Source organism: Micromys minutus, assembly GCF_963924665.1.
Source record: "Micromys minutus genome assembly, chromosome: 25".
In the NCBI taxonomy this organism is placed as follows: Eukaryota; Metazoa; Chordata; class Mammalia; order Rodentia; family Muridae; genus Micromys; species Micromys minutus.
The window spans coordinates 22,427,710-22,499,306 of record NC_137960.1 but is presented as its reverse complement, the minus strand read 5'-3'; the positions used below and the strand labels follow the sequence as shown (position 1 = coordinate 22,499,306).

Sequence of the window (71,597 nt, the reverse complement as noted above, 5' to 3'; positions counted from 1 at the left end):
GCTGGAGAGATGGCTCCGCAGAAAAGAGCACTGTCTGCTCTTCCTGAGGATTTGAATTCTAGTCCCACCATCCACATGGTGGCTCACAATAGTCTATCACTCTGGTTCTGGGAATTCTGATATCTTCTTCTGACCTGTGCAAGCACTGAATGCATGGGGTGAATGGACATTTGTGCAGGCAAAACACCCATACACCTGAAATAAAAATAAATACATCTTCAAGGAAAAACAAAGAAACCCATGCTCACTGGAGAAGTAGTAGGATATTTGCCTGGTTTGTGAAATCCTGGATTCACTCTCCGGTACCCAAAAAAAAAAAAAAAAAAAATCTTCCTTGGAATTCAAAGGGAGTTCCTGTCAATCAACAAGAAACTGGTGAATTTCTAAAATACAACAGCACAGAGTAAACGTTTCCATTCCAAAATAAAAGACTTACTTTGCTAGCATCTCTACTATCCTGGGTTCTCCATTGCAGCTTATGTTTCCTCTTACAATTCCAGAAGGAATCTGGTCTCCTGACTTTTTCTTTCTTTTCTTTTTCTTTCCTTTTTTTTTTTTTTTTTTTTTTTTTTTTTTACATCTGGGCAGAAGATCTATGACCCCATAGCTCTTGTGTTCTACAAACCTACAAAACCAGCCTGACATGGGTGGCAAGCCAGCTTGAGGGGTAGCTAGGCCTTCTTAGACTGTGTTGATCTCTGAGTGTCTAGGCAGCTAAAACAGGGAAGGCATTTTCTTGATAGCTCTGTGCAAGCAAGGCATCTAGATCTCTCTTCTTAATCCAAGTCTCTCAAATAAGTTAAAACTTTACACCCTTAATCCTGTAATAGGTCAAAGCCCGAGGTACCTTCTTTACTATCCTGGTACAAAGTGCTTGATCTCTTTAATAATCATGCCCTTCCTGTACACAACTTTAAACATGCTCCTTTTCTGGCCAAAATGTATGGTTTTCTAATCTCTCTCCTCTACTTTTTGATCCTGAGTCTCACTGTAAACCTGGCAAAAAGCAGCCAGCACTAACCATGCCATGACCTAATTGTTACACTGTTATGGCATTTTCTCTGTCAAATTGATTTGTCCATTTCTTTTCATTTTGGCTTTGCTCCAATTTGTAAGACACAGACAAATTATTTGCCCAGATGTCACAGGAATAGCCTCTGGCCTAATTCCAAGTGAAGTTCAACCTGAGTTCATTTCAACCTGAAACCCCACGAGTACAGTCTTCAGTCTTCTATCTTCATCAGTACTGTGTCCTATGACTCCCACCAGACCGCACTGAGCTGTGCTTGTAGAGTTCTCAGCTCTCTCTAGACTGCGTTACCAGAGTCCTTCCCAGCCCTCCAAAAATCCTTCTGGGAGCCAGTTTCTAAATCCTAGACACATGCAGTCATGTTAGTCACAGCAATAGCTCCACCTTCTCTCATACCAATTTTTAAAAATCCAATCATCTGTCTTATCACTCTGACATGATCAGCTAAAAGGATGAAGGATTTATCTTGGCTCACAGTTTGAAAAGGTCCAGTCTGTGTTACTTAGTCCCATGGACATGATCAATCCATCATGGTTAGGGAGCTCATGAAGAGTGGCAGGAAGCAGAGAGAAAGGTAGAGGCCAGGGATCAGGTATAACCTTCAAAGGCCCTCCCTCTGTACCCTACTTTCTACAGTTAATTCCTGCCTTCTAAATTTTCCACAACTTCCCAGAAGAATGCCACTAGTGATAGCCAAGTATTCAATATAAAAGCCTGTGTATACAATGCACACCAAAGCCTCACACTTGCATGTGTGTGTATGTTGGGGGCATACATGTGCTCACCAAGCTGTCGTGAAGAAGCTAAGAATTAAGGTAAGTCCAGCCTTAAGCACCTGGACAGCTTAAGAAACAAATTTCAGGGCTGGAGAGATGGCTCAGTGGTGAAGAGCACTGGCTGGTCTTCCAGAGGACCAGGGTTCAATTCCCAACATCCGCATGGCAACTCACAGGTGTCTGTAACTCAAGTTCCAGGGGGTCCAATTCTCTCACACAGACATTCGGGCAGAACAGCAACGTACATATAAAAAGAAAGATAGAGAGAAAGGAAGGGAGAAAGAAAGAGAGGAAGGAAGGAAGGAAGGAAGGAAGGAAGGAAGGAAGGAAGTCCCCATGCCCACCCACATGCTTTAATGATTAAGCCATTGAACATGTAACTCTGGTGATTACTCCACTACACTCTCAGTCCTCTGGAGATGCACTGTCCATTTACCACATGGCCCAGACTGGGACAGAGACTGAATTCTCTGTTGTCCTGGATAGGAGTTAGCCACTCTTTCCCACCTCGAGGTTGCTATTCACTCATGGTCTTGGGAACATTAACCCATGCTTATTGGGATTGGTGTGGAGGGAGATGTGGGACTGGAACGAGAGCCAAAGGGCTTTTCCTGTTAATAATGTGTGAGCTTAAGTCTTGGCTTCTGCCATGAGGATACTGTCAAGGGATGGGAAGGAAAGAGGCTTTATCTAGTGGGGAAGGGGCAGAGACCCTGGAGCACAGACTACAGGGTGGACTCAGCACAGGGCACAGAGCCTCAAGAGTATATAAATGGTTCCTGTACTTTTGGACGAGAGCGGAGACCCAAGCTTGATATATGTGGCATGGGGCTCTGCCTCTGGGCGTGGGAGAGGAGTCAGTTTCTAGAAATGACTGAAATGGCCTAATCCAGACTAGGGGACAAGTCCAAGAAGGCTGCTTGTAAAGAGGTGATGTTTTGAAGGTGAGAGGAGGCAAGGTTGCTTGGCAACATGAAGAGCCTTTGAGCTCGAAGTGGAGCATCATGTCATCTAGAGATGGTTTAGACTACATGGGAGGAGGATACGTAAACACATCACTCCACTCAGACTGGTCCCTTTGAGAAGCCCTAGCATCCATCCCTGGTACACACCTAGAGATGGCCACGTCTGGTTGCCTGTTCCCCTGGGTTGAGGGGAGGTAAGGAGATTGTAGTACTGCAGACTGTGTTGGGTACCAGGTCTGTGTGTAGTTCATTGTTGACAGCTGCGAGAGGAACATGGCTTGCTGAGGACAGTGGTGCACGTCTGTAGTCCCAGAACTTGAGAGGCAGAGGCAGGAGGGTCTCTATGAGTTTGAAGCTGGCCTGGTCTATGTGATAAGTTGAAGGTAGGAAGGACTATGTGGTGAGATTCTGTCTTAACATTAAAAAAAAAAAAAAAAAAAAAGGAAGGTTTCTTTTGTCAACTCTGCTTTCTGGAGACTGATGCTGGACCGGGGTGGTAGGGAGCTGTTAGCAGGAAGAGAGCTGCCTGCTGGTATCTCCTAATCCATCAGCGCTGACAATTCCAGGCCCCCCACGAGGGCTCCAGCTTCAGCTGCTGGGCAACAGCAGGCACTGAACAGGAGCTCCTCCCCGGGCCTCACACTTCCCTCCTAGGTCAACAGACAGAAGGGGCTCTGTCAGCGAGGTTAGGACAGGAAAGATTAATGGAGCAGGTGCAGGTCAGGGTAGGACAACCACCTGGTCCGACAAGGTCCCTTCTAGATTGAGTGCCTGACCGAAGCCAAGAACCAAACCTGATAGCATCCAGCTGGTCCTGAGCTTGGCGGAGATGGTCTCCGCTGGTCACCTCTCCTGCCCTCACCTGGCCACACCCGGTCGAGTCTCGCTGCACCTGGCCTCCCACAGGGGACCTCAGAGAAGTCCCTGCCACACTCGACTTTAAAATAAACACGGTTCCTGGTTTGGTTTTGTTTTGAATGTCCCAAGTAACTCACTACTGACAAGTAAGATTTTTAGTTTGGTTTGAGACAGAATCTATGAAGTTCAAGCTGGCCTGGAAGCTTCCATCCTCCTACCTCAGCCTTCTAAGTGTTGGATAATCCGCTCTGCAAAAATAGTTACAGCCACCCAGGAAGTCACCATTCCTAGGCAGGGGATTTTTCACTGTCAGCAGCAGTGTGGTAAAAGACACAGACAGCCACTGTCAACAGCCTTCTCCTTTCGGACCTCTGCTCAAGAAAAGTTAGACCCCTGACTCTGCTGCAGAAAAGGATTTCATGGAGTAGGAGGGGTGGCTCAGTGGCTACGAGCTCAGACTGCTCTTGTAGAGAACGCGAGTTCAGTTCCCAGTGCCCATGTCAAACAGCTCACAGCAGCCCTGTAACTCCATCTGCAGGGAGAACACGGTGCCTCTGGCCTCCTGAGGCACCTGCACACACAGGCACAGACCCACACACTGACACACACACATGTACAGAATCAAAAATAACAAAATTACTGGGTGTGGTGGTTCATGTCTTTAATCCTGGCAGACACAGGTAGATCTTTATGAGTTCAGGCCATCCTGGTCTACATAGAGAATTCCAGGCCAGACAGAGATACGTAATAAGACTCTGTGTAAGTAAGTAAGTAAATATATATATATATATATATATATATAAAATTTTCAAATCTTAAAGAATGCCAGGAAGCAATGGTATGAAGCAAAGTTGGAGTTTATTAAAACAGAATTTTTTTACATGCACAGGTGTTGTGCTTACATACATTACATGTCTATCTGTGTAACATGGACATGCCCTGTGCTCTCAGAGGCCAGAAGAGGGCTTTGGGTTCTCTGGAACTGGAGTTATAGATGGTGTAAGCTGCCCCCTGGGTGCTGGGTAGCAAACCCAGGTCCTCTGGAAGTGTAGGCAATGCTCTCTTCACAGAAAAATCTCTTCAGCTTCTACAAAGAGATTTTTAAAAATATATTTATGCACAGAGGTTAACAGAAAGACAGACGGGTGCTCAAGGAAAGAATAAGAAACACTTATTTTTTCTTATTGGTGTAGGTGTGGGTGGGCTTCCCAGCAGTCTCCTTTGTCTTCACAATAGCTGTGTATGTATGTGTGTATTTGTGTGTATGTATATATTCATTTGTATATTTGTGTGTATGTTTGTATGTGTGTATAGCTATATGTGTGTATGTGTATATCTGTGTATTTGTGTGTATGTTTGTATGTGTGTATGTTTGTGTGTGTGTATATGTGTGTATGTGTATATTTGTGTGTATGTATGTGTGTATGTATTTGTGTGTATGTGTGTATTTGTGTGTGTGTATATAAATGTGTGTATGTATGTACATTGATTTGTGTACATGTGTATGTGCATATGTGTGTATATGTGTATACGTATCCATATGTGTGTATATGTGCATATGTGTATATATTTGTTTGTGTATGTGTATATTTGTGTGTATGTTTCTATGTGTGTGTATTTGTGTGTATGTATGTGTGTATTTGTGTATATGTGTGTATGTGTATATTTGTATGTATGTGTGTATATGTGCATGTGTATTTGTATGTGTGTATAATTTTGTAGGTTCAGAAGTTACGTTCAAAGGGTTGATAAGGAATTTAAATGATGTCAGTGGTGGTTTCTGGGGTGCACTGGGCAGGACTACAAGATAAAGTAACACCCAGATCAAGGGATCATCTTTGTGTTGTAAGCAAAAACTAGTAGCCTTGTATGTGAGGGACCCAACACATACCTGGAAGAGGTGTGAAGCCACCCTCAAGACCCCAGTCGATTGGGCCTCATACCCAGTTTACTGGTTTTCAGCATTATTATCTGAAACCATCTCTAAACAAAAGACATGTCTCCTCAGCAGGTCAGGCGCTCATCCCACAAGGCATGAGGATTCAGTTCGGATCCACATTAAAGGCACCTGTGTGTGACAGCCCTCCTGGAACCCCAGCACATGGATGCCAAGATGAGAAATCCCCTGGAATGAGGCAGCTAGCCGGACTAGTCAACATGGTGAGCTCTGAGTTCAGCAGGAGGCCCTGCCTTGGGATCTAACGTGAAAAGAGATTAAGGAAGACATCATCAGCCTCAAGCCTCCTCAAGAACACACACTCACACGTGTGTGCCCACCCTCATGGACACACACCTACATCTGCAAGAAAAAAAAGTGCATTTACAGTTGCAACCTTTACAGCAAATGCTATCAATAGACTGATACTTTTGTTTTGTTTGTTTTTGAAACAGGGTCTCACTACACAGCCTGAGCCAGGTTGGAACTTGCCTAGGAGACCAGGTTGGCCTTGAACTCACAGAGCTCCATCAGTTTCTACTTCCTAAGAGGGTTTGAGCAGACTTGAGAGTACAAAGCTATGTTTCCTCTCTTTAATTTTTCTTTCTTTCCTGCCTCAGTGGCCTGGAACTCTTCACCCTCCTGCCTCAGACTTCCGAGTACTAGAATCATGTGTGCGTACACCATCTCCAGTTTGGCAACGGAATTTGTTTTCTGGGTTTGTTGTTGTTTTTCTTTTGAAGATTTGCTAGTTTTTCCTTTTGTGTGTATGCCTGGGTGTCTGTGTTCACTGCAGATGTGCTGTGTCTGGGGAGATCCGACAAGCGATCCCCGGGAACTGGAGTTACAGATGGCGGTGCACTGTGTTTGTGTGCGCTGCAAATCAAGCCTCTGTAAGAAAAGCCAGTGCTCTTAACCACCGAATCCAGCCCCATAAATACTGTACACACAAAAGCTAGCCTTCTGAGTTTCCAGTTCTGGTCCAGGTTTTGGCTTCTGAAACAGGGTCTCACCCAGCACAGACTGGCCTCAAACTCTGTGTAGTCCAAGATGATCTTGAACTCCTGGTCCCCCTGCCTGTGCTGGTCAGTGCTGGATTACAGGCATCACGTGCTGTTCCTGACGACCGTCCTAGCACACGAAATCATCCCTCAGAACCCGAGGTGGGAGAGGTTGATTCCAGGACCCCCAGAGAATACTAAAATTCACATGTGCCCAAGTCCTTTGGGTAAAACATAGCTCCCTCCCTGGAGCTGGGAGCCATCTGTAGGCTGCATGTAAGACCTAACGCAACTCTGGTGCCCGGTAAAGAGTTGCTTATATAGTATATGATTTAAGAATAATTACAAGAAAAGACATGTACATAGTCTGCACAAATACAATATCATTTTCTTTATTTCTTTTTACAATCTGCACAGATATATTTTCTTTCTTTTTCTTTTTTTTCTTTTTTTTTCTTTTTTTCTTTTTTGACAGGTCCCGGCTGTCCTGGAATTTACTATGTACACCAGGCTAGCCTGGAACTCACGGAAACATCCTGCCTCTGCCTCCCAAGAGCTGGGACTAAAGGCATGTGTCATGTCTAGCTTGCAATGCCATTTTTGAATACCCTCAGTTTTCAAGTGGAGATCTCAGACACATAGGGTGGTGACCATAGACCATTTTCTTATTTCTTTAAGCAAATGCCTTGGTGTGAAACTGCTGGGTCAGATGTTTGCGTTCTGAATGGCTCCTGAGTGTTTGGCCGCAGACTAGACCCGTGTTTCCTGGGACCTGTAAGCCAAATGTCCTCTGTACTAGAGACAGCATGGGGGAGTTGGGGCTGTTGCAAGGGGGCCGTACATGCTCAGAAGTTGGAGTCCAGGCCTATAGAAAATGAGTTCCACCCCCATGCTGTGTGTCATACAGGTTCAACCCTAGTACAAATGATGGGCAGGTGAGTGTTTGAAAAGTGAGTCCCCGGGCCTAGACAAGAGTCTGGAAGTAGAAGCAGAGATGTCAGAGTTTCCCAGGGGAGAGGAAATCCTAGCAGATTTCTTAAGATGGTGACATTTCTAACGCCTTACCAGTGGAGGAGGATGTGACTCAGCATGAGGACCCCAGGTGGGGCCGAGGGAAATGGAGGCCCAGAGTCTGCCCTTGACCATGGTTTCTTCCCCTCTCGTGTTAGCTGAGTTCTCAACAGGTGAAGGTCTCCCCCCATAGCCAGACCTGAACTAAGAACAATTACTAGCTTTGTGGCCCTGAGTGGCTCCCCGACCCTTGCACTGTCACTTGTGACTGTGAGGACTGGAGGCGTGGCATGGGGTCAGCTTTCGGAAGTGGTGAACTGTCCAAGAGATGAGCCATGAAAACTAAATGAAAGAATGAAAGTTTCTCTCTAGCTACTGTCCCAAAGCTGAAGCATCACATATCTCCAAGTTCTCACGCTAAAACGGCTTTCATACCTATTGGACAATGAAGAACAGATTTAAGAGTTTTCCTCAGCATCAAGACAGGGAGCCCCATGGGGTACAACTGAAGGGGGTGTCCTGCAGGCTTGGAAGAGCCAGATCTGAGGCTGTGGAGTGAAAGGCAAGGACTCCCAGGGCTCCCCCTGCCTCTGCCCCTCCACGGGCCTCCTCTGCATGGGGCAGCCAGCTGGTCCCTGACCTTGTGCCTCTGACAATGATTTAACTGCAAGGCAGGGGGTGGGGAGGGACCTGAAGAGCTGTCAGTACTGGTCGGGATTCAGCCTGGGTGCTCTTGCTCAGCTGCTGGGGGTGTGAATTGGGACTCAGGAGGAGGCCAGGGTCCAGCTGCTGTCTCTCCCTGTCACACCCCAGAGCAATAGGAATAGTCAACCTACAAAGTCCTCCATTAATTTTCCTTCACTGTCTGCATCAGCATCCTTTGGTGTAAACTCAGGCCACTGAAACATTGTCATTCTTCCCTCGTTCCATGATGAAGAGGCGCTCGTCACAGTCCTGCCCTGGAATCCAGGAACCCTGTGTCTGTGCAGAGATCCCAGTGCAAGGAGCATGGGAAAGCAGACACTCACGAAGAAAGCAGCCACGTTAGGGACAGTGGCCATGTGAAGAGGTCACGTACAGCTAAGTCACAATTACTATTACAGTGCAGACGGGAAGATAAAAATCTCTCTCTCTCCCTCGCTGCTTGTTGTTTGCGTTAATTTTGGTGTTTTGAGACATTGTCTTATACAGTCTGGACGCACTACAGCCACAGATGACCTTGGTCTCCTGACCCTCCTCTTCTGTCTTCCCAAGATGGAAGGAAGAAAATGTGTGCACCACCTACCGGAAATTCAGATCCGTAGGTGATAACTTTCCCATGTCAGCAACTAATTGGAACAACAGCAACAAACACAACACTCTCAAAAAATAAGGCAGAGAAGTGATCAAGAAAGACCCGAAAAGCCAACGACCCCGGACAAAACATGTATGCATACATGCATGCATTCGCCCCCACACACATACAAACATACATGCACATACACACAAAAACACATACACACAAACACATTTGAGTACCTACCCACACACGTGCATGAACTCACATGAATAAGCGCATACAAATACACATATATACATATGAGTACCTACCTGCACACATGTACACACATAAGAACAAGCACATAAACCCAAGTGCATACATACAAACAGAATTCAAGTGAAAAAGAAACATAAATAAAAATTTTTATAAAGTTGCCCTAATGCACTGCTTGAATCTCAGCACTCAGGAAGCAGAGGCAGGCTGATCTAAGAAACCAAAAGACAATCTAGGCCAAACAAAAGAAGTCTGTATATAGCTTTGCAGTCTAGAACCAGAAACTACTCAGGCCCCACAGAATAACTGTGAGGAGTACTTAGCATAATCCCTTTGGCTTGGTTGTGGAAGCTGAAGTTGAAATACAGGATCAGGGAGGCACATATGAGGACAGTGGCCCACCTGGGCATGGACTCCGCCTTTCCAGCACCTGTGCCTTCACCCCAGCTTTCCAGGCTGAGGGGATCAGTGGGCAGACACTGGAAATCCTGAAGAGGGAACCTGAGTCTGGGCTTGCTCGAGGCATCGTGGGTCCTCTGTGTGGGGCGCCGCCTGCACATTCTCCATTACAAGATGGCGCTGACATCCGGCTGGAGTTAGCAGTAAACAAGTCATGTGCGCACGCGCTGGGTAACTTTCCACTCCTTGAGCTCTGCCTCTCCCATGGCGTCATAGGGCTTGATGAGTTTCAACCAATCAGGGGGCTCCACGTCCAAGGCGAGGACTGATTCCTATATAAGGGGACAGGCTAGATAGTTCGTGGTCTTCGCTTCTACTTGATGTAAGCTTATGCTCTGCCTCTCGAGATGCATTAAAGCTTTACCGTAGAAGAATCCTATTTCGTGTGCCGCGTCGTTCTTGCTGGCGAGATGGTTTCTCGGGACACCTCTGTGCACAGAGATGCCTTCATACCTGCACACAGAGTGTGGAGACTTACTCTCTGTACCACCAGTGTCCCCTCCTCCAAGCATCTGAAGATCAAGCTTCTATAGTCAGCCACACAAGCCAGGCAGGACAGGAAGTATCCTGTATCCCCCTAAAACCCAACAGTTGAGCCCCTGTCATGGTGTATGGTGCTACAGTGGGGGTTCGGGAGAGCGAGGACGGACGTGTTGGTAAATGCTGACTTCCATCTTATTCTTTTCCTTTCTCCCTCCCCCCCTGCAATGAAAGTTAAACTCCAAGCCCCATGCGTGGCAGGAATGACCATGTCACTAAACAAGACTGTTATCTTCATAAGTACTAATTTGAAATACTTTGTTACATTTATGTATTTAGAAAGAGTGGGGGGGCGCATGTGTGTGAGTGTGTGTGTGTTCTGTGAACATGTGTGGGCTCATGTGAGTGTGTGTACATGTGTGCAGGGGTGTTCTATAACACACATGTGGAAATCAGAGGACAGCTTTCAGGAGTTGGCTTTATCCTTTGAGCATTTGGGCTCCGGGGATCGAACTCAGGTCAATGGGTTTGTCTGCAGGCACCTTTATCTGCTGAGCTGTCTCTGTGACCCGTGATACTTAAAAAACAAAAACAAAAAGAAAAACAATCAAACAAACAAAAACAACTGGGACATTTTCATTAGCTGTAAAATGCTGGATTTTGTTGTTTTCCATTAATATGGTATTGGTCCAATGTCCCTCTAGTCCAGCGGTTCTCAACCTTCCTAATGCTGCGGCCCTTTAATACAGTTCCTCACAGTGTGGTGACCCCCGACCACAAAATTTTCTCACTGCTATTTCACAACTGTAATTTTGCTACTTTTATGGATTGTAATGCAAATACTTGTGCTTTCTGATGGTCTTAGGAGTTATTCACTCTCCAAGGAGTTCGAGACCCACAGGTGGAGAACCACTGTCTTAGTCCTTCAAAGGACAGGCATGGGGGCTGGGACACTGGCCGCATCAGCAAAATATTATACACGTGCAGGGACCTGTGTTCCATTTTAGCACTTACATAAAAGTCAGGCACAGTTGGGGAGGTAGAGACGGGAGGACCCCTGGGACTCACTGGGCAACCGGCCTACCCTCATTGTTAAATGAGAAATTAGACCCTACCTCAAAAAATAGGTGGAGTTAAAACTGTAAGTCAGCTTCCTGAACAAACCCATAAGGAACGAGACTGACTCAGGCATGGTGGCCTACTCCTTTAATCTCAGCATAGACAGGTGGGTATCCCTGAGTTTGGGGCCAGTCTGGCTTACGGAGTGAGTTCCAGGACAGCTAGGGCTACACAAAGAAACCTTGTCTCAATAACTAGAGAGAGAGGCAGATGGGGTGGGGGTTGAGGGGGGGAGAAGAGGGAGGGAGGAAGAAAGAATGAATAGGTATTAAAATAGTAATAAAAAGCCTTCCAACTTAAAAAAGTTCAGGACCAAATGAATTCACAGCAGAATTCTACCAGACTTTCAAAGAAGAGAACGAATGAAAGAAGCTCTTCCAAATGTTTCCGCTGAAACCACTATCACTAATCCCCAACCCAGGTAAACGAGCAACAGCAGAAAACTACAGAGCAATCTAATGATCACAGATTCAAAGATACTCAATAAAACACTTGCAAACAGCTTCGAGGTGCGAGCAGCGGGCTCCACTACGGTGAGCAAATCCATGGAGAGATGGGAATAGAAAAAAACTGCACAGCGCATGTGCGGGAGAGAGAGGCGGGGCTGGAGATGGGTCGGAACTTGTCTACAGTGAGGACCAGGCAGATGTGAGTGGCCCACGCTGCCCCCTAAGGCCATAGTGATGTCCAGATATGTGCAGCTGCTGAGGGACAAGTTGGGGTCTGAGGTCCTACCACAGCTGTTGTCTGTGTTGATGTCCATATTATCACTGAAGGTCATTCAGACGTCCCTGGTCTGGCAGCAGCCTGAAACCATGTTGATGTCCCTGGGTCCTGCTGCCACTAGGGAGCCAAATCAGTGAGTAGCCTGTGCTGCCAGCTGAGGTCCTGGTGATGTCTATGTCCCATGCTGCCTCAGAGGACCTCTGAGCCCTACGACAACTGGTAGCTCTGTTAGTGGTCCTTGCTGCTCCTGGGAAAGCATATGGAAGCCCATGATCTATGCTCCCACTGACTGTAAAAAGCAAGGAGGCTACTTAGCATTGTAACCAATGACTGCAGATGCGTACTTGAGAAAGAGGGACATGGAAAGCTTCTGTGACAACTCCTACCCCCACCCCATCCCTAGAGAAAAAGAAAAAGTAGCAGCCTAAGCAGGAAGCCAGTGAAGAGAACTCTTAAACATCACAATAGGATGCTGAAGCCATCATTGATTTTTCTGCCGGTTCTATTTAAGGAGCAGGCCACTGGGAGTTTGACCATGCTCCAGTGAGTATACAGATAACACAGATTGGATCTTTAATTTTTTGGAGGGGGAGGTCACATGGGTGGGGTTGGGAATGGAAGGACTAAGAAATAAGTAAAAAATGTTGAAGAAACAAAAAACCACTTTCAGACAGAGTATAGACATCAAAAGATTATCTACCATGACCAAAGTGGCTTTATCCTTGAAATGTAAGGATGTTTCATCATAAGAGTCAAGAAAGACAACACACCACATACATGGGCTGAAAGACAAAAGTCACATGATCATCTCAATAGATGCAGAAAAAAAAAACTTTTGACAAAAATTCAAATGCCTTCATAATAAAAGTCTTAGAGAAAGTAGGACTAGAGGAAGTGTACCTTATGTGGTAGTTTGTATATGCTTGGCCCAGGGAGTGGCAATATTAGGAGGTGTGGCCTTGGTGGAGTAGGTGTGCCCTTGTGGAGAAAGAGTGTCACAGTGGGGGTGGGCTTTGAGACCCTGGTCCTAGCTGGAGACATTCTTCTTCTGGTTGCCTTTGGGATAACATGCAGAACTCTCAGCTCCTTTAGTGCCATGCCTACCTGGATGCTGCCATGCTTCCTGCCATGATGATAATGGACTGAACCTCTGAAACAGTAAGCCAACCTCAATCAAATGTTGTCCTTCATAAGAGTTGCTTTGGTCATGGTGTCCCTTCACAGCAATGGAAACTCTAACTAAGACACCTTGACATAATAAAAACTATCCATGAGAAACCAGTACCAACATCATCATAAACAGAGAAAGGTGAGAAACCAGTACCAACATCATCATAAACAGAGAAAGGTGAGAAACCAGTACCAACATCATCATAAACAGAGAAAGGTGAGAAACCAGTACCAACATCATCATAAACAGAGAAAGGTGAGAAACCAGTACCAACATCATCATAAACAGAGAAAGGCTTGCAGCTATCCCACTGCAGTCAGGAATGAGGCAGAGCCCACCACCCCTACTCCTTTGCCACGTTGCACTCTCTGGAAGAATAAGGCAAGAAAAGGAAATCAAACTAAGCAAACAGGGAAAGAAACCAAACGATCCCAATTTGCAGATGATACGATACTACACATTAGAGATCCCTAAAGACTTACCCACAAAACTTCTAGAATTGAGAAAGAAATACAGCCATGTGACAGGACATAGGATGAACTTGCACACACATAAATAGTTTTTCTATATGCCACCAACAAGCATACAGAGAAGGAGATCATGGACATATTCCTATTCACTCTAGCCTCAAGGAGAATAAAATAGCTAAGTATAACCAAGGAGGCGAAGGGCTTCTACAATTAAAACCCTAAAGCCCTGAAGAAAGATAAAGGCATCAGAAGATGGAGAGCCATCCCACATGGATGGTTAACATAGTAAAAAAAAAAAAAAATGGCAGTTATTTTAAGAGTTATTTACAGATTCAGTGTACTCTCAACCAAAATCTCCATCTCATCCCTTGCTGAAGTCAGGGTTGGGGGGTAGCTGTCCTAAAATTCATATAGAACCACAGAAGATCCTGGAGAACTAAAGCCATCCTGGGCAGAAAGGGAATTGCAGCTCCAGACCACAAGATATACTACAAAGCTGTGTTAATGAAAGAAATATGTCACCTATGTCATGGGTTGGCCCAAGACCAGACACATACACCAACGGTACAGAACTGAAGACCTAAACGTGAGTTCATGCAATGTCAGCCATTGACTCTTTGACAAAGGTGCCCAAAGTGTACGCTGTAGGGGAAAAAGAAAGAAAGAAAAAGCAGCTTCATTCTTCATCAAGTGGTGCTGGGGAAACTGGATGTATCTGATTGATACATTACAAGCTTCTAGAGTTATGATTTTGCCGAGTTGCTAGGATTATAAACAGAGTCTGCAGCAGGGAGCTGTGGCAGGGCGGTCACCGCTGGGGCCAGAGAGTAGCCAGTGAGGCTAGCCATGGAGGCGGAGAGACCACCGGGGACAGAGAGCAGCAGGGCGTCTGGAACCCTTCGACAGTTTTTAATATTTACTGCTGCACCTGAAGACTAACTTTCATAGTGCTCAAAAGCCATGCGTACTTCCAAAGGAAGTTCTACCCAGCGCCTATAAACAACAACAATACTAGTGTGGCCCTGTAACCCCAAGGGTCCAGTAGTGACACACACCTTGCTGGTACCCAGCAGCTCTCTAACCAGATGCAAGCCCCTTTTAACAAGAGGGAAAGCATGCCTGGTACTGCTAGGGCTGCGGAAGGCCTGGATCTTGAGCTACAACAGCAACTTTTCTAAACCAATGCGATCCCCAACTACATACTAAATATTGTTCCTATACCTGCAGATGTGTGTAGCTCTCACCCCTTGTCAAGGAAATCTCTCTTTGCAACAGATAGAGACCACAGCAGAAGAGAACAACCAATCAGAATGCAGAGTTGGGCAACTTGGTCTCAATGGCTACATCTATAGTACAATTCCCGTACCCGAGGCTCAGGCACCAGTGTGGAAGAGGGGATGGAAAGACTGTAAGAGCCAGAGGAACAGGGAGTTTTCTGTGAGGTTGTGTCACTTATAAATGTCAAAAGCTACACCTACAAAGTCCCGTTAACACGGCTACCTTCCCACACCCATCACTAATCAAAAAAAAATGCCCCACTGGCTTGTCCACAGGCCAATCTGGTAGGGACATTTCCTTGGTGAGGTTCCCTCTTGTCAGATGACTACAGCTTAAGTCAAGTTGCCAAAAACAAAACAAAAACAAAAAACTTACCGGAATGGCAGGTAAAGATGCTTGTGAGACTGGCAACTTGAGTCTGATCGCTGAAACCAACAGGAAGATGGAAGGAAAGGCCTGACTGTACCAAATTGTCTATGGCATGCGCACGTGTGTGTGTGTGTGTATGCGTGCGCACACACACACACACACACACACACACACACACAACTACTACTACTACTACTACTACTACTACTAATAATAATAATAATAATAATAAATAACAACAGCAATTCTTCTAAAAGAAATGAATGACAAGCAGGAGGTGTCTGCACAAGATTCAAGGCTGGGTTGGGGATGTGGCTCATTTTCCTGGTCCAAGACTGGCTTTCATCTTCAGCATCACCGTCACCAACAAAGGACTTGGGTTTGGAGAGGTCCCTTTAACTGTAGGAGAAATACTGAGCAGGTTCCCTGTCAGGAACCTGCGGCCCACGGGGAGGAGAGGAGAGCAGCGCACAGTAGAGCAAGGAAGAGGCAACCACATAGTCCTGGAAGTCAAGAAAGCTGAGTTAGTTGGCCTTGGCGCATGCGCTGAATCTCAGTACTGGGCAAGCAGACAGGGAGATCTGACAGTTGGAGTTAGTCTGAATATGTGCCAGCAAAACACACACACACACACACACACACACACACACACACACACACACACACACGGAAAAGAAAGAAAGTCAGAAAGAAAGGAAAGAAGGAAGAAATGAGAGACGGGGGAGCGGGGGCAGAGAGAAACAGAGAGCAAGCTAAGTTTACCATCTAAACAAGGAAGAGGCTTCAACAGTCGAGACTAGTTGTGGGCAGGGAGTCAGAAAATTTGGATCAGGGTTCTGAGTCAAGTTAACCAGCTTCAACAACCTTTTGGCCTACTGGGATGGAGTAACAGGAAAGGAGGTAAGTGGATGTCTAGGAAGCAGCAGCTGCTGTTATCACGATTTGCGGATTTTTTTTTTCTTAACTCCGTGCTTCCTGACTGCTTCAACCGCGCACCATTTCTTTGCGCACCATTTCTTCCAACTCTTTCTCCTCCCTAAGCAGTTAACTGGAGACCCTCTGAGAATTACTGGGAACTAGGCTCTTCTCTGGGACCATTCGGAGAGCAAAAATAACGCGCGCGCGTGTGCGTGTGTGTGTGTGTGTGTGTGTTTGAGAGGAGGAATCTGGTCCAAAACCTAGAGAAGTTCAAACTGTCCTGGTTCTGGTGGCTGTGGCTTGATCTGAGCCTGGCTCCCACAAGCCCCGCCCATCTCCCCTCCCCTTGCCTGAGTGTCCCCAGTGGTGGGTGTCAGAGTTGTTTCATCCTTGGAGACTAAGCACTTATGGACTACAGTGTTCCCTAAAAGCCTCTACACGGTAGATGAAGAGACAATGTGCCAATTTGGAGAGGGCACTGGATCAACAGTTAAAAATCCTGACAGCCAGCCACCCTCCCTCACCCAAGCTCTCAGTCTCTCAGTCTCCGTGTCCTGCAAGAGTCCCATCTAGTTTTCTCAAGACAGGACAGTTTTCAGGCAGGGGAGAGGGAGGTGCTGGCGAGCCCCTTTGTGGCTCGCTGTGTGGCCTGGAGGCCCAGAGCTTTTGAAGGCCGATTTGCTCTGGCTGGGCCTGAGGAAGCCGGAGCTAATTTCCTCCTAAGGGGGTCTGCAGCCCTTCCTCCCTAGGGAGAGAAAGCCGGAGAGGGGGCTGGGCTTGTCTGACCTCTGCGACCTGTCAGTCAACCTTCGCCTCCTCCTCTAGCCCCGCCCCTGACTCATCTTGGGAACCCAATGGCTGCTTGTTCCAAATAACAGTCAACTCCCAGCTCGTCCCTGCTTTCCGGAGAGGAAAAGATGCACTTAGCTTCGAATAAACAAAGTTAAAAAGCAACCCTGTGATGAGAGACACGCGCTGCCCTGGGGAGGTGGAAGGAAGCTGTGAGCAGCTTGCTTGACTGCATGAAGCCATTTGAATCTCTAGAGTTGTGGGTGCTCTTTTCACAAGAAATGAGGTCCAGGAGATGCCCAGGTTTGCTAACCACTCAGGAGTCCCAGATTCCACGCAGGCCCTGACCACCCCAACACCTGCTGAGGCTTCTGAGTGTTGGGTAATTGGAATTATCTTTTTTTTTTTAGAATTGGTTTCTACTTTTTTCTAATTGCAGCTAGGATATAAACTTTTTAAAACTTTATTGCATTTAATTTCGTGTGTGTGTGTGTGTGTGTGTGTGTGTGTGTGGTGTTTGCTCACATGTGGAGGTCAAAGGACAGCTTGTTCTCTCCTACCCTGTAGGTTCTGGTCCTGGGATAGACTCTGGCTATTAGAATCAGCAGCAAGTGCTTCCAGCCGCTGAGCCTTCTACCTGACCTCCTTACTTTTCTCTTGTATGTCAAGTTTAAATAATACTTTCAACAAGTGAAAAGGCAAAGGGCAGAAGTGAGGAGCTGTGGGCTGGCCTCTCCGGGACAGAGGTGGGGACAGAGAATGGTGAGGAGGAGTTGCCCTCAGTGGCCTTGAGTCCTGGGTGTGCTGCTCAGCTTCTCTATAGAAAGGGACTTGGGGCCTGGAGCTCTGGCCAATGAGGTCCCCAAGTCCCCAGAGGGGCTCTTTTCTTCTCTAGACCCCTACATATTCTTTGTATTATATACACTCACAATAGGCTTCTCCCCCTCTCTCTTTCTCTCTCTCTCAATCTGTCTGTGTCTCTGTATCTCTGTCTCTCTGTCTCCCTCTCTCACACACACATGCACACACACACACACACACACAGGCACCAGGTTCCCTTCTCCTCTTCCCCTCCCCTCCCCTCCCTCTTTTCTGTACGGGCCCCTTCAGGAGCCCCTTTGTGAGGTAATTGGATTTCTCTCCTTGTTAGCTTGCAATGAAAATGTCATCTATTCCTGGCTGCCGCCAGGGAGGGACCAAGCCCCCATTCAGCAAACCAAGGCTCAGGGCTGCGCTGCTATTCAGGCCTCCCAGCCTCCCAGTGGGGCAGCTGCAGACTGTCTCCCCTGACAAAGTACCTCTTCCCCTCCAGCCTACCAGTATGCCAGCCTTAGCATGGCCCCGATGGGGCTGGAGTTGGGTGACTGGGTTCTGAGACTTCTGGAAACCCCTTTGGTCAAGAGAAGGATTTGATTTTAAGTGTACCCCCACCCCACTACCGAATTTGGACACATATGGTGGAGCAGGAAGGGAATTCAGAGATGCCTGAGAAGCAGGAGAGACTGAAGGATAAATGCTGTTTGGGGAAGATGGGACTTGAGATATAGTTAATCATTGTCAACTTGATTGGATGTTTGAATCACTATGGAGACACACATGTCCACATGACTATAGTTTCCAGAGAGGTTTAAGTGAGAAAGACAGATCCACAGTGGATGCGGCTGGCACTATCCCCTGAACTGGGGTCCCACGCTGAATAAGAAAGGAGAAAGTGAGGCTTTGGGGGATGACCCAGTCTGCAAAGTGCTTGCTCTAGTGTGCGGAGCTGAACTGAGCACTACTGGGCATTGCTCTCCGCTTCTTGACTGTGGATGTCCTGTGACTGACCACTCCCTGCTCCAGCCACCTAGACCTTCCTTCCAGGATAGACTGTAACTTGAAACTATGTATCAACTATGTATCAGGACAAACCCTTTCTCCTTTAAACTGCTTTTGTCAGAGCATTTTAGTGTAGCAACTAAGTCAGCTGGTACGTCTGACAGTCAAGGGTCTGACAGTCAAGGTGGTGGTAAGGGGTGGGGCTGGTGTTTCTACATGACTTTGAAACTGGGGCTTGCTTGGTCAGAGAGGACAAGCTATGGCCAAGTAGCAAGTGGAACCTGTTCTCTGAGTCCCCTTTATACTTACTGCTTTGTGTGACACCAGGTCTGACCTTTTCCTTCTCTAAGAAGGTAGTTGTTCATGGAGTGGAGGCTGAGGAATGGACTCCATCTTTGGCCTTCCCTCCTACACTATGTACCCAGGTTCTGAGAGGCTCCATGCCAGCCATCTTGGAGCTTCTTCTGGACTTGGTCTGGCACATGGGCATAGGTTTGCCTGCTGGCTCCTGGAACTTCTGAAACCCAATTCAGAGTCCGAACCCCAGGAGAGCAAAACAGATGTCTGAGCATCTTTCCCTTTATTGATGAGGGTTTGAGGCAATTCTACCATTCTCTAAAGACACCAAATAAATGATGGTTTTCTTACCCTTTCCCCTTCTTTGTGTTAACAGTACTGACTCATGAGTGAAATATTCTAAAGATTCCAACCCATGACAGATATCCCCACTAAAGTTCATGTTGATTCCACCTGATGGGAGCCTCCTTAAGTCGCCTCTGAGGTCTTTAACAACATCTTGGTAGCCTTGAAAAAGTTAGAAAGGCATGGAAAATTGGGCCGATATGAGAAGGGAAAGGAGCCCTTATTCTAAAATCTAGCTGAAGCCTTTCACCAGCAGGTAAACAAGAAACCCAGCCCAGTTACCAGCTGTTCAAAACCCTTCTCTGTAAAAGTAAATTTTATTTGCCTAATGTAATTGTCATCTCCAAGGCGTATTGTCTTAGTCTGCTAACCTAGGCCTAGCCCTAGAAGTTTCTAGCCTCCATACAAACTAATCTAGGCCTAGAATGTTTTCAGCCTCTGAAACTTACTCTTACATAAGCTCACCCTTCCTAGTTCTTTCTGGACTCTGGCTGGCTGGTTCAATTCAGCCGTTCTGGCTCAAACTCCTCTCTAAGGTGACTGGTTCAATCTGGCTTCTCTTTCACCTTCTCCTGAATTGCTCTGCTTGGCCTCATACTAACTTAGACAATTGTGTTCTCATCTTCCGGCTCCTTCTCATTCTCTGGCTTGTTCTCTCTCTGCAACCTATCTCTGTACAACCATCACAGGAAAACTTTCCCCCTGCCCCATTCTGCCCCATAAGTAGCTTTCCTTTCCTTTCTGTTCTTGTGAGAATTGGGCAGATCCCATTCTGTCAAATCTTTCTCTGGTTCATCATTTTGTCTGCCCCTCAATTAGACATCCCTTTCAAGAATGGCTGCTTCCTTCTACAAACTAACTTTACATTCATTGGGATTAAATGTGTGTACTAAGGGTGTGTCTGCATTCCAGTCAGAGGGATTAAAGGTGTGCGCTAAGGCTGAGCCAACACGTCCTCTCTAGCTACAAAGGATCCTCCCTAAGCCCCTTGTGTACCATTGGTGGGTCCTGGTGTTCCCTATTAGCTTACGGTTCCATCCAGGGTCTTGTCAATGCCACCTTGAATGCCTCTCTTAGCAAAAGAAAGAAGGCTGAGTGTGGTGGCACATGCCTTTAATACCAGCACTCCAGAGGCAGATCTCTGTGAGTTTGAGACCAGGTTTGTCTACAGAGTTCTGGGCTATTGAGTGAGTTCCAGGACAGCCAGGGCTACACAGAGAAATCCTGTCTCAAAAAACAAACTAGAGAGACAGAGGGGTCAAAGGATATCTTAGTAACCTTCTGAGATGTAATTTGAGAACCACTAGAACAAAGTCAGAGCTGATACTGGGACATCTCACCTCATCCCCCACTCACTGTGGTTTTCCACTCAAGTGTCTCCGTTTCTTTAGAATACCTCTCTTTCTCTTACCTCTCCAGCTTAAGCCTGTATTAAAATATTGTTAATAAAATTCCAATTCTGCCTCATTCTACTGTAGGATAGTCCTGAAACCAAATCAGTTTGGTTCCACTCGGGCCCCTAAAAACACAAGGGAAGACCTTGGGGTGCTGAATGTGGAGCTGTGTACTTTCACCCCTGGAAGCTTCCTACATTCTTCCCACCTTGGTATGATAAGATGGCTGGCTTAGTTAGGGTTCCCATTCGCTGTGATCAAAGCAACTTGGGAAGGAAAGGGTTATGGCTCACTCTTCCATAGCATTGCTCATCACTGACGGAAGCCAGGACAGGACTCAAACAGGGCAGGAACCTGAAGGCAGGAGCTGAGGCAGAACACAATGAATGGAGGGTTGTTTACTGGCTTGCTCGCCATGGCTTGCTCAGCCTGCTTTCTCATAGAACCTAGAACCGCCAGCCCAAGTCTGGAACCACCCACAATGGGCTAGACCCTATCCCATCAATCACTAATAAAGAAAATGCCTTACAGCCAGATCTTATGAAGGCATTTTCTCAAGTGAAGTTCCCTCCTTTCAGATAATACTAGTTTGTGTCAAGTTAACATAAAGTTAGCTAGCCAAACAGCCCAGACCTGTTTATGGGTTTCTTTTTCTGATCTTAGTTTTTAGTCAGACATGTCTGTATCAGTTTCTTAATGTATTTTTTTAAAAACTTTGAGAAAATAAATGTTTCATATTTTTACTGAGGTAGGCTTCCTGGTGTGTTTTTCTTTTAATTTTTTAAAATTAATTTTTATTTATATGAGTGCACTGTAGCTGTTTTCAGACACACCAGAAGAAGGCACTAGATCCCATTACAAATGGTTGTGAGCCACCATGTGGTTGCTGAAATTTGAACTCAGGACCTCTGGAAGAGCAGTCAGTGCCCTTAACCACTGAGCCATCTCTCCAGCCCCTCTGGGGTTCCTTGTTTATAGAAATATCTTTATTTCTGTTCCTTAATCTTTTAAGAGAGAGAGTATATAAGAGCAGAGGTAGTGGTCAGAGGGCAACTTGTGTAAAATCTGTTCTTTTCTTTTATCCTGTGGGTCTCAGGGTTTGAACTTAGGTCCTCAGTCTTGATCGCAGGCCCCTTTACCTACTGAGCCATCTTGCTGATTCCTTGTCTTAGTTAGTTTTCTATTGTGATAAAACACCATGATCAAAAGCAACTTGGAAAGGAAATGATTTATTTTACCTTATAGCTTAGAGTCCAGATCACTCAGACCAGAAACCTGGAAGCAGGAACTGAAGCAGGAGTCATGGAGGAATGCTGCTCACTGGCTTGCTCCCCAGGGCATGCTCAGCCTGCTTTCTTATAGAACCCAGGGTCACCAGCTCAGAGATGTCACTGCCCACGGTGAGCTGAAACCTCCTACATCAACCATCAATCAAGAGAATGCCCCACTGGTTTGCCCATAGGCCAATCTGGTGGGGGGTATCTTCTCAATTGAGGCTCTGTCTTCCCAGATGACTCTACTTTTCTGAGACATCATAAAGATGGATTTGATCACAGTCCATGGTGGTCCACTCTTCTACATGTTCCCACATGATCTATTTCCTCCTCGTTTGCCTTGAAATTAGCTTTTGGGACAACCAGAGCTGTTGGGGTGATGTTTACTTATATAGACAAAAATGATTCTCAGAAACAAAGCATCTGTCAAATGAGGACAGAGGAGAAAACTAAAGCCAGAATTGACTGTTATCGACTAGATAGTCTTCATTTGCCTTAGGATACAGACAGCAGATAGAACTTTAGGCATGCATATCCCTAGCAAGGCATCCCCAAAGAAGATGGACTGGAGAAGTCAGTCAGAGAAGGCGGTCATTGACAGAGTTTAACAATAGAACAGTTGTGGGTGACAAGACCCTCAGCTGGCAAAGTACTTGCCACGCAGCGGAGGACCTGAGTTCAATCCCCAGAACCTGCAAGAAGATGGAAGGAGAGACCAGCTCCACCAGATTGTCCTCTGACTGACACATATGAAGGTCCCCACCCCACACCATGGACTCACAATAATAAAGTAGAAGCACAGTAAAAATATTTACCAAAAGAACCAAGTAATATAAAATTTATTTATTGGGAAATTCTCATCTCTAGGTAGTCGGAACGGGTCAAACATCTTCACTTCAACATCTTGTCTGCCTGGTCCCCTGCCTCTACCTGCTGGATGCTGGGATTGTGAACGCACGGGCCACCATCCTTAGTTTATGCAGTATCAGGGATCAAGACCAGAGCTCCCTGTGCCTGGGGTGAGCATTTTACCAACTGAGCCATATGCTAAGCTCTGTTTCCAATTTTTAAATGAAACAAAGAGTTGGGAGGCTGGAGAAATGGCTCAGCAGTTAGGAGCTCTTTTTTAGGACCTGGACTTAGTTCCCAGCACCCATGACGAGAAACTTATAGCTGCCTGTGACTCCAGCTCAGAGGATCTCACACCCTTTTCTGGTCTCTGCTGACAACTGTGTACATGCACACAGACACTCATAAAGGAGAAGAAATCTTGAAAGAAAGAGAAGAAGCAAGCAAGCAAAACCACATAGTTAAGGCTAAGATCCCACTGGGCCCCCATCTTCTTTCTCTCTCCCTCAGGGACTTATGAATTTGAAATATTGCTTTCTACACCTTAGCGTAATACTTTCCCTTCCCAGAGCAACACCAGTAAGCACCATATATCATATTAGCAATTACACATTGAGGGGCTGGAGAGATGGCTCAGAGGTTAAGAGCACTGGCTGCTCTTCCAGAGGTCCTGAGTTCAGTTCCCAGCAGCCATATGGCTCAAAACATAAAAGTATTTGGGAGGGGGGTTGAGGTGGAGGGGGGAGTAGGATAAAAAAAATACAATTTAAAAACTGTAAAGAACCTACTTCTTTGACAAGTTTTATTATGGCTAAGGTTTCTTTAATCGGGAGTATCTGACAGAGCAGGGAGCACCTGCCACAGGATGCTCTGTCCTCACCGCATCCTTTCCCTTTAGATGCCAGGAGCGTTTCTCCAGCTGGTCCTCTATGTCTTACAGTAAATTTTCAATCACTTCGGTCTATTCTTTTTTATATCCATTTATATTTAATTGTGCCTATGCGTGCATGTGTGTTCAGGAGGAGCCAGAAGAGTGTAGCGGATCCGGGGTCCACCGGAGCTGGAGCTACAGACAGTTGTGAGCTGCCTGACATGGGTTCTGGGAACAGGACCCACATCCTCTGCAAGAGCAGCCAATGTCGTATCCACTGAGCCATCTCCCTAGCCCCTGTCTAATTTTCATTGAAATACTATACTATTTGTTGACTGTTGTCCTCTACCCTGAATTGTGCACACTTGTGCACACACTTGTGCACATGTGTGCCCATATTGTCTTCATGAACAAATGTTTGCATACGCATGGATGCACAAGTTTGATCAAGTGTGAGTATGTGTGTGTATGTGTGTGAATGTGTGTGTGTGCGCGCAACTTATTCTGGAAATACCCTATCTCTGTTGCCCATATTCTGAGGTCACAGGCTGACAGCCACATCCACACAACTTTGAGTGTGATTGGGGATCTGATCCTCACACCTGCAGGGCAAGTCTTTGTCCACAGAGTCACCTCCCCAGCCCATGACCCTCATTTAATAGAAGCAGCATTCTCTTGTTCCTTAGGAGACTGTTTCAGGCAAGGGGTGTTGTCACTGTAACACATATAGGAGAAAAGAGCTTAATCGAGGAAAGACGTGTTTTTGCTCACAGTTTCAGAGGGCTCAGATCACCACTGCTTGGCCCCATGCACTTGGACAGATCACCATATTGGTGGGACTATACACCAAAGGACAGTGCTCATTTCACCGCAGCCTGGAAACAGATGGGGGTGGGAACACCAGGCTAGGACACGGGGCAGCCTCCAAGAACATTTCTCCAGTTAGGCCTCATCTAATGTTTCCAGCACTGTCCAAAACAGTACACTGGCCAGGAACCACAAAGCTTTAACATGTGATCCTTTGTGAGCAACGTCTCATATTCAAATCATGAGGACAGGCAGCTCAGCCAGCAGAAGAGTGCAGATAGCATATAAAGGCATCTTAATGTGTGCAACTATCACACCTAGACACCTCAGATGCTTCCTTGGGAGAGGAGAAAGTCGCTCACAGGGAGACAAAGATTTAGCAAGGCTATGAGGCCTGTGTGTCAAGCCTGGTCCTCTGCTGCTCAGAGATGGGATGCAACTAACCCACTGTATCCCAGAAGCCCCTGGGGCCATCCCTGTGTGCTCCAACCATTGCCCATCATCCTTTAGTTGGAGGCTATTTTGTGACTGTACAACACACACACACACACACACACACAGAGCAGATTAAAATCTTGTTGTAAGTTGGGGATACAGGGCCTGACAAGCAATTCAGTAGCAATGTAAGGCCACTGGCCACTTTGTTATGATGTTCAAGTGCACATGCTTGCATGCACACGTGTGTGTGTGTGTGTGTGTGTGTGTGTGTGTGTGTGTGTGTGTGTTGCATCCAGCCATAGGCAACAGTGCAGGGAGGGCAGGTACTGAGCACCCTCCTTCCATATCTAGTCCCCTGTCATCCTGGCTAGAGAAAGAGGACCACCCTCCTGTCAGTAGGTGAATACACACTCCCATGGGTGCGTTCTGACACAAAGCCCGCCCCTCTCAGCCTCCTCTTCCCAGGCTCTGAGGAATACCCAAAGGCCAGTCTTCCCCCTAGTGATTACCTGGTGATGGGGGTCCAGGGCTGCACTGACTGAGAGAAACTTCATTCTCCAGGTGCCCTGACAGGGTGGTGAGAGGAGGAAACACAGGATTGTTATGAAGGCCTTCAAGGTTCTTCTGCTTCCTCCTGATTATGTGACTTTGGTGAGGCCTCTGTCCTGGCTGACACACTGCTACACAACAACCAGGCACAATAGCCTCCTTTCCCTGGTCTATGCATCCATGCAGTCAACAGTTTGTTTTTGAAATAGGGTCCCATCTAGCCCAGGCTTGTTTCACACTCAAAGTGTAGCTGAGGCTGGCCTTGAATTTCTAGGCCTCCTGCTTCCATTTCTCACGTGCTGGGATTACAGGCCTGGGCCACTAGGTCTCAACAGTTATTTGATTTAGATTCCATTACACTCCAGTGGCTGGAATGTTTTTAACCTTCTTCACCTGAGGTCTGTCCTTTTGGGTGAGGAGGAGGCGGAGCGCAGTTGCCGAGCACTGGCCTTTGGGTGGGACAGCGCCATCTAATGGCTATTTGCTATTTCTACTGTTTGCTTTTGTTTTCTGAGTCCCTGGGCTCTCAAGACTGCGACTTCGGCTCCCCCTAGGGGCTGGTGGGGACTGGCGCTCCATCCGTGAAGTTGTGGTTAAGCGGTCATCCCTGCTAGACAATACAGGCATTGTAGGGTACTTAGACACTTAAGTGCAACTTAAAGGTTCGCGGCCTGACCACACGAAGGCTGTCGGTAAAAGTCCTCCCCAGAGGGAGACACCAGTAACATCTACCCTCCCTCCTAAGGTCGCAAGGACAAACCAAGGCGCAATTTCACCAAAATTCATTCCGGGGAACCAGTGAGGGTTTTTTGGGGGCTGCCTTAAAAAGCAAAGGTAAAAGATTACTTACAGGAGTGTGGTTGTTCCTCCCTGCAAAAGTCTAGAAAATCTTCGCTCAAAAGGGATGATGATTTACTCAGGGCTGCATAGATGGAGCTCCAGTCCCCAACCTACGTACTCCAACCACCCAGAGGCCAATTGCAATTAAGGCAGAGCAGCTCAGAGCTTGTCTTGCAGGTGTTAAGGAGAGGCTGGATACTTAGCTGAGATTCTCCTGACTCCACCCCCATCCATCCATTTAGGGGACACCGGTGGGTTGATTGTTTGGCAAGAAGGCACAGTAGAACTATCCTCAGATTGCGGTTGCTTGACCAGGAGGACTGTCACAAAAGTACTTTTCTTTTTCTAAAGAAGCAGGGCCTCGGCATTACCCAGGCTGCTCCCAAACTCCCAGGCTTCAGCTTTCTCTCCACCTCGGGCTCAGTACCCGGGGCAACAGGCGTGTGCCATGCAGGGAGCTTTTTACTTATATGTGTGTGCCTGCTAATCTGTATGTGTTCGTGTGGAGGGGCCCTCGGAGGCCAGATGAATGTTGGAGCCCCCGAAACTGGAGTTACAGACAGCTATGAGTCACCGTGTGGTTACGGGAACCGACCCTGATTCCTCTACAAGAGCAACAGTGTTCAAAACCAAGATTGAGAGAAAACCTTTGCAAATTATACATCTATAATAAAGGGCTTATATCTAGAATATAGAAAGAGTTCTCCAAACTCAGTAATATGAAAATGAAAAATTCAGTTTATTAGTGTGTGTGTTATTGTGTGGGTGTGTATGTGTGTGAATGTGTATGGTGTGTGTGTATGTACATGTGTGTGATATGTGTGTGTGGTGTGTGTATGTGGCATTTATGTGTATGTGTTTATGTGTATATGTGTGTGGTGTGTATGTATGTGTATGTGGTGTGTGTAAGTGTGTATGTGTGGTGTGTGTGTTTGTGTGTGGTGTGTATGTGTATGTATGTGTATTTGTGTGGTGTGTGTGAGTATGTGTGTGTATGTGGTGTGTGTAGTGTGTGTATGTGGTATTTATGTAGTGTGTGTGTGTATGTGTGGTGTATGTATGTGGTGTATGTGTATGTGTGTGGTGTGTGTAGTTTGTATGTGTGTGTGGTGTGTGTATGCATACATGCACATGATATACATTTGTGAATGTAGGTCAGAGGACAACTGGCAGGAACTAGATCTCTCCTCCCATTTGTATTGATTCCAGGGATTGAAATCAGGTCAGCAAATGCCCTTAGCTCCGGAGCATTCTTTCCAGCTCAGGTATGAGTTGTTGCATACATATGCAAATGTTCGTTTCGATAGCAAAATAAAGTTGTCCCTGAATACAGCAATACACATCTTTAACTCATGTGCATCTGTGAGTGTGAGGCCAGTACGTTTCAGGCCAGTCAGGGCTACGTAATGAGCCTCTCCTCTCTCAGAACAAAAAAGGGTAAAGATGCCCATCAATTGGCAAATGCAAAAACTAACTAGCCATGGTGTGTCCATATAACAGAATACAACTCGGACACAGAAATGAATGGCTTTCAATATAATTATGTTAAACGGAAGTCGCCAGAGCCTAAGGAGAGCTCTGGGGAGTCCCGTCTAATAAAGGCTTTAGACTGAGGAGCACATGGAGCCAGAAAGCAGCCGGGGAGGGGGCTGCCTTGGGAGGCAGCAGGCAGTGCTGGGGGGGATCTAGGTGAGGGGATGGCAAAGGCTAGGAGGTCGTCTCAAGGGCAACAAATATGTTTACCATCTTAAACTGCATCCCTGATGCCATGGCCTCTAAATACCAGGGTCCATCTCAGTTACCTTTCTCATTGCTACGATAAAACATCAGACAGAAGCAACTTAAGAAAGGGTTTATGTTGGCCCACAGAAGGGAAGGCAAAGAGGCGACAGGGACACCGGACAGTTCTACATAGGTGTTTTGTTTTTGACCTCACAATCCTCCTGCCTCTGCCTCCTGAGTGCTGGCGTACAGGAATGCACCATCCCCCATGTCCAGCAAATTACTAGTTACTTGTGCTGTGCATATTTCTAAAGGAATTTTTCTGAAGAGGTTTTTTTTTTTAATTTTACAGGAAGCCAGTGTCCCTGAATGCATTTTTCTTGTAACAAAAATTTTCAAAACTAAAGCCCATGTGGGTGAAGAAAGGGACTAGTCTTGAGGGTTATTCTGTTTTTGTTTTTGTTTTTTAGATTAGATTTATTTATTTTAAGAACACACTGTTGCTGTCTTCAGACACACCCGTAGAAAACGTTGGATCTTATTACCGATGGCTGTGAGCCGCCATGTGGTTCCTGGGATTTGAACTCAGGGCCTCTGGAAGAGCAGCCAGTGCTCTTAACCACTGAGCCATCTCTGCCGCCCCTTAAAGGTGATTCTCTATTCTTGGGAGACAAGGTGGTGAGATGGTGTCCTTGGCTTTGGGTAACAAAAAGGTGCCATAGTAGGTGAGCCCCGAGGCTGGCTGGAAAAGCTCTCTCCCTGTGTGTTTTTCTTAAGAGGCAAGAGACAGCTTTGTGGGTCAGAGAGCATATAGGAACTTGAACCTGCTTAGGCACCAACCTCCATCCCTGGTGGCAGAGAGAATGACAAAGAGTCACCAGGCTCCGGTTCTAAGTCCCCCGAGTGTCTCAGCCATGCTGCTGTTCCATGGGATCTGTTGTCTCCTCTGAATACAGAAAGATTCTGAGATGGCTGGAGCCAGAGCCAGAGGCTCACCACCCAGCCCTGTGTCCTGATCAAAGGGGCTCAGTGGGGCCAAGGAGATGAAGAAGTTCCAGCCCCCAAATTTCATAAACGGGGTATAGGGGACATACCTGTCATTCCAGCTTTCACAAGGACAAAGCACAGGAATCTGAAGTTTAAGGTCATCCTCGGCTACACAGTGAGTTTGAGGCCAGCCTGGACTACATGAGACTCTGTCTCCACAACCAAAGGGAGATAGGCAGAAACATCCATAGGGAGTGTGAGAGCAGCAGCCCCAGCCGTGCCTGGGTTTGCACACCCAGGAGTCTACACATAGACGCAACTCAAGTGGAGGTTCTTCATAAACAGTCCCATGCCTCAGCGAGTTACTTAACTGTGCCTCTGCTTCCATAGCAACACAATTAAGATGACTGCAAACAGCTGTGAGCATCAAAGGAGTTGTCATTTATGCTAAACGTTTAGGTCTGGCCTCTGATGTTTCTGTCCGTGGTCATGGTGCTCTTTTTAAAGCCCCGCCTCCACCTTTCCTCGTACAGAACCCAAGCCCCCGTGGTGAGGGGGATTTCCTACCCCAGGCTTAGCTGGATTTGAGATTCTTGTTTTATATCTAGTGCCCTAAAAATCTCACGGAAAACCTAGAAACCCGGGAAGGGTTGACTGTTCCTGCAAAGCCAGTTGTCTCCAGCAGGGGGCACCCAGCACCAAGCTTTGCTTGGCATGGGTTCCTGTATATAGTCTACAGAGTCCTACCAAGGCTACTTTCTAGAACACGGCTAAACTTGTGGGTACCATTCTCTTTCCCGAGCCCCAGATTCAGCTACTTCTCCGTGTAACCATTTCTCTACCTGTGGAGCCTTATGTCTTACTATTTATTCAGCCTCAGTTTCCCCTAGTGTATGAAATACCAATACTGTCCATTTTTCCTCCCTGGCCTCAAGCGCCCCAAGCTATGCCAATCTTCACCCCGAGGCAGCTTTTCTTTCAACCCAACAAGAGACTTCCAAATAACACAAATAAACGACCACCCCAAAAACCACATCTTTATTGTTGGATTAATGATCTGACTGGGAGGGATGAGATTGGGTTGGGGGTGGCTAGTTTTGAGTAGCCAGAAACTCATGTTAATTGTATACAAAACATGGTTATATAAAAAAAAATCATGTAGAAAATGGGTGGGCGAAGCAGGAGCCTTACAGAGGACTCAAGGTACCTGTGAACTTGAGACACGGTCCAATCTCGAATCTAGAGCAGTGTGCCGGGGCTGTACCCAGCACTTCCTGCCCCACGGAACAGATACACTCCCTCTCTCCTTAAAAATAAATCACTGCAAACTGCCCTTGAAGGGGCATAATGACCACTGGCCAAGGCACTGACAGGAATAAAAAGAGCCCACTCTGAGCCCCTAAGTTTCCTTTTCTGGGGCTCAGAACTGGATCTGGGCCATCCCTGTTCCCTGGGATCCCACAGGGTTCAGCTTTCCCCTGGGAGGAGTGGCCGTCAGACAGCACACACGGGCACATGCATCCTGGGCTTTGGTCAGTGCCACGGGTGGGCAGAGGCGCTGCAGCTGGTCCTGTCCACCTTGTGTAGACTTGGATGCACGTTTCAGTACAGTCCGGCCAGGGCTGCTGTGCCAGGCCAGGTCCTAATCGGGATAGCACAGACAGCATCCAGTGCCCGCTGTGTCTGTGCGGGGCTTGGCGCCAGGTCCCAGCAATCCATCCGTGACAGAGTGCTCTAAGATGATATCCTCCACTCGGGTGATGTACAGTAGTGTGAGCAGCACACCAAGAAACTGAGGGCAGAGGGGGACGGTGACAGCCCGCTAGCACATGGGCAATCCCTCCCTGGGAGTTCCCTCCCTGGGAACTGGGCTGGGGAAATCAAGACATCCCAGCACCCCCCGCTGCTGGGGCAGCCCCAGGCTGGACCTTCTACACATCTCAGAAACATAGAGACTTCCTGCCCCTGCGCTTAGCACAGCTCCTGCCTCTATCCCAGCTCTGCCACACCTTATCCAGGGGAACCTTGGGAGATTCACTTCACCCTTCGAAGCCCCGGTTTCCACTTCCGCCATTAAGAAGATGTGATAATCAGTCACTCCAACCCCACCGTCGGACTGAAGGCAGAGCCAGTGCAGAGGGAGCAACAGAGGCTCTCCTTCCAGACCCCAGACCCCCACCCAGGGGCTCTGAACATCTGTCCCTCATCACTCAACCTGGCTTCATCTGCACCCATGGACTGCTCACCTGAGGAAGTAGAATGCCCAGTAAGAGGCCCGCCATGATGGTGTAGTTGTCCATGAACCATATCAACACGGCGTTGGTGCAGCCCCGCACGTGAATGATGTTCTGCGCATTCAGGCGCTGTGTGGGAGAACAGTATCGGCATGGGAAGGTGGCCCTGGGTTCCCCAGTACTGCTCCTGAGACAGCACTGGGGACACCGAAGTAGCCCTCTGGTGGTGAGAACTGCTGGGAACTAGCAGTGTGCCCACATGCCTCCCAGACGCCACCAGGGGCTGCACACTGAAGCTTCTAGAACTGCTATGTAACACTTTTCCACAAGTGAAAAAACCCCTGTCATGAAACTGTTTCATGTACAGATTATTAAAAAGCAGCATCATTTATGAACTGCACTACCCTCTTGCACATATGAGCAGGACAAACTGGGCCCCATGGGTTATTAAAAGAAGGAAAATAACTGGGCACAGTGATTCACACCTTTAGCCCTACTGCTCCCTCTGGAGACACAGGCAGGAGAATCTCTGTGAGTTTGAGATGGCCTAGCCTATACAGCAAATTCCGGGTCAGCTGGGGCAACATAGACTTGCCCAGAAAGCTGATGCACCCAGACACCCAAGAAGGACTTTCTCCTCCCCAGGGACTCCTGGGTCCCAGTGTGAGCTGTCAACAACAGGGCTGTGCAGGCAACATATGAGGAGCCCCTGAAAGGGCATGATACCTCATCAGATAAGCCTGCCTGGAGTGGGTACTCTGCAACCTGGGCATATGACCTCTCTTGGCTCCCTGGGCCCTTCTGTGACTGACAGCTAAGGAGAGTTGGGAAATCTAAGTAGCCAGGAACTCTCCGCTATAAACCCACCATTAGCTAAGGAGTGGGACAAAGGGAGCACCATTTCTGGGGACAGGGGGAGTACTATTTCTGGGGACAAAGGGAGCACCATTTCTGGGGATAAAGGGAGCACCATTTCTGGGGATAAAGGGAGCACCATTTCTGGGGACAGAGGGAGCACCGTTTCTGGGGACAGAGGGAGCACCATTTCTGGGGACAGAGGAAGTACTATTTCTGGGGACAAAGAGAGCACCATTTTTGGGGACAGAGGGAGCACCGTTTCTGGGGACAAAGAGTTTCCGGGCTATTACCTCCTTGTCGATTGTTTTGTAGCCGCACATGGTATTGACAACATCTGTCTGAAACAGAAACACATCAGCCACAGTTCTATAGGCTGTAATCTGAAGGACTTGCCTTAATTAATAGAAGACCCAAGGGGCGGGCATACAGTTTGGTGTGGATGAAACTGAGATTTCCTGACCCCAGAATCAGGCTCCAGCCTGTATTTCAACATCCACTTCCAAGAAATGCCCAGTGAAGAACCCCCTACACCTCCCCCTCTCCCCCTCCTTCCCCTATCTCCCTCCCCCTCCCCCTGGGAGTTCTTGTAGGGGATCAGCCCTCCACCAACAGCAGTCTGAGCTCTTAGCTGGAGGCACCCCTGTGGCACCCCACTGCTGAGCCAAGCTGTTCCCATTTTACTGGCTCTCAGGAAGGAACTGCTCAAACCACAACTGGGCCCCTGCCAGCTGCGGTTTACCTGAGGGCAGGACTGGGCCACTGGCCATGCTTCCCTGCCCCTTCAAAGCTGGCTTCACCACAGAAGTTCCTCTCCATAAAAAAAGGGCCACTTTCCAGGGCTTCTTGCTGCTGACTGATTTATCCCTGGGGACTCTATGGTTGGGCTCTAGCCCCCATCAATTCCTTCCCAAGTAGGCCCCATGACAATGCCTATCACTGTGTGGGTCCATAGTGGAGAGGTAGAACCCCAGGTCCAGCCTGGATCCGGCTTGGGTTTCTGCATATGTAAGACGCCTCCACTAGACCAGAGTGCCACTGGTGCAATGACAAAGAGAGGAGCGGCAGAGTACCCCAGCTTTCACAGGGCAACTTCACTTGGCGATGCTCCAGACTCTGGGTGAGGCCCACCCACAGGCACACCGTTTCCATGGTAACAGACAGGGGTGGTAGGCACAGCTGTTGAAACCATCAACAAGAGACTTCCAGTGTGTGTGTGTATGTGTGTGTGTGATGTGTATGTGTTGTGTTATATATGTGTGTATATGTGTGTGGTGTACAGTGTATATTGTGTGTGTGGTGTGTGTATGTGTGATGTGTATGTGGTGTGTGTGTGATGTGTATGTGGGGTGTGTGTGATATGTGGTATGTGTGTGTGTGATATGTGTGTGTGTGTGTGTGTGTGTGTGTGTGTGTGTGATGTGTAGAGTATGCGTGTGTATGTATGGGTGTGGGTATGTATGGAGGGGATTAACTGTTAGGCTTTTCTTTTCTTCTTCAGTCCAGAAACTGGGCATTTCCTGACATACTTGTCACACATCAGAACTGACAAGTGTGGTGACCTCAGAGCTCAGCATCCCAGATGACTGGGAAGTGACAGCCGAGAGGCTCCTGCTGGAGAAAGTGGAGGCTGGCATTTACATCACCACATCCCTTCTGGCCAGGCTCTGCTGCCGGGGCTCCCAGCGCCTGTGATGTACTCGGTGGACTGGATAGAGCCTGCTGTCCCTGCTGAGCGCTCTGGCTCCCTGCTGCCTGGCACAGCCCTGCCAACCTTAGGCAAGTCCCCCTAAGTGGCTTAAAGCAACAGTGCCCCAAACAGGGCCCCCCAAAGTGGTTGTAAGGACGGAGTAACTACAACCAAAGGCCAGGCCCACACATTCACAGAGGAAGATGACCACGCAGCTCCCCCTTGCCAGAGCCCCTGGGCTAAGGGAAGCACAGCCCCAGCCACCACCATCTGCCCAATCCCAGTGCCTGCTCCACTTGGGCAGAGTGAGAGCAGTGTCTGGCAAACGGGGTGACACCACATCCACAGCCCGCGTGGTTACCGTGGTCCTGATGCAGCAGGTGTAGGGCACCCCGCAGGCCAGGGGCCCAGGGGCGCTGCAGTCGTGGTACTGGTTTTTGCTCCAGTCTCTGTAGTCCTCCCCGCCACAGCATTTGAACTGAGGGGAAAAGCACCAAGGAAGAGTTGTGGTCATTGCCAAGGTCAGGGTCAGACAGCAGGAAGCAAGAGCTAAGAAAGGATGCTGATGAGGTATGTGGATGGGGGGGGGGGTAGCAGGACCCCATGAGGCCATACTCTGTTAGGTCAGAGCTGTCAAGAGCGCCCATGAAGAAGAGAGTGAGCTCTCCACTCTGGAGAGCTTGCACAGCAACGCTGGACCACTTCCATTGGATACCAGGCGGTGACCAGACACAGGATGGGAAGTCTGTCCCTGGCAACTGGTCTGCACCTTCTCCAGATTCAAGCCCTGAGGCAAAGGTCTGACTGGAGAAGACAGCCTCAGAGGCCAGAGCCTGGTGAAGCCCTGCTTCACCCTGACCTGAATACCTACCATAGGCTCTCCCCTTAGCTTCTCCCTCCTACCTCTATTCTCTGCACTGGGACCCGTGGATGGAGTGGGGGACAGAGAACAGTTCTCTAGAGGGTCTGTCTGGGACAGTGTCCTTCTGGGCTCAGCACAGACAATGTACAATCATTTGGGGAGACAAGAGTATTGGCTAAGTGACAAGAACCTCGGCCAAGCATGCAGGCATGCCTGCTATCCCAACAGGAGGAACACTACAAGTTTAAAGCCAACCTGGACTACATGGTGAACTCTAGTATAGCCTGGGCTACAGGGTGAGATGCTCCCCCTCCCCAAAAGAACAACTCCAAAACTACCTTGGGGAGGGGAATGACCTCTTAGGAAGGGATGCTGAGTTCCCGGGCACAGGGAAATGGGGAGGTGGGGGAGCTTTAAACATGACCGTCCAGCTGCAACATGAACAAGGAGAGGGCAGTCAACATGCATGTGCAAAGGTCCTGTGCAGAAACAAGGCTGCGTCTCAGGAGCAGGTGGGGCGGCCAGTGAGCAGAGGGATAAGTCCAGGGAACAGCAGCCGCATGTAAAAGATCCGATCACAGCCAGAGAAAACAGGGCTCTGGGACTGTTTCAGGGTAGGGATGTGAAGGATGGCGTCATAGGATGTGGTACACACAACCTGGGCACCCTTCTGAAGTCTCCACAGTGCCCCGTATCCCCTCGGGCTCCACAAACGCCTATCCCATCTGTTATGTTGAACGAGGGCCATTTGTTCTGCTGCAGATAGATACATGTTCAAATCCCCACATTACCACTCCAGCTGTGTGGCCATGGGCAAGGCTGTCGCCCTCTCTGTGCCTTGGAGGCTTATCTACTAGAAAGAGCAATGCCAACTTTGGTGGGCTGGGCTCTGATGATAAGAGAAGCCCTGTATGAAGCATTCTGCACAAGGCCCAGTAAGCATTAGTCACCTCCTATGGCCCAAGGAGAAATTAACCCCCCTGGACCAGCCAGGGGCTGGTTCCAACCAAAGCATCCACCCAGAGAATGACTCTACTCTCCCAGCCTGGAGTTGGCAGAATGTTGCTGGCACTAAAGAATCTCCCAGGAGCTGCACCTGTTTCTTCTACAGAGAGGCATGGAGCCAAAGGCCCAGGGTGTGGTGAGGCTGGCCCCCACTGAAGGCTTGCACAGCGGACCAGGCACACCCAACCACCAGACTCCACCAACACAGTCCTTATCCGGGAGAGACCAGAGTCAGCCCTAGGGTGCAGACAAGAAATTCAGGCCTGGAGACTAAGAGGGAGGCAGACAAGCCCAAGAAAAGGGTGGCCCCACTGTGACTGTTGCACCCACATGCTGGGCTGAGCCTTGGAGAAAGAGAGACAGTGTCTCAAGGGGACACACAATTATCGCCACGTTAAAAGATGCGTCAGAGAAAAGGGAGGGGTCTTGTCCGGTGTCCAGTGGAGGAAGCTGGGATTAGGAGAGAATATTCTCCCCATCTTTGTTAAAGTGAGCTCTCCACACTAGACGGACTAGATTCAGGGGACTGGACACCAGGATATGGCCAGCCAGTCCCAAAAGGACATCCTTGTCACATGGCATGAGCACTGGGACTCTGTAAAGTGACCAACGAGTTTTTCCCATGTTTGAAGGGCCATCTGTGGACCAGCTACTTGCATGGGGAATGGACAAGTTAGCTGGCCCTTCACCCTACTCTCTAGAATAGAGCTTGAATTCAGAGCAAGGGTACTGGAGGTCCCCCACTGTCCCTCGTGCCCCGCTGCCCAGTCACCTTCTTCTGAACAAAGTCCATGATGTTCTTGAAGTCCAGATCATCGTAGTAATTCTCGATTCCTCTCCGGATGTTGTCATTCAGAAAGTCAATGGTCTATACAGAAGGGGAAATTGCCAAGGAAAAGGAGCACACATCAGAGGCCAGCCCCAGATTATTCTAGGGGTCCAGGTTAGCACAGAGGTGAGGCCAACAGCTCTTACCTGCCTGAGCAGAAGGTCCCCTCCACACCGCACCTGGAACCCCCGGGACTGCCCAGCCCACACACCTCCATTTCCCAAGCTTCCAAGGTCCAGGTCCTGAAAGGCCGACCTGCCGGGCTCCAGCTCTGAAGCAGTGCCCTGGATCTGGGCCCCAACCCTCCAATTCCTGGCTATACTCTCTCCCTTGCCCAGTTGGAACCTTCCGTTGGTTTTCCAGCCCATTCTCCGCTCTCATCCCCCAACCTCTTGCTTTATAAAGGAAACTGAGCCCCCCCCCCGGAGGGGGGGAAGACCAAGGGGCTGGGAGAAGAGGGGAAATAGAGGACAGACTTCACCCCGGGTCACAGAGCAGGCTGGGCAAGACTAGAACCCAAGACCTCTGACACCCTACACGGGCCCTTCTTCATCCCTTGGTGCTCTGGCCCTCAAGCCACACAGACTCCTCCCAGTTTGGGAGTGGCCAATCTCTACCCGGAAGAGCGCCAGAATGCCACCCTCTCCCATTCGGGCCCGGGCTGTGATCCCTGGAATACAAAGCGCCCACAGCAGGCACTGCTGGGGCGGTGAGTGAGCAGCCTAGCCACGGGCTTGTTGTGACAATTGAAGCTTTCAGAGCAGAGGCAGAGACTGGGCACAAAGGGGCATTCTTGGCTCTGGTATAGGACAGATGAGCCAGACAATTCCTGGGGGAGGTGCCCTGAGGTACACTGCGGGTGGTGGGGACCAGCTCCTAGGCCCTGTTGGGATTTAGTTTCCCATTGGTGAACCAACCCTGGGGACACTAAGCTAAGAGAGAAGAAACATCAAGTGTCGTAGTCAAAGGCTCAGCCCCTGCTGCTACGGGATCCCAGGTACATCTCTTAATCTCAAGCCCCCCTTTCTCATCCACAAAGTAGGGAGGCAAATACAGTCAGCCTTCTCGAGGTGTCAGGAATTTGAACTACCCCCCCCCACACACAAAAGTGATTGTGGATGCTGATCACTTGGTAGGTCCTGGTAACACCGACAACTCTGCATGTGGGAAACAGATCCTTCAGGAGTGTCACAGATGAAGCCTCAGTTCCCAGGGGTGATAAGGCTCACGGCTTGCCCATAGGACTTCCTGCAAGAACAGTGGCCCCTCCTGTGAGCATCCTGGAGCTTACCTGAGACACCTGTAGCCCTGAGACCAATACACCTCGTCCAAGGTCCCCCAGCTGCCTACCACACTCCACACTGCAAGCTAAGAAGCCTAGACTCGGGTGTTCCTGAGACCTGTAATACTCAGAGTCAGGTGAAGGCAGAGACTGGCTAGGGAGCCTGGAGGACCCCACTCTCACCCCATGATTACCAGCAGCAGCACGGACCCCAAAGGAAAGAGAAGCCACAGGCTTCTAGGAGAGGCTCTAAGGTTATCAGCACACAGCCCTTCACAGGTCTGGCCCTTAACCCCAGGGCAAAGGTTGAGTGGATCTGTCAGCCAGGCTGCACAGGCAGAACCAGCCAGCTCTTAGCTGGACCTCCCCCTCCAACTCTGCCTGCCTGCTCCTCTAGGGGAATGTGGTGACAGGCCAGATGGCTGGGGTGGAGTGGGGATGAATAAGAAACAGGACACCAGGGTGAGGTCTGTCTGCCACCAGAGTGGGGCAGGGAATGAATGAGCTCAGCAGCTTTGAATGATGTACTGTAGGGGTTTCGTTGGTTGAGCTAGGCTTGTGGGTGACACCACCGTTAGACTTGCCTATGCCAGGAGGGTAGAGATGTGGCAGGAACAGGGCTGTTCCATTCTTTAGGCACCAGGGCTGGAGACCTGTCTCACCGTGCCCTTCCTCCCTCAGCCATCCTAGGTCTCCATGGAGTCTCTTCCCTCGGGGATAGATAAGGACAGGAGGCAGAGTGGCCTGGGTAGGCTAGTGGGGTCTTTGCATTTTCTCTCTCCCTCCTTCCCTTCCTCCCTTCTTCTCCTGATAAGTCTAGCTAGTATGGTATGTGCTGGCCATACTCAGACAGACCAACAGACCAAGCAGACCCACATACCCACAAGGACCCTATTTCTATCTAGTGAGCTGTGTTAGCCCTGTTGGCAAAGAAGGCCCTGCGGGAAACCTCTCTGGCCACACGTGGGAAGTGGAGGGTCCTGGGCCCCACCAGCTCACATAAGGTAGTTCTTGGAGTTGCTCTGGCTGTTGCAAACCTGCACTGCCCCTGGAATGGTGTGTGCAGTGTGTGTCCTGGGAACATAAGTGGGACACTGAGGAGGACCCTGGGCTGTGGCCATTGAAGAGAGGTGGGAGAAGGAACAAAGTCCCATGATGCACTTAGGTTGTGCGGTTTCTGGATTGTAAAATGCTTTGTTAGGGTTAGCAGTGCTCAACATGCAGGATTCAAGGGACTTGGAATCAGTCAGAGGCCATGCCCCAGTGGGGACAGGGCATAAAGGGTGGGAACTCCACTCCCAAAGGCCAGCCATGCCACTGTCCCCAGACCCAGCTTTCAACTAGGTCACACCAACAGGAGCAACTTCCGCCAGCAAGCTGCCTTTCCCTAGTATGGCTAGCACAGGCCACAGAGAAACACATGACCCAGAGCAAGCAAACATCCAAGACCACGTGACTTCCAAAGTGTGTTAAGCCACCAGGTAAAGCCATGTAGACCTTCTTTTCTAGAATTTGCCTTTAGATCTGCATTTCTAGCCTCAGGTGCTTCTGCCTCTCACAGCATGTGGTGCAGCCCCACATGGACAAGCGTGAAGGGACCCAATAGTGGGGTCCCTCAGGCTGGCTGCCCTAGGATCCAGCCCCTCTGGAGAAAGAATTGCTCTGGGTCCCTGCAGGTTGTGCAAAGCTTCTGAGACCTCAGGCTGGAGGGATGGGGGATGTATATTCAGGTTCAGGTGCTTAGCCAAGGGGACTGTGGAACTACCAGCTTTCTCCTGCTGCTAATTTCAAGACATCCTAGTAATGCTACAGCAGGGTAAGAAAACCAAGGTGGTGCTGCCTGCAAATCTCTGGCCTGGCATCAGAAATGACCAACACATCCTCTGATCAAGACAGAAAGTGGCTTGCAGTCACCTTGTTCTGCTAGGGAACCTACCAGCTATAGCCCGAGGCCCTCCAGTGTTTCTGCTCAGTTTTGCCGCCTCTGATATCCCTGGTACCTTCATGATGAAACCTAGGGCAAGCTAGGACAAAATTAAGTATGGCGAATACAAGTCAGGTTCGGGGTCACCAGGTCCCATGCCGGTGCCCAGGGTCAAGGCACTGAGTTTTTTTCTGCTGGCCTCCAGTTAACTCATCACCACGATCTACACATATGCACAGACTAAGGAGCCACTGGGCTTTGATTGTTGGGTCCCCTGATTGCAGCTGCCTCATCTGACTCAGGGACACAGTTTCTTCTCGAATATAAGCATCAGCCTCTCACTAATTGGCCTTGGCCATGTCAGGCTTCTCCTTGAGAACCTGACCTGGTGACTAGTGCTTGGCTGTCACCACAAAGCAGACTCTCAGAAGGAGCAGGCAAGCCATGGTGCTGGACACTGAACTTGTTCTCCAATGGCTGAAGAAACCTGTCTTCTCCTGAGGAAGTAATTCACTTGGGCACCCTCCTATCCCCACTCCTCCCCCTCCTCCCCTTCCTCTTCCACTCTTCATCCTGCTCCCCTGATTCCACCCCTCTCCCTCCTCCTCCTCACCGACACCTCCCCCACCCAGTAGCTTCCAGTAGCTTCTCCTTCCCCCATATTCAGTGCTGGCCTGGCTCCGGTCTTACAAAATCACATTGCATTCTAGCCAGAAGAGGCATGCATAGCGATTTGTTTTTGTTGTTGCTGCTGGCTTTGTTGTTGCTCAATGTGGCATTCTGCATATCACAGAGAGGGAGGGGGAAGGGAGAGGAATTTGAGATCTAGAAAAATATATATATATACATATATATTTATATAAAGAGAATCAATCAATGCTTTTTTTTTTTTTTTTTTTTTTTGGTTTTCTCTGGGTCTCACTTTATGGACCAGGCTGGCCTCGACCTCAGAGACCTGCTTGCTTCTGCTTCCCACATGCTGGGGTTAAAAAAGCATCACTGCATGCCCAGCTTCAGGTTTTTCTTTAAAGTGTTTTTAAAATAGGGACTTACTTTGTAACCTACATAGGCCTCAAAGTTGCAGTCCTCCTGCCTCAGCCCTTCAAGGATTACTCCTCTAGGATTACAGGTGTGGGTCACTAGGTCTGCTATAGTCTAACAATTTTAAATGTCATGATGAATATATTGTGAATGCTTTTTTGAGATAGGGTCTTGCTGTATACCTCTGTCTAACCTGGTACTCACTACATAGTTCAAACTCTCAACTGTGGCCACCTTCTCCCAAAGACTTCTGCATCCTTTACTACAGCTTTGACACTGGGATTTTGTTGGTGGTGGTTGGTTGGTTGGTTGGTTGGTTTTTTTTTGAGAGTCTGTCTACATAGCCCTATCTGTTCTAGAATTCATTTTGTAGCCAAGGCTGGCCTCAAACTCACAGACATCCCCCTGTCTCTTCTTCCTGAGTACTGAAATTAAACCACACCTGGTCTTTGGCATGCTTAGTTTTGAGACAGGGTTTTCAGTAGCTGAGGTAGCCTCAGACGTACTAAGGAGTTGAAAGATAGTCTTGAACTTCCTCCACACAGGATGAAGCATACATTTCAGGGGCCATGGGGCCCATAGGGCCCATAGGGTGTGGGAATAACTAGAAAGTCATTTGTGACCCAGGCCCTGACTTCCTGAACTGTGAGGCCTGAAGGTCCCTAGAGGCTCCCAAGGCAGTGGCTGTTACTCAGCTCACCCCTCATTTAAAAAAAGGAAGTGATGTCATGTCCCCAGCTGACCTACAAAGCACTGACACATGAAATCTGACAGCCTAAGAGAGGCACAGTAGAACCAGGGCTAGCTCATTTGGTAGGAACAGGTCTATTAAAGCCACAAACGGTGCTGACCATGAGCCTGAGGGCTCAGACAGGAAAGTGCTAATCTAAACTCCTGCAAGGCCAGTGGCCAACTGAGAACTGATCACACACAAAAGCATTTCTACACACGACTGTAATAAATACCTTTGTCTACTCAAGCCTGCTGGGAAGTGAACCAATACCTCCTTCCCGCCAGCTCTGAATAGGTGGACTGAAAAACAGGGAAAAAGAAAGCAGAAAACCAAACTAACAATGTAAGAACCTGGGGTGCAGGCAGCACACATCACTAATCCCAGCACTTGGGAGATGCAGGCAGTAGGTTGCTGAAGTTTGGTCTTTTGCTGTATTCTGTAATGCTGAAATGAAGGCTCCCAAGACCTGGTTGCTGCCCTAGAGCCCAGAGTCCACATTGCACAGAGATCCAAAGCCACTATGTGGCCTTGCCCCCCACAAGTTTTTCCCATTGGTGAATAAAGATGCTGACAGCCAATAGCTGGGAAGAAGAAAAACAGGTGGGGTTTAAGGTTCCTGGGTTTGGGGGTCAGAGGAGAGGGGGTCAAAAGAGAATCACAATGGGGAGGAAAGTGGAGGAGGAACAGAGAGATGGGCCAATAGGACTTAACAGCAGCCCAGATGAAATGTAGTAAGTAATAACTCGGGGTTATCGATAGGAAAGTAATAGCATAGAGGGTAAGTATCTGCCCAGATCTTGTGCTGCTTAAAGCTTATTGTAGATAATAATGTTCTTTCATCTGGGAACTAAATGGTCAGAGGCGGGGTAGAAACCTGGCTTGGGATAAAAAAAAAAAAGTCTACAACCGTAGGCAGTACATCTTTGTTGCATAGCTACTTTGAAGCCACCAGACCATAGAGACTCTATCTTAGAAAACAGAACACACACGCACACACACACACACACACACACACCACAGAGTGGGGAGAGAGTTGTGCCAGTCTATGGGGTCCTCGTTTTGCAGACACTGCCAGGTCTTGGGTATCAGGCATTGCCCACTCAAGCTGATCTGTATATACTGATCCAAAACACGCATCAAACCCACCATCTGTGATCTGGGGACATTTGCCCTCACTTCCATCTGAGCTGCCATTGCTTCTTCTCTGGATGACTGCCCCAGCCTCCCATGTCACCCTTACTGCTGCCAGCCTGCCCAGAGGTTCCGCCTGCCTCTGCTCTCCCAGCCACATTTCATGATGTGTGTGCACATTTCAGGAGCTGCTCGTCCTGGGCTATCCCAGCTCACCTAACCATCTGTCTATCCTGCCCACGGCAGAGCCCTAGGTATAGCCCAGCGCATACATGGTGGATGCTGGTACACATAGGACCAGTGATGAACCCAAAGGCCTACCTGGTTCCGAAAGATCAGAGCCACAATGCCACCGATAAGCTCCATTACCAGGCAGATCCCCAGGATGTACATAAACTGCAAAACAAGAAGCAGAGATCCATTGGGGGATTGGTGGGAAGGCTCAAGGGACTCCGCACTTGCACTGAGATCAACTGAGCCTTGTGGGCCCTCCTGGATAACACAGGACTGCGCTGGAGAAGGCTTGAACCTAGAGAAGAACTGACTTGCCCCAGGCAGACACTCCGTGTTTTTCCCAGGGGTCCTCAGTGGGGTCTAGAGGAACAGTGAGCTCTTTCCCCACTTTGAGAGTAGTCTTCCTCCCTCTGACATAGCAGAGGGAGCAGGCCTGGGCAGCGCTTCCAGTCCCTGACACCCCACCGCACCCCTAACAGCTCAGAAGAGGTTTCCTAGTCAACCAGGGGGTACCTGAAGTTTGGAGGATACACACTCCACCCCCTTCTCCTGTCCAGAGGTTTCTCCTGCCTCAGCCTTCCCACACCCTTTTTATGATACAGAGCCTTGACTTCCCAGGTCACCTAACTTTGTCTTTTTAGTCAGTCTAAAGGGAACCATCCATCTTCCCTGCCCACGGCAGCACCCTGGGTTAATAGATATTGACCACATTGATTCTAGCAACTTCCAGCCTTGGGCAGTACCAAGACCCTGCTTGTGTGACTATAAAGATATTCCTTCAGAGGGATGGTGGAGCTACGGAGGTAAAGACACGTACAACAAAGGAAGTGGCCCTTCACACCCAGTGTCCACAGAATTGAGGTGTTGTCCCTCAGCTACAGATGGGCTGTGTTGACTATGACCATCTAATGGACGTGTGAGCTGAGGCAGGTACTCCGGAGCACTGGGACTCCGACCAGAGTGCCCAAGAGAGATGCCCTGGGCTCAGCAATAAAGACTCTGGGCCCGAGGATGACAGTAGCAGGAGGTGACAAATCAGACTGCCTAGCCTTGCCCGGTGGTGCAGTGAAGGATCCCTGGCTGTGTGAGCCAGATGACTCATCACACCCCACCCCCACACCCTGGCCTTGCTTGCTTTCAGCTGACTGCCATTTCTCCCATGACAACGGAGAGCAGAGATCCCAGCATCTCTGTAACAGCAGTATTCAAGTCAGATGCACATGTTGATGTGAAGTAGCCAGGACAGGCCTGGACCACTTTGTTCCAAAGACTACTGGGTCAGGAACTGTGCTGGGGCAGCTGGATTGTGTGAAAAGCAGAAGGAATTGAGCTGGCCTGGAGGGACAGGCCCTTCAGCTTTCTTAGAGACACCAAGAACCACTGCCTACGTATGATGAAGGATGGGAGGAGCCACTTACCGACTGCAGAAGGCACAGGTTGTCCCGGAGGGAAGCCAGCACCCCGATGAAGGAGACAATGAACATGACTACCCCCAGGAGGATGAGGATGATGGCTGGGGCCAAGAAGGCGCTCTCAAGGGTTTTGTATTTCTGCCGCTCCGCCTCTGCATAGATCCCCACCGACAGGACCAGGCCCCCAATCAGCTGCACAAAAAAAAAAAATAGAAGTTGAGGGGCTGTGGAGGTATAATAGTTCAGTTGGAGCAGGCTTGCCTGCTACTCAGGAGGACCTCCTCGATCCACTGCTGAGCATAAACCAGGAGCAGTGGTGTATGCTCATAATCCCAGCATTTAGAAGGTGGGGTCAAGAAGATCAGAAGCTCAAAGCCATCCACACAGTTCTGGACAACTGGGCTACATGAGGCCCTGTCTCCCATAGATAGATAGATAGATAGATAGATAGATAGATAGATAGATAGATAGATGGATGGATGGATGGATGGATGGATGGATGGATGGGTGGATGGATGGATGGATGGATGGATGGATGGACGGACAGACAGACAGATAGATGAGGTAGGTAGATAGATTAGGTAGGTAGGTAGGTAGGTAGGTAGGTAGGTAGATAGATAGATAGATAGATAGATAGATAGATAGATAGATAGATGAATAGATAAATAAGTATTTTTTTCAAAAAGCAGAGGTTGGGCTGGTGAGATGGCTCAGTGGTTAAGAGCACTGATTGCACTTCCAGAGGACCTGAGTTCAATTCCCAGCAACCACAGTGGCTCACAACCATCTGTAATGGAATCATATGCTGTCTTCTAGTGTGCTGAATACAGTTACAGACTCATATACATAAAATAAATAAATCTTTCTTTAAAAAAAGCAGAGGTTGAGATAGGAGAAAGTTGTTAGACAGCTACTTGGCCTTACTCAAGGGATCTCTCTGGGACTTGTGGTAGCAGCCAGAAGACACGGGCTCCCCCAGAGGACTACACACAAGGGACTCTGCTGTGTGTTCAGCTATGTTCCCTCACACTGAGCATCTCAAAATGTGACTATATTTGGAGCTGAGACCTCAAAAGTAGTAATTAAGTTAAAATGAAGTCACTAAGGTAGCTCTAACCCGTATGAGTGCTATTGTAAGAAATTTCAGGCTGGGAGAATAGCTCGGTTGGTGAGAGCTTACCTAGACTGCAGATGCCCTGAGTTCAATTCCCAGCACTGCAAAAACTGGGTGGTGGCTTACACACTGGAAGGCTAAGAACAGGACAACCGGCGGTTAAGTCCTCTCTGGCTACATTCAGGTTTGAGGCCAGCCTGGGATACACAAGACCCTGACTGGAGAGGAATTGAGGAGGAGATATTGAGGTCACCACAGAGAAACACACAGAAGGAAGGACACAGGAAGATGCACAAGGAAGACGTCCCCCTGGGGACCAGGGAGATGACCTGGAAGAGAACTCTGTCAAGAACTTAACCTTAGCTCTGACCCACAAACTGTGAGGAAAGAGAACTCTGTGGTGGTGTATAATAAAAGCCCCTGGAGGCCGACACCAACTACAGAGGGCAGTGCTGGTGGACCAGGGATACGCCACTGCCCGCAGCGTCAGAGAACATGGGTTTGAGTCTCTGCTCTGGGACAGGCATTCCCAGGAGTCTACATTCTCATCTGTGTAACGGGTATGAACACGCTCAATGCTGTCTTGCTCACCCCACAGCTTGTTGAAAGCTTTTATGAGATGATTAAGATAGACATTCTAGAAACACAGGGGCACAGGGTCACTGCCATGCATACTCAACAGGCTTGCCACTCCAGGGACGAGTCCCAGCTGCTCAGGGACCAGACACTTCACTTGGTATAATATCACAAATGAGGAATTTCCCTTCAGAACGACAGTCGAGAAGGCTAAAGGTCAGAATAGAACCAGAGATTTCCAGGGGTTTAAGTACACTCTCTACTTCCTAACAGTTTAACACTGATGTGGTACATGCATTAGCCACATGGGTTCACCGAATGACCTTCTGTTCCCCATTAGCAGAACATGCTTCCCTCTGACATCCCATGGCACGCTCTCCCAAACCTTTCTCTCAGTGTGTTCGGTTGTCACTAGCCTCGTGAAGCCTTGTGGAGCCACAGTATTAAACACTGGAAATCCCCGATTGTCCTGGTTCATGTGCTTGCAATTTTACTTCTCAGGAAGCTAAGTGGGAAGATTCTAGGTCAGCCTGGACTACATCAAAGACTCTCTTCCATTCTTTCTCTCTCCCTGACCGCTACACACACACACACACACACACACACCATAAAAAGTAATTGTTTTTTAATAACAGAGAGGGATCCCTCCCCGTGAAACTTCTCAGATCTTTTTTTCCTGGTTTATTTTTTCTCCTTTTGTGCTTGTGAGTATGTTAGATGGGGTGTTTAATATGTTCGTTTTGTTGATATGCAGTTTTATGTAGCCCAGGCTGGTCTTGAACTTGCTGATCTCCTTACCTCTGTCTCCCAAGTACCGGGATCATTGCATGCACCATCACTCTGGGATTTCTGCTTATTAGTATTAAATATACATTATTTTTAAATTATATTACATTTATTTACTTATTCGGGGAGAAGCAGCCTGTGGAAGTCAGAAGACAACTTCCACCATGCGAGAACTGAATGTTGAGCTCAGGTATTTGGGCTCTCGGCAGGCACCCTGACCCTGTGAGCTACCTCACTGGCCTTTACATCATCCGTTGTGCTGGTTTGAACAGGCTTGGCCCAGAGAGTGGCCCTTAGGAGGTGTGGCCTTGTTGGAATAGATGTGGGATTGTTGTAGGAAGTGTGTCGCTGTAGGGGTGGGCTTTGAGGTCCTATGTAAGCTCTGCCCAAGGCGGAAGAGACCCTTCTCCCAGCTGCCTATAGAATAAGAGTCTCCTCCTGGCCTCCCTCAGATCAAAATGTAGAATTCTCAGCTCCTCCTGCCCCATGTCTGCCTAGACACTGCCATGCTTCCTGCCATGATGATAATGGACTGAACCTCTGAACCTGTAAGGCAACCCCAATTAAATGTTGTCCTTTGTAAGAGTTGCCTTGGTCACGGTGTCTCTTCACAGCAGTGGCAAACCCAAACTAAGACAGCTCCCTAAACATAGCAACTCCAGGACAGGTAGTATTTTGATAGTTCAGAGCACCCCTTGTCACCATGGCAGTCCCAACACTGAAGAAGCCTGCTCAGCATTTACACCCCGTGTCTGCTGAAGGAATGTGGACTGCACTGTCCTACAGACATCACTTACCCCATGTCTGCACCACCAAGAATTCTGGCACCAGCGCTGTGTATTCTAGAGGGCAGGGAAAGGCCATTCACTCTATGGACTTCTCTAGCTCACAGAAAGCAGCAAGGAGGAGTAACAGAAGCCATATTCAAAGTGAGAGAAAGGACAGATATTACTGACAGTGTTGGAGAGCTATGCTGGGGACTCAGCAAGCCCGGCGGGTGGCTGCCACCAAGAGAACCACAGAGGCTGCCCCACAGTGACTTCCAGCCTTTTGGTGGCCAAAAGAGGCTCCTTACAGTCTGTGGGAACCTCACACAGTGCCAAGGCTATCCTATGGAAAGGGAAGTACCTGCTTCCGCCTGAGCTCAGAGAAGTGACAGGCATGCTGGGAGCCACAGCTCTGTGGCACAGAAACAGCTGACAGGATCATCGGGAAACCAGCGCTCTTGGACCCAGAGTCCTCTTAGATGTTAAGCTGAGTCTTCCTGGAGTGCTAATGGCATGGACGGATCAGCCAGTAGTTCCATATGAACAGGTTAGCGAGAACGGAAACTCTTGGTAAAAGGATCCAAAAAGAACAGTTGGGCTAATGAGACCCTATCTTGAGAGAGAGGGGGGGGGGAGAGGGAGAGGGAGAGGAGAGAGAGAGAGAGAGAGAGAGAGAGAGAGAGAGAGAGAGAGAGAGAGAGAGAGAGAGAGAGGAGGGAAGGGAAGGGAAGGGAAGGGAAGGGAAGGGAAGGGAAGGGAAGGGAAGGGAAGGGAAGGGAAGGGAAGGGAAGGGAAGGGAAAGGAGGGGAGGGAAGGAAGGGGAAGAAATAAGTCCTGCTCTCCCAACAGTGGGGAGCTAAGAAACACAAAGTATAAGGATCCAGGGCTATAAAGCAAGTTTGAGGCCAGTGTGGGCTACATGAAACTCTGACTTAAGAAAAAAAGGCTAAAGTGGCTGGGGCTATGATTCAGTGGTTGAGCACCTGCCAAAAAAGCCACCTGCCTAAATGATTCCACACCCACGGGACCGTTCACTGCATTCTAACCCTGTGTGGGTCAGCCCTGAGATGCCTGAACCTTGGACCCCTGGATGCACTTCCCAGGAAGAGAGTAAGGCTAGGCTTGGCGTGGGCTTCTGGACTTTCAAAGCCTATATCTCCCAGTGGCACTCCTCCTCCAACAAGGACACACCCCCTAGTCCTTTCTAAACAGTCCACAAACTGGGGAAATCAAACATTCACACACCACCATAGATGGTGACATTCCACAGAGCCCAGGAGTTGTCAAGAGTCCAGGTACAGGCAATCGAACATGCCCGGACCCAGTGTTCTTGAAGGGAGGAAGCGGTGGAGCTTCATGGAGTACGTTGGAAAAAAGTTTGAATATCATCCTGTAGCTAAACTGTACAGCTCATCCACCTTAGTATGTTCAGGATTGATTACATATGTTCTGCAAGGTTGTAGGCATCCTGGTGTTAAAGCAGTCCTACAGGATGGACTCTGGGCCCTGGTATCTCCCTTCTGCTTGCTTCCGTCCTAACCAATCCCAGATCCCAGACCTGTCCCCACACCTCTTTCGTGCCCGAGTCTTTGCTTCGACTTGGCCTTTAAATCCATCCCTTAAATCCCAGAGCTGTGGGGCAATTCCAAACACAGACAATCTCAGCCCTCTGCAGAAGGACACTGGGTGGATTCTTTCATTTTTACAAGCTCCCTGGAACCCTGGGTCCACTCCAGGACAGCCTTGCTGGCAGTAAAACCAAACTTCCCTTGGTCTGATCACATCTGCTCCCCCCATCGGCGGCTTTTACTATCTCCTTACTAGGCTAGCCGGTCACAAGAGCGCCTGTCCTCCAAAACCTGGGCGAAGCTCCCACATTAGTCGCCATCATAGACCCATCTCTCGTGGTCAAAGATGGTGTCACCTTTCACACTGTCCCCGCCTCAGCACAGGCTAACCCAGGCTCCCTGAGTAGGTGTTCGGAGCAGCGTTGACCGGGACAAGATGCGGGCAGGACTCTTCTGGGGAATTTAACATTTTCCAAGTGATATTTACATCTCTGATGACATCAATTTACCCATCTGGGTATAAAGTAATCAGTCAGTGCCAGCATGCAATCCGGTCCCCTCCTTCGCTAATTATAGCCCTGGCCCAGGCAGCCTGCCACCCTGCTCCAGTGCAGGAAGCAAACAGCTCATTTGTCAAACAGGACGGTTCCAACTAAACGGGCGCAGGGTAGGGGCACAGGCCATACACAGTTGGGACACAGTGGGAAAAGAACATGCTGCTGGCAGTCTGTGACCAGGCCTTAGACTGTGGAGCCAGGCTGCCTCTTTGCCCTTCTGAGCCCTGTGGTCCAGGATGAACTGGGCCCTTTCAGAACCAGCCTGGAGCTCAGCTTTGTCATGGGCTGAGACAGACCCAGCTGTATGAAGCTACTGGGAAGCAGGCCATCCTGTGTGGTACCTCAGCACCTGTATGTCTTTAGGGTGCATCTGGTTGGTCCCTGGCTGGCTCGTCCCAGCTGGAACAGCTTTCCCCTCAAAGGAGTCTTCGAGGTCCATTTTCAACCCTGATGCACATTACAGGGCCCTGCTATGCTCCGGGTGAGCTTCCAGGCTTCACATGGGGCACAAGGAATAAAAATCAGATAGGGAGTGAATGTCTGTCCCAGGGATGGATTCAGGGAGTCTCTGGAACACAGGCTGCAGGGAAAAGGCATGTCTTTCTTTTTTTAAACCAATGTCTCTCAGAGTGAAGTCTTGTAGTAAAGGCTTGCTCCCACAGGTGGGGGTGCTAGGAGCTGATGGAGTCTTGAGGAGGCAGGGCCAAGTCATTAGTCTTCAGGGGGCCACACATGCCTATGAAGGAAACAATTGACCCCCAGCGCCTTCTTCTTCCTCTTCGTCTCTTCCCATGAGACAAGGTGCACGGGTTTTTCTCCACCGTGTGCTCTCTCTATGATGGGCTGCTTCATCATAGGCCTTAAAGCAACCGCACCATTAGATCATGGCCCAGAACTTCCAAAACAGTGAGCTCAAATGAACCTTTCTTCTTCCCAAGTTGATTAGCTCAGGTAACTTGTTACAGTAACGCAACACTGACGAATACTGCCTCTAAGTGCAATCTACTCTCCAGTCTTACAAATGGAGGCGACTTAACAGGACTGGTGGCTGTCACTGATGGAATACAGTGTGTCTTCCCAGGCTTCTGTCCTAGCCTCTCTTCCATACAGAATAGGAAGGAACAGTTAGAGGCAGGAGAGAGGAGCTAGCATTCAGGGTCAGTCTTAGCGATGGCATATCCTCATGCCAGTTCCTGTTACATACCTGTCAAATAGTAAAATAAAGCCTGCTGCCATAACAGCATCCTTTTTTTTTAATGCATACATGTTCTGTCTACATGTGTGTTTGGGTACCACTTATATGCCTGATGTCCAAGGAAGCCAGAAGAGGGAGTCAGGTCCCCCAAGAACTGGAGCTGTAGGTGGCTGTGACGTTACATGTAGGTGTTGGCCATCAAACATAGGTCTTCTGAAAAGCAGTCAGTGTCCTTAACTATCTATCACCACGGGCTCCTTGTTTTATTTTATCCTATTTTGAGGCGGGGTTTCATGTGGCCCAGGCTGGCCTGGTGCTAACTATGTGGCTGTGGAAGACCCTGAACTTCTGTTACCACTGTTACATCAAGATCAGGTGACGCTGCGATCTCAGCATCTTAATCAAATAATTGAAATAAAAGCAAAAAAAAAAAAAAAAAAAAAATACAGACAGCAACGTAGCAAGAAAACGTCGTTCAAAAGCCAAGTGATGGATCCGAGCAGCCATGCAGCCAAGCTACACAATGGGCCGCCTGAACCAAGCACCACTCAAAGGCCCTGGCTTTCTTTTAAGGCTTCCTTTGATGGGGTCCAAGAGAAGGAGCTTGGTTGCTAAGAGAAGCTGCCCAGGTGATTTCCTGTTTTGATTGACAGGCTTAGATTTTATATGCTTCTGCTCACCGCAAATGTCCCCACGGCACACAAGATTTTTGCCATATACACACCCAAATGTGTATGAGCATGAGACGGTCCATGGGGGACGCTCCCTAAAAGTTCATTAGGAGAACAGTTTGACTCACTGTGAATGCACTCAAAACCAGTTCAGGCCAGATCCACGCCCCGCCCCCACCCCCACAGTCCCTTACCTAGATACTTAAATAGAAACCCTTCTCCTAAGGACAGTTAATGGTGAGTTAGGGAGGGAGAGCCTCACTTCATGGTGTGAGCAGTTCTGTGCAGGCCAAGTTTGGGTAGCTGGGCTGGTCCCTATGTCAGCTTGCCTCCCTTTAAATCATCCTGCCTCTGCCTGACGACTCTGCCTGGCTTGTGTAAGTCCTATTTAAGAGCAGGACTCTCTTCCTCCCTCTGGCTTTTCTGAGATAGAGAAAAACTTCAGGGGGCATTTCGCACAGCCTTCCTGAGTTGGCCAAGGGGTAGGAGCTGTGGCCTTCACAAAACCGCCTGCTCAGGAGAGTAAACATCATCTTCTACCCTCCTGTTGGCAGAAAGATGGTTTCAAATACTCCCCACGCACACAGCACATTCCAGACATCGAGGGAGCAATGCTGGGAGGTTTGTAAAACCAGTTATTCAGTCCAGCCAGGGCAGAGTGGAATTTCTAATCAAGAGCCACCATGACCATACATCGAGGTGTAGCCCAGACAGGTGGGAGTCATGAGATCCCCCAACAGCATACTGACACAAGACGCAGCCATTTCTTTGTCCTTGGGGAGTCCAGGGAGGGTCCACTGGGGTATAAGCCTGGAAGGAGGCCCTGAGTTTGGCGACATACACCCAAGACGGGTAAATTTGTGAGATGGATGACTTAGCCTGAGATGCTTCTGGGGCTAAAGAAGGCCCTCCATGATAATCCCCTTCTGGACAGGAGAGTGGATCATGGTGAAAGTGAAAACCACCAAGATGGTTGTGGGAAGGAGGGGAGGGGCAAGAGTAAATCACCTTCCTCCCCACCCCACCCCCCGCCCTGCCTCCCTGGAAGCGTCCCCATGGTCCTTGGATAATGGTGGCTGCCAAGAACCTACTTCCTCTCAGCCTTGACAGCTCATTGCCAAGAGCCCAACAGAGCACAAGGCCATGATCCCTGTGGTGTTCCCTGTACATCTGGCCCTGAGGGATGAAAGTCCCCAACTTGGGCCACTGCGGGAGCACTCAGATGCAGGAGCAGGGCTGTACTGAGGGCAGGAGAGAGTGGAGAATTCTGGGATAGGAGCTTGGAGACCCTAGGGATGAGAGCCTTACAGGGTGGGGAGACCTGCCGACAGAGTCCGCTAGGCTCTACCTTCTTCCTTCTCACTCAGCCCATGACTGCTTTTTCCTACAGCCCAGGGCACCCAAGCTGTCAGAAACAACTAGTCAACCTGAGTTAGGGATGTAGCTCAGTTGGCAGAATGCCTGCCTAGCATGCCTGAGGCCCCGAGTTCAATCCCTAACCCTGCAACAATCCAAGTGTGGATCAGAAGTTCAAGGGTAGCCTAGTCTTATCTGAAAGAAAAAAAAAAAAACAAAACAAAAAACAACAACAACAACAACAACAACAAAAAAAAAAAAACCCAACCCAGTGTTATTTACTTACCTATTTGTAATGCTCAGCTCAGAACTTTCCTCTCCTGGGAATACTCCTTCGTTCACTGGGTAAAAGGGATCTCTCTGCTCTTCTCACAAAGGCAACAACAGAAAGCCATCACTGGTGGCAATATGAACTTACACTGCCCTCTCAGCAGTCCATAACGTGCATGGCCGGGTGGCAGGAGCCAGCACCACCTACCTACTGTGACCTCGACACAGCCTGCACATATATCACAAATGTACTAGCATGTCCCAAAAGTCAATGGATAGGAAGTTGAATGGCTTCTTTATATACCACATTGTTTTTTTAAAAATGATTGATTGATTGATTGATTATAAGTACATGATAGCTGTCTTCAGACACACCAGAAGAGGGCATCAGATTTCATTACAGATGGTTGTGAGCTACCATGTGGTTGCTGGGAATTGCACTCAGGACCTCTGGAAGAGCAGTCAATGCTCTTAAGCACTGAGCCATCTCTCCAGCCCCTATATACCATGTTAACCACAAATGCCACATGGAAGGTGGTTAGTTAAGTCAGCTCACAATGACCAACCACAATGCCCTTGAAGCAAAAGGACACTCCAACATTCTGGGCATCCAGCAGGTGCTCAATAAATGTTACTTCATCACTCAGGAATCACTGTCACACACATTATCTCAAAATCTAAATCCGATGTCAGAAAACAAACACCACACAGAAAAACAAACCACTTTGCTATGACAGTCACTTTGATCCAAGGTTCCCTTGGGGGGGGGGTAAAGAACCCCATGGACTTCAACAAAACACCCCAGCAAGTCTCAGGCATTTGAATACTTGATCCCCATTTGGTAGGTATTTGGGGAGGATTAGGAGATGTGGCCTTGCTGGATGAAGTTCCTCACTGGAGGAGGCAAGCTTTGGGGTTCAGAAGGCTATGGATTGGGATGTGAGTTCTCAGCTGCCGCTCCCGAATGCAGAACACCTCCTCCAGTCTGCCATGGCCTCTAACCCTCTGTAGCCATAGGCCCAGCATAAATTTTTCCCTTTATAAGTTGCTCTGGTGATGGTGTCTCTTCACAGCAACAGAAAAATAACTAAGATGCATCCTATGCCACATTCTACACGCATCAACCGCCACCGTGTGCCAGGCACTGGGACTGAGTAGTGGGATATTGCTTCCCTGACTCAATGAGCTCCTGAGTGGCCTTCCTCTGCACCCCCTTCTATTCTCAACATGACAGGCTAAGGAGCTTGCTTAAACATCACAGTGAGAGGAACCAACTAACTACTGTAGCCAGGGATGGTGACATTTGGGTAAAGAGAGGGCCCAAGCTACCTTGGAGGAACATTCAAGCAGGACCCTGGGCCTAAAAATTTGCAGCTGACCAAGAGTTGTGACTTGGGAGCTGTGGTGTTCTGAATAGGACTGACCCCGTAGACTCATGTGCTTGAATGCTTGGTCCATAGGCACTTTTATGGGGTGTGGTCTTGTTGGAGTGGGTGTGGCTTTGGAGTGGGTGTGGCCTTGGTGGAGGAAGTGTGTCATCCCTGTGGAGGTGGGTTTTGAGGTCTTCTATGCTCAAGCTATGTCAATGACAGTCTCCTTCATCTGCCTGTGAATCAAGATGTACAACTCTTGACTCTGCCAGCACCATGTCTGCCTGCATGCTGCCATGTTTCCCAGTTAAGTGTCTTCCTTTATAAGAGTTACTGTGGTCATGGTGTCTCTTCACAGCAATAAGACCCAAACTAAGACAGGAGTCAAGACAAAGAGGTGGCTGTTTGCTCTGGGTAGAGGGCAGAGGCCCTGAATGTGCATAAAAATGACCTGAAAGTCTGTGAGTTTCCAGATGCTCTGAGACACTTTGGTCAAAGGGACATCAGTTGTAGTACAGGGAATATGGGTTTTCTTTTTTTAATGTCTGAGAAACATTTTAGACACAACTGGAGTAGCTTTTTAAATTATTTTATACACATTGGGGTGTTCTGATTGCATGTATGTCTGTGTGAGGGTATCGAATCCTCTGGAACAGGAGTCAAAGACAGTTGTGAGCTGTAGTTTTAATGTAGACCTAAAAGTGGTGTGCTTAGACCCAAGGACATTTTTAAATACACCCTGGAAGTCAGTCACAGTGGTGCACATCTTTAATCCCAGCCCTTGGGAGACAGACAGATGCAGGAGGATTTCTGTGAATTTGAGGATTGCCTGGCCTACATTACAATTTTCAGGACAGTCACAATTATAGAAAGATACCCTATCTCAAAAAATAAACAACAACAATAACAAAATACATCCTGATACGTGGAGTGATTTGTTGGGCATGCACAGCTTTCTCTGTAACGGCCAAACTGCAAAGTTTTTGACTCTAGGTCAGAACTACAGCCTCCTTTCACCTTTCCTGTACTGGGTGCCTTTGATCCTCACACTCAGAAGGCAGTGGCAGGCAGATCTCTGTGAGTTCAAGGCCAGCCTGGTCTACAGAGCTAGTTCTAGGATAATCAAGGCTACAGAAAGCAATCCTGTTTTGAAAAAAATAAAAAATAAAAATAAAAAACAAAAGAAAGAAGGAAGGAAGGAGAGAGAGAGAGAGAGAGAAAAGGAAAGAAGGAAAGAGAGAAGGAAAGAAAGGCCTATTCCCCACATTCTCCAAGAAGTCTGTTGCAGGCCTTAGGGTTCATAATATACTAGGTAGCACTGGCAGGGACATGTCAGGGATGACAGCCAGGGACCGGAGGTGGGTGGCTTCTTCTGGTCCCAAATTAATGGCTAAACTGGAGACTTTACCAACTGCTAATTGGAGGGAGCTAAGAACAGGCTATAACGTAACGGGAACCTCCCTCTTACACACCGAGCTAGAAAACAAGATACTGGGGCTTTAGACAAGTCAGGGGAAGAGCTAAGTGGGAAAACAAAGGGTTGGGGATGGGGAACAAAGAGGAGATGGCCTGGCACCTTAAACCTTCCTCTTCAGCTTTGAGAAAATTAAAAACAAACACAAGGTAAGTGCGACAGACTCACACATGCATATCCTACTACTTGGGAGGCTGAAATGGGGCAGGAGGACTGTGCCACAGTGTAAACTCCTGCCTCAAAAGATAAAGACAGTTGTGAACACAGCCTGAGCCCTCCCACAGACAGAGCTGCTTTGAGCCTGACAGCAGAAGCCCTCATTACTCAGAGGCTCTGAGGCAATGGGAAAGCCAGGTCCCTCTCTGAGCTCTGTTCTCCTCTGCACTATAAAATAGGAATGCAGTGGTCACTCAGAGGCTCCCCTGAGATGGCCAACCTCCTTGGGAAACTGTGGCCCACTGTGACAGTTAAGAACCCTGGCTCTTTCTGACAATCAGACAAAGAAGGTGGTACAATGAGTCCCCAGAAGAGCCAGACAGTCACTGGGGATTTCCATGTGTCCCAAGCTCCAGCTGGCCCCCTACCGTGTGCACACTTGAGCTTGGACTGCCACGTGCTGCTTGGACTCATTAATTAGTTGTGTGTGTGTAGGTAGGTATTTATCTATCTCTGTGTGTTTATGTCTGTCTGTCTGTGTGTGTAGTTGTCTATGTCTGTGTGTGTGCGTGTATGTCTGTGTGTATGTGTTTATGTCTGTATATGTGTAAGTTTCTATGTCTATGGGCGTGTGTGTGTGTGTGTGTGTGTGTGTGTGTGTTTTGCTTCATTTAATCTTTGTTTTGAGACAGAGTCTTTCCGTAGTCCTGCCTGTCTTAAATTGATAAATCCTGCCTCCCCCTCCTAGGATCGCAGGCATGAACCACCTTGCTGGATAAGATTTTTCTTTAAAATGGTGACTTTTCCTCTGAACAGTCCCAGAGACCTAACCCAACCAGCACCTATAAAATCAAACACTCAAGGTACTTAACTATTTTCTTTAAAAGAAGGTTTGATGTGTATATACTTGAATGTATGTATGTACACTACACATATGATATACCCAGAAGAGGATGACAGATGTCCTGGAGCTGTAACCAGTGAGCCACCACGTGGATACTGGGAATTGAACCTGGGCCCTCTGGAAGAGCAGCAAGCACCCTTACCCACTGCGCCATCTCTCCAGCCTCTTAATGATTTTCTCTAACAAACACTGCACTTAACACAGAGATGAACCACAACACCGTGGTGTGTCCTCCCGAGATAAGCAGGCAAAGGCCATCTGGCCCAACCCCCTTATTTTGCAGATGGCAATCTGAGGCACAGCGATCACTCCCCACAATGTCACACAGTGAATTAGCCACTGGTCAGCAGCTGTGACCTAGTTCTCCCAACTCCCAGGCCAACTGTCTCTGCTGAAGGCTGTCCTTCCTCCCGAGGAATATGAGTTCTCACGCCCTGGCATATCCTCTCAAAAAAAAAAAAAAAAAAAAAAAAACCGAGAAACGAAAAAAAGAACCATTTTCAGGACAGTAAAACCGGTTCTGCTTCCTGCCTGATGGGACCCCCTGTCACTTGGGCTCTGCCCACTCCTTCCTTTCCCACACCCACACTGGACTGTGGTCAGTGTACTGCCCTGGTAGAGCTGCAGCCCCTGTCCACTACCCCCATTCCAGCACCCAAGTCCTTTCAGTCTAGTGTCCAGAGGATCCAAAACTCCCAGATACCAAAGAAATGTTTGATGACTGAGCCACCAAGCCAGGGCGACCTGCAGAACAAGAGTCTACCTGCAGCAGGCACTAGGTAGCCAGCCACCAAACTGTCCTCTCAGAGCGGACTCCTCAGAGAAACAGGGCGGGGACAAACATCTGCTCCCAGGGGCCTGCAAAGGCAAGCTTGTCTAGAAAGCGGCTGAGCTGGGGGCGGCAGGCGGAAGAGCTCTTCATTGTTAGCTCCAAGGAGACAATGGAGGAGGATGTGGGCCTGAGCAGACGCGGGTAGCACGGCACAGGGGGGTTTCCTGGCTGCAGAAGATAGAGCTTAGGGGGCTGAGGACAGAGCTCCATTGGCAAGCAAGAGGCACTGCTTTCAATCCCCAACACCGAACAAATAAATGGGCATAGGGATAACACACTTTTGATCTCAATACAGAAGCAGGAGGATCAAATCAAGGTCATCCTCAACTACATAGCAAATTTCAGGGTAGCCTTGGTGTAATAGTTTGAATACTTATAGCCCCCATAAATTTCTGAATGCTTGGCCACAGGGAGTGGCACTATTGGGAGGTGTGGCCTTTGAAGTGGGTGTGGCCTTGTTGAAGTGGGTGTAGCCACAGAGGGAGCTGTGTCACTGTAGGGGCGGGCTTTGAGATTTCCTATGCTCAAGTATGGCCCACAGGCTTCAGCTGATCAAGATGTAGAACTCGAGACTTCTTCTCCAACACCTGGACACTGCCATTCTTCCCACCATGATGATAATAAACCTCTGAAATTGTTTTCTTTCTCTTTTTTTATTGGCTATTCTCTGTAAATGTTATCTCCTTTCCCCCACTCTCATTCCCCCTCGTGCTCCCCTTACCTCCATGAAGGTGCTCCCACTCCCACCTAGCACCTTGGGGTTTCCCTACACTGGGAAAATGAGGTTTCACTGGAACAAAAGCCCATTGATGCCATCCTCTGCTGCATATTCAACTGGAGCCACGGGTCTCTCCATGTGTGCTCATTGGTTGGTGTTTTAGTCCCTGAGATCTGTGGAGGGTTTGGTTGGTTGATAATGTTGTTCTTCCCATGGGGTTGCAAATCCTTTCAGCTCCTTCAGTCCTTTCTCTAGCTCCTTCATTGGGGTCCCCGTGTTCAGTATGATGGTTAGCTGCAAGCATCCTCATCTGTATCAGTATGGCTTGGCAGAGCCTCTGAGGAGGCATCCATATCAGACTCCTGCCAGCAAGCATGTCTTGGCATCAGCAATAGTGCGTGGGTTTAGTGGCTGCATATGGGATGGTGCCCCAGGTGAGGCAGTCTCTGGATGATCTTTTCTTCAATCCCTGCTCCTTTATTTGTCTCCTTATTTCCTCCCGTGGATGTTTTGTTTTTTTCTTTTAAGGACTGAGGCATCCACATTCTGACTTTCCTTCTTTTTGAGCTTCATAATTGCTGTGAATTGTTTCATGGGTATTCTGAGCTTTCTGGGCTAGTATCTGCTTATCAGTGAGTGTATACCATGAATGTTCTTTTGTGACTCACTCAGGATGATAGCTTCTAGTCCCATCCATTTGCCTTGGAATTTCATGAAGTCATTGTTTTTAATAGCTGAGTAGTACTCTATTGAGTAAATGTACCACATTTTCTGTATCCATTCCTTTGTTGAAGGACATCTGGGTTGTTTCCGGCTTCTGACTATTATAAATAAGGCTGCTATGAACATGGTGGAGCTTGTTTCCTTGTTATATGTTGGAGTCTTTTTTGGGTATATTCCCAGGAGTGGAATAGCTGGATCTTCAGGTAGTACTATGTCCAATTTTCTGAGGAATCGCCAGACTGATTTCCAGAGTGGTTGTACCAGCTTACAACCCCACCAACAGTGGAGGAGTGTTTCTCTTTCTGCTCATCCTCGGCAGCAGCTGCTATCTGAGTTTTTTATCTTAGTCAATCTGACTGATGTGAGGTGGAATCTCAGGGTTGTTTTGATTTGCATTTCCCTGATGACTAGGAATGTTGAGCATTTCTTTAGGTGCTTCTCAGCCATTTGGTATTATTCCTCAGTTGAGAAAAAAATATGGAATGCTTCACAAATTTCTGTGTCATCCTTATGCAGGGGCCATGTTAATATTCACTGTAACCTTCCAATTTTAGTATATGTGCTGCCAAATCAAGCATGGACCTCTACAATTGTAAGCCAGCCCCCAATTAAATGTTTGTCTTTATAAGAATTGCCTTGGTCATGGTGTCTCTCCACAGCAAAAAAAAAAAAAAAACCCTAAGATATGAGACCCTGTTTAAAAGAAAATTTTTTATACATATCCCCCAGGGATGTTAAAAAGTCAGGAGATGTGACTGTGATAAATGACCTTCCAGACATCAGGGCTCTGAGGAGCCAACTGCCAGGGCCTCCACTGGCCCCGCTTGAGTCACCGAGCCTACAGCTGTCTCAGCAGCGCTCAGCCAGCCTCCTCAGTCCTGCAGCAGCTCACCACGAGACCAGGCCAACAGCAGTGGCTCCCGGCCAAAGGTCGAGTCAGAGCCAAGTAGAAAAGTGAGCTAGAAACAGGAGCTAGGCTGGTATCAGAATCATCTGTAATCCCAACTCTAGGAAGGCAGAAACAGGAGGATTCCCAAAATGTAAAGGCTAGCCTGGACTTCAGTGGAAAATGCTGTTTCAGAAACACCAAGAGGAAAAAAAAAATCACCTGGAGAAGCTGACCCCACGCCCTAGAATTTGTAAATGCAAATGTGGCCTTAACAGGAAGTGACAGGGTCTAGCCCAGGTGCACCCCAGATCCACCCAGTCAGCAGCTCTCACGATGGGCGTGGCTGTGTGGATCTGGGAAACCTCTAAAGGCTGGAGCCTCCTGGCAAGAAGAAGGTAAGTCTTCTGACCTTGGTAAGTGACCCAGTCTCAGAAGAGAGCACCCCGGTCCACTGCTGACTGCACTGACCTGGGCACCCGCCACACTGTTCCTGTGCCTGCATAGGACCCTGGCACAGTACAAGGGCACACACCAGAGTCAGATGTCACTGACTTCAGCCATGACTGAGGGTCCCATGCTGTCCCTGGTAGAGCTGGAGAGTCTGGAGCACCAACTCTCTGCTGATTGCTGGGAAGCAGCAAAGAGAGGTCACATGACCATCCTGAGACACACTCAGTGCCCAACCTGGAACATACAGCTGTCCTGGGCAGGAAGCGGAAAGGCTCTAACACGGAAAAACAGACTCGCTCTGCCAACACTGTTTTCCTCTACTGGCAAAGCAAATATTGATTTCTCTTGTAGGTCAAGATACACGTATGTCTCTAGGTGAGAAAGTCCCTTCTGGAACAATGGGAAACACACAATAGGCACTGTTTTCTCCATGAAAGAGAGACAAGGTGGCGGCAAACAAGTCAAGTCACTTTTCCTCTAGGGCCTCAGTGTTTCTATCTGTAAAACGGGACACCATCCCCATCCTACCCAGATCACTGGGTTGTTCCAAGAACTCAGAAAGGTGAAGGAAAACTAAGGGGGCTACAGTTGTGGTATCTAGTGAAACCCTGCAAGGTTTATCCATCTACACCAACTGAGAGGCAATAATCACTCCTGTCAACAGAGGAGGAAATTAAAATACAGAGGCTAACAAGATGGCTCAGAGGCGAAAGACCCTCACCAGTCTGACGGCCTGAGTTCCGTCCCCAGAACCCAGGTAAAGGTAGGAAAAAAGAACTGGAGTCACAAAGCAGTCCTCTAACCTCTACAAGAGCATACTGGCAATGCACCCCCACACACAACACACACACACACACACACACACACACACACACACACACAAATTATACGTTTAAAGCCCAATCTGCATAGTGAGTTCTAGAACAGCCATGGCTAAACAGACAGACCATATCGAGAGAGAGAGAGAGAGAGAGAGAGAGAGAGAGAGAGAGAGAGAGAGAGAGAGGGGTAGATAGATAGATAGATAGATAGACAGACAGACAGACAGACAGACAGATAGATAGGGAAAAGAAAGTCTGGTTACACAACTAAATAGACCCCTTTTTCTAGTAACAGAGCTGAGCTCCCCTGCCTCCCTATGCATCCTGGCCTATGCTATGTGGCCTCTTGTCTGTTGAAAGGGGGTGATTATTGCCTTTCACAGAGGTGAGGCATGGATGGGCAATGTCTTCTCACGTGCTAGCCCTCCCAAGTTCACACCGGACCTCTCTCCAGGCGCCCCCACCCCCACAAGCCCTTCAGTCCTCAGGACTCCCACAGTAGCTCGGCTCAAGGAATCCAGCTCATACTGGCTGTTGCCACCTGACTACAAATTCCATCATCTCTGCAGGTGATCCCTAGGAACCACACCGAGAGATGACATCTTAGATTACTGTGTCAAGCCGGCCTTGGCCCAGAGGTCTAGCTCAGAACTGTACATATACAGTTCTAACAGCCTGACACTCCTGGTCCGTGTAGATCCGATCCCCCTGGGCCCCCAGAAATGCATTGGCCATTTCTCTGGGTTCTGGGATGGCTCTGAGAGCCTGGTGGAGCACCCCTCACACAGCTTGACTTTTACACCCACTGTGTGGCCTGCAGTGTCGGCTGGTACATCCCAAAGCCCAGGGATATGAGATAATTAACAGTGATGGTCAACTTGACAGGGGCTAGAATCATTTAGAAGATAGACTTCTGGGCACATCTGTGAAGAAGTTTCTAGAATGAGTTAACTGAGGTGGGAAAGCTCCCGGACGTGGGCGGCAAGGTCCCACATGCTAAGTCCAAGACTGTGTGACCTGGAGAGGCAGCCGTCATCACCCCTCTGATTCCTGACTGCCACTGTGATGTCACCCTCTGCCACAATGTACAACACCTTCCAACTGTGAGCAAAAATAAACCTTTGCTTCTGTGAATTGCTTTCGTTGGACTGTTCATCACAGCAAGAAGGCAAGCAAGCCATACAGGCAGGACGGCCCCGTACCCTGTAACCCCCACGGGTTCAACCTTTCAGCTAGAGGCCACAGCCACACCTCCTGTTCTAGAAGACAGGGCCTCTTGGAAAGTGATCTCCTCCAACATGACCGGTTCCAGAGCTCACCTTATGTCCCGGCTCTCTTTGCGTGCAAGGAGAAGGGACTGAACATTCCTGAGGTTCTTAAAGACTTAATTTTACAGGAGCTTCTCAAAGCTTTTGAGGAATGTCCCCAGATGAGGGTTCTGGAAAAGGTGGTCTTTCCCCCAGTTCACACAGAACAGATGACAATGACCTAGGTCTCCCTGAATGTCCCTACCAGCAGTTCTGACAATGAAACCTCCCTTCTCAGCGACTCTGACCCTGACCCTAAACTCCATATACAATCCAATCCCCTCTCCCTCTCCACCCACATCTGGCCTTTTCTAGGCCCATCTGCTCCAGCCTTGGCCCTGTCTTGCCTGCCTTAGGGCTTTCTTACTTAGTGCCCTGCCTGCCTGCTCACCTGAGGTGTTCTCTACAGTACGTTCCTTGTTGATTGCAAATTCAGTTGAAAAACCAGCTCCTGGCTTTACTTGACCTGAAGTAGGAACTCCTAGCCTTTCCCACTGACTCCCGGCTTCCCACCATAGCAAGTATGTCTGTCCCTCTAAAGGGTTTATCCAAAAGTCTTTCTTCTTCATGGCTGTGTCCTGAATTATCAGTATCTGGCATATAAGAGGTGACAAATCATTTCTACCAGCCCGAGAAAGAACAGCTGGTCTAGCCTAGAGCCCAAGGTGCCAACCCAAACCAACTCAGGTCCAGAGTCCTCTCTGGGAAAGCCATTCCCTATGTCCCATGATCTAGTTCACCCAGAAGGCATCTTTGCTGCAGGTGGAGCAAGCTGGCACAGGAATTCCAAGATCAGTCTCTTATCTAGTTTCCCATGAGCCTCATCCCTGGCTGTCCCCAAGAGTCACCTAGAGATAAGAGAGGCAGAAGGAGGACAAGTAGCCCTGCCTGTTTCTTCAGAACCAAAGTCATGGGTGCTGGGTCGGGTTGTACAGGTTGAGGTAGCCACTCCTTGGCAGGAGGGAAAGGGGTCTTGTGCAGAATTCTAGAACCTACTGGTGTCTCTTTATACAACAAGGACCCTAGAGGGCTGCATTCTGCCTCACCCTGATTCAGGCTAAGGGAGGCCCAGACCCCAGCTGTGGACCATTCTCCATAGCCCATGAAGTACAGCAGGCTTTTCCATGGTGAAGCTGGGGTTCACCATCTCCTCTTTAAGGCCTGGAATGTGAAACTGGCCCTGCCCAAAGAACCAAGGAGGAAAAAAAAATCCAGAAGTAAAAACCTCTGCATCTGTACAAGACGTCCAGACAGATGCCAATCAATACCGGACAGAGGTCCCTTCCTGGATAGGATCAAAGGTAAATTACTGTCTCAGTCATGTTTTCCTAAATTGCTTGATTTAGTATAATTTTCTCAAGAAAAAAAAAACAGGGCTGTTTTCAAAAAGAAAAATCTGCAAGAGTCTGGTGTGGAAGCACACACCTGTGATCATTGTACTCTCGGGGCTGAGGAAAGAATATCACCAGGAATTCCAGGTCAGCCTGGGCCTCATAGTGACTTCCAGGCTAGCCTGGGCTAGATATTCTGTCTCAGCAAGCAATGAAAACCTGTCAGAAGCCACTTTGCTTTCCCTCAGCTATCACCTACTAGGACCAAGGGGGAGGAGGAGGGCTCCTCCCAGAGAGGTCACCTCCCACTCTAACCCTGGAGGTGTGAGCCACAGGAGTGGGGAGGGCTTGAAGGTTATGGGGAGACACCTATTTCTTGGTCTGGGGGAGCATTCTAAGGCAGCTTCTCACTTTGCTCCAGACTCTGGTTTCGTCTGGACCCCCAGAGGGTCTTTAGGGACCCGTCTCATCCCCCCAGGGTGGCCGTGGCAAGCCTGGCAGGGAGAGGAGGAGAGGGCATACTGGGCAGTGCCTGTGTAAATAAGGAGTGGAGTGTTTGCAGTGCCAGGCCCGGCTCCCAGCTCGGTTTACTTATCAGTCCACTTACTCTCAGCAAGTCTGGACGCACTCAGCTCTTAACATCCATTTCATGTAAAATCTGCAGAGATGCTGCCCAGTTCAGAGTCCACACTCTAACAGCGAAATACAAAGGCTGGTGGCAGAATGCTTACTGAGCAAGCACAAGGCCTTTCCTGGATTTGATCATCAGCACCACATTAAAAAAAAAAAAAAAAAAAAAAAAAAAAGGGGGACACGGTAGTGCATACTTGCAATAAATAGGAGTGCTTGGGAAGTGCAAGCTGGAGAATCCGAAGTTCAAGGCCATCCTCACAATAGGAGTTTGAGACATGGACTATATGAAACCTCAAAAAAAAAAAAAAAAAAAAAAAAAAAAAGAAATAAATAAATAGAAGGATGAAGAGATGGCTCAGTGGTTAAGAGTATTTGCTGCTCCCAAGTCCAGTTCCCAGGAGCCACACTGGGCAGTTCACAACTGTCTGTAACTCCAGTTCTAATAGATCTGACACCCTCTCTGGCCTCCTCGGACAAATGCCCACACACAGTGCACATAAACTCTTGCAGGCACACTCGTGTGCACACACACACACACATCCAAAAGGAGACCCAACGGGCTTGGCTTTCTAGACAGTGAGTGTTGAGTTCAGCTTAACTCACTCGAAGTTATGCCTCAAGATCTGGCCAACAACAGTGTATCACCCACAGCGGCCAGGCTCAGCTCTGCCCTGGGTCCAACCCTAGCCTTGTGGGTGCAGATGAAGCACCATCACCCTAGTGCCCAAGGCTATCCCCCTCCTTTGTATGCTCAGCCCTAAACTGGTATTTAGAGTGAGCCACACCCCGACCTCCAGGAGCCCAAAGCCTAGCAAGAAAAAGCAGTGTGTAAACAGATCTCCAGGATGTCCTGGGCAAGGCTAAAATTAGAGATATGACCCCTACTGTCTCGGGGCACACGTGTTATAATAATTCTCCCTGTCTATGGGAAGAGGAGGCTCTAGGTGCCTCTGGATGAGACTCTCGGTGACAACTTGGAGACACAGTAGGAGGGGCAGGAGGAACTCTGGGCTGAGATGAAACCTAGGGGCTCAGTTCAGCCCCGTGGGGTAATCCTGAGCACATCACTCAAGAAGCACCCACTTGAAGTTACGCCTCAAGTTGTGGGCGGCAGGGGTGGAGAGGGACATCGGTATAGGTGGTTCAGATCGGAAACAATCATAGGATTTCTCAGCTGGGGTCAGAAAAATAAAACATTGGCAGAGCCTAGACTGAAGTCTCTTAAGATTACCACACAGAAAGAGGCAGCCCACTGAGCCATCTTTCTGAGTGCCCCCCCTTCTACTTTTAATTTGTATATCATTGTGTGCATTTCTGTCAACAATGGTTTGAAGCAGGTGGGAAGGAAAGGGTTTATTCAGCTCACATTTATAGATCATAGTCCATCGATGGAGGAAGTCAGGACAGGAACTCAAACAGAGCAGGAACCTGGAGGCAGGGGCTGACACAGAGGCCATGGAGGGATGTTACTTATTGGCTTGCTTCTCCTGGCTTGCTCAGCCTGATTTCTTGTAAAACCTAGGACCACCAGCCCAGGGATGGCACCACCCACTCTGTGCTGGGCCTCCAACCCCCCATTGATCAGTAATTGAGAAAATGCCTTACAGCTGGATCTCATGAAGGCAATTTCTCAACTGAGGTTTCCTTTCTGATGACTCTAGGTTTTGTCAAGTTGACACAAAACCAGCCGGTACAGTTCCCTCTTATACTCAATGTCCATAGAAGAAACAGTAAAGAGGCTCTTGCTGTACCCATACAGAATGGACTTTCTTTTTTAAAGCATTTAATTAGGTTAAATGAGCAGAAAGTAAAGGAATAGCCAAGCAATAACCAGCACAACGTGAGACCCATCCCATGGGCAAGCACCAATCCCTGACACTTAGTGAGACTCTGGTATGCTTATAGGAGCCCAGCATAACTGTCCTCTGAGAGGCTCCGCCCAGCAGCTGACTGAAACAGATAAATATATCCACAGCCAAACAATGGATGGAGGTCCTGGGACCTGAAGAGTTGGGGGAAGGACTGAAAGCCCTGAAGGGAATAGGAACCCCACAGGAAGAGCAACAGTGTGACCTGGTTCCCTGGGAGCCACTAACAAGGGAGCATATGGGCTGGACCGAGCACATATATTGTAGAGGGCTGCCTTGTCTGGCCTCTGTGGGAGAGGATGCACCTAATCCTGCAGAGTCAATGGTGATTGTTAAGGGGGAAAAACATTTTATAAGCTAGGCATGGTGATATATGCCTACACTCCAAGGGTTTTGGAAGTGTATCAGGGAGATTATGTATTCATGGTCATGGGGTTGGAGAAATGGTTCAGTGGTTAAGAGCACTCACTGACTGCTCTTCCAGAGGATCCGGGTTCAATCCCCAGAACTTGCATGGGAGCTCACAACTGTACAGAACTCCAGATCTAGGGGACCTGACACTCTCTTCGGGTCTCCATAGGCAGCAGACACATATGGCAGGAGCCTGGGTGACCCTAAAGCAGCTGTGCACCCAGCACAGGTTATGACTCCCTTATGACTCTGTAGATAAAGCCCCCTCCCCTAGCTCTTCCCCATCTATATACTCTACACACACGCACGCACCACCCCTGGTCAAGCAGGGGATGGGAAGAGTGGCCAGAGTCTCTATAAAGGTCCATCAGGGAGGGCTGTGCCCTGTGGGGAGACACAGAGTGTTGATATAAAAATAATTATTGGGGTTTATCCCTCTGGGATTGGGATCAAATCCAGGGGCTGCTCATGCTAGTCAAACAAGTGTTCCTGCCCTCTCAGCCCAGATGTAGCCCCTTCTTTTCCCTTATCTATTATGCTCTAAATGCAAAAGCTTTTTGGCTTCAATAGCACACGGACAAAATCGGAACAATGTGGGGAGGCTTAGAAAGATACTGCCATCGCTCCATGTAAACAACATGCAAACTTAGGAAGCACTCACATTGTCCTTAAAAGTTTCCACGCAGTAAAGACAAAGACTCGCAATGGGAAGAGATGACGCTCGCATGGGGGGAAACGTTTGCAAACACTCGTGGGACAAGGGCTTGACACCCAGAATGTGTTTGGGACTCCACCAGCTCAACAGTGGAAAAGTAGTTCTGGTTTTATACGAAGGTTCTCATCTCTAAAGACATTTCTCAGACAAATAGTCCAGGAGGGCCAGCAAGATGGCTCAGCAGGTGAAAACGATTGCTACTTACTCCTGATGATCTGAGTTCGATCCCCAGAGCCCAGAGTGGAAGAGAGAATTATCTGTTCCAGAAGTGCCTTCTGACCTCTGTGTGTGTGTGTGTGTGTGTGTGTGTGTGTGTGTGTGTGTGTGTAATCCACATAGGAAGATAAATAAATGAATAGTTGACACTATTTTGAAAAAGCACTTAATACTACTTTCATGCAGGCAAAACACTTAACACACAAAATATAAATTCTATTAAAAAACAAAACAAGGTTCATGGTGGTAAAATATCTGTCTGGTCTGTCTATCTATCTCTTGAGAAGATTTCCCTCTGTAGCCCAGATTGGTGTCAAACTCATACTGAGAGCAAGCCTCCTGCTTCGGCCTCCCGAGTGCTGGGACTGAAGGTGTACGCCACCTCCACCACCCTGCAAGCACTCACACATTTTTTGTTGGTAAAGCGAGTAACCCTTGCCCTGACCTGTCCTCTTGTCAGGGGTGAGGCAAGAGATGGTATCCAGATAATGGGTTTTTCTGTAAATGGTTTTCAATTAGCAGTAAACTCAATCCAGACAAATTACTTAACCGGCAGTACCTGGAGCCATCCCAGCAGCCTTGCCCACAGCTGACTTCTTGGCCTGGGTGGGGTGATTTTTTTTTTTTTTAAGCAGAAATACTGCCAGGGATGGCAGTACACAGCAGGCTCAGTTGTCTAAAGAGGAAAGGTTCCAAGTTCTGCGCCCTGCTCAGCCAGCAAGAGCCAACGTGGGCATCTACGGGGGAGTGTGGGTGGAGAGGGTTCTGCAGAGAGCCGTGATTTGGGCCTTACAGGCTCTTTTGATTTCTCGTAACTGTGTTTGATGAGGTTTCCGGGTGTTTTTTCTGTACCTCACCGGACCCAGCCAGCGTTTACCTTCACTCGGCTCTTCCCTCATTCTCTCTCACCACTAAAAAGGGGTGCCATGGGGAATGCAAGGCATGACACATTTCCATTTTACAGGTGGAAAGGGAAGAGGCATGAAGAGTCAGTGGTTACACGCTGAAGGCGAGGAGGGAGAGGGAATGGGACCCCCCACACACACCTTTCCACCCTTGTCCTTAACCTTCCCTTTTGTCTCGGACTTATGGGTAGGACAGAACTAAGAAGAAGCACTGTGATCTCCCAGGCCCGTCCAGCGCAGGCAGTTTTCAGCCGTGGCTCACACTACAGTTGTGTGAGGAGCTGAGGTACAGGATAATAAACACCTGTTCCAAGGCACAGGGATCTGTGCTGCTAGAAACCTCCCAGCCAATTCTGATGCAACTTTAAGTGAGAGCCTCTGAGTTCCAGCTCAAATTGTCTACCCGAACCTTCAGACTCATAACCTGCAACTCATAATCCATGTCTCTGCCCCACCCTCCACCCTTGGTTGCCTAGCACCATGGCTTATCTTTCTTTCAGAGAACTGGGCTGGAAGCTAGCCAAAGACTAGAACCAACAGTTCTGAGACCCAAAACAGAGATATCATTTGCCTACAATATGCCAGTGAGTCTGGGACACAGCAGGACTAGAATCAAGATCTACTGACTACCATGGGTCACCTCATAAAGGGGTCCCATTCAAAGATAGTCTTGATTGGCCAGCCAAGCAGCTCCTGCCCACAGAAGAAATACAGGAAGGAGCTGAGGAAGAGAAGAAAGACAGAGAGAAAGTGGAGGGAGGGAGGGGGGAGGAAGAGAAGGAGGTGGGGAGGAAAAAAAACATAGGGGGTGGGTCTTAATTTTCAGGGGACCCTTTGGGATCTCTGGGCAAGCCTATCTATATACACACTCTTCTGGAGAGGTGAATATAGAGCCAACCTATGGAAAGACTGAAGTCCAGTTATTCTAAAATGCCCTGATAAGCCAGGGGTAGTGGCACACCCCTGTAATTCCAGTACCCAGTGTGTGGGAGGTAGAAACAGGAGGATCATTCACAGCTACACAGTGAGTTTGGGACTAGCCTAGATGACATGGAACCTTGTCTAAAAGGGGTAGGGGGAATGTCTCTTGGGACCTTCTAGCTTATACCATTCATGGGCAAAGATTCCTTGCCCATGATAACGTTAATAGTGCCAAACATGGTGTCTTACAACTGTAATTCCAATACTTGGAAGGCTAAGGCAAGAGGATTACTATGAGTTCAAGATTAGCCTGGGGTATATATAGTGAGTTTTAGGACAGCAAGGAATGAATAAGATGCTGTCTCAAAACGAACAAACACCCCACCTAGAGTAAGCTACAGTAAGACCCTGTCACAATAACAACAACAACAATAGGTGTGGTGCCACATGTCTTTAATGCCAGCACTTGGGTGACAGTCAGGTACATAGAGTCCCCATCTCTAAAAAAAAAAAGTAATAACAATAAATAGTAAAAATTATTATTTATTCCTATTGTTTTTATTATTATAATAATTATTACTATCCCCCCCCCCTTTTTTTAAAGCTCTCTGTGGTCTCATCTTAGCCTGCGTCATTTTATTTCCACAACCATCCAAATGTTTAATAATGACTGTCTTAAATTACAGATGAGAATACTAAGATCAGAGCAATGAAGGAACTTTCCCAGATCACTCAGCTAGGAAGTGGCGGGCAGTATTCAAAGCCTGGCTGTGCACAACCAGTGCAATTCTGATCCTCCGTGAGCAATGCCAGAACTCGTGGAAATAGCACCACCACCCACGAACCTCCAGGTTGTCTAGTGGAATGCCCCGCTCCAACAAGAAGGCATGCACATTTCTTTCTTTCATCAAGGAGGAAAGCAACACACCCAAGAGAAACATCTTGGACATGCAAGCAGCAACAGGGACCAGACTTGGAATCCAGGTAGCCAGCTACAAGCACAAAAGCTGACTGTCACCTCTGGCCAGGCTGATTGGGAGTCACTCCCTGAAGGCGTGATGGGCGCAGCCAAGATCGTACCCACACCCTACAGAGAAGCCAGAGCCACCCCATCAGGTAGGAGCTCGGCAGCACAGGTGAACAAAGTGGCATCCTGTGGGCAACTGGCTCTAACGCTGAGGACTGGGCTGCTGAAACCGCCACGATATCTCGGTTCCTAGGGAAGAGGTGCGAGAGGCCGTCGTGCTCTCCCAGCGGCCTCGCTGAGTAGCTGAAGCTGGACCCAAGCCTGGGTCGAGTGTAGGGGGCCATCGAAGGAGTGTGGGCCGTCCCATACCCCACCCAGACCCCGGCTCCACCGGCTCCATCACTCACCCAGAACACGGTGGAGTAGACGATGAGAGAGAACTTGAGCCAAAGATAGGAGACGCGCGCGCAGTAGCGCACCTGCTCCGAGTCCCCGCGGGGCATCTTGGCTCCAGCGCGGGGCTGTGGGATTGCCTTGACCGGGCCACCGCTCCAGGCCCCACCTGCGGCTGTCCCGCGGCCTGGCCCGCCACCCGCGCTCTCTCCCAGGACTGACACAGGCGCGCCGCAATCACCGCTCGGGCCAGAGAGCGGACAATGCCGGCGGCCAATGGACACGAGGGGGCGTGTCGGAGGCGTGTCGAGCTGACGGGGCGTGGTTTCTACTCCAGGGGCGGGGCTTCGGCTTTAGACATTCAGCAGACCGGGCGAGCTGAGGGGGCGAGAAGGAGCGCTCCTGGGCATAGATGTCCAT

General features: G+C 48.7%; 1 protein-coding gene across 1 annotated transcript; it reads right to left on the bottom strand.

The window, feature by feature from the left end:
• Positions 1–30,137: 30,137 nt before the first annotated feature.
• Positions 30,138–71,380, bottom strand: TSPAN15 (tetraspanin 15). Its single transcript, XM_080937913.1, has 8 exons — positions 71,192–71,380; positions 44,320–44,505; positions 42,989–43,063; positions 36,500–36,595; positions 34,222–34,338; positions 32,464–32,511; positions 31,328–31,444; positions 30,138–30,873 (listed from the first exon to the last, which is right to left on the bottom strand). Exons 1-8 carry the CDS (start codon positions 71,285–71,287, stop codon positions 30,724–30,726), a joined length of 885 nt encoding a protein of 294 aa, XP_080794039.1. The 5' UTR covers positions 71,288–71,380; the 3' UTR covers positions 30,138–30,723.
• Positions 71,381–71,597: the final 217 nt, after the last annotated feature.

What these genes read in the sequence shown, in the direction of transcription:
- TSPAN15 (XM_080937913.1), bottom strand. Translation starts at nt 71,287, where the DNA reads ATGCCCCGCGGGGACTCGGAGCAGGTGCGCTACTGCGCGCGCGTCTCC. An exon ending in CTCTGATCTTTCGGAACCAG is followed by an intron (nt 36,596 to 42,988) that starts GTAGGCCTTTGG and finishes CCTTCTGTATAG; the next exon opens with ACCATTGACTTTCTGAATGA. An exon ending in TGGGCATTCTACTTCCTCAG is followed by an intron (nt 30,874 to 31,327) that starts GTGAGCAGTCCA and finishes CTCTGCCCTCAG; the next exon opens with TTTCTTGGTGTGCTGCTCAC.